Source organism: Schistocerca cancellata, chromosome 2 (genome assembly GCF_023864275.1).
Source record: "Schistocerca cancellata isolate TAMUIC-IGC-003103 chromosome 2, iqSchCanc2.1, whole genome shotgun sequence".
NCBI classification, from domain to species: Eukaryota; Metazoa; Arthropoda; class Insecta; order Orthoptera; family Acrididae; genus Schistocerca; species Schistocerca cancellata.
Genome location: NC_064627.1, coordinates 490438217 through 490510305, shown reverse-complemented (window position 1 = coordinate 490510305; position 72089 = coordinate 490438217).

The following is a 72089-nucleotide window of genomic DNA, read 5'->3' as shown; positions in this document are numbered from 1 at the left end:
TTTCATTTAAAATTAACCCAAAAATTTCAGTCTCAGTAGCAGATTTCACTTTCTCCAATAAATGTCGTATTCAATACCCCAAGTTTCAGAGCCTTACTTACACATCAACATCGCTTTGAAAAGTATGTTGAGAGAAAAAGTCAACAACAATGAACTATGTTTGCAATTTTTTTTAAATTTTTTGTGGAGGTCACGAAGTCAGCAGTACACGTTATTGAAAGTGCATTGATATTACCTAGAGTGCGCTGAAAGGTATTCCGGACCACGTCAATGCTCCTTTAAAAAGTACATTGTTAATATATTTCCATAACAATTTACGAATTTTGTTTCTTGTATGTTTTCAAGTGGGTACAAAGTATCCTGCCCCCACCCCAACCTTGCTAATGCGCTTTATGGAAAATATCTTGTTTCTAGGAGTAATCATCGCTAACACTTGGGTTAAGAATCATGAAAGAAGATTAAATATGTGGAGGAGACTTGGAGTCATTGGAAATTTTCTGACTGATTTTAGAACCAAATGTCAAACTGTAATACCTATCCAGGAGCAAACGTTGAATGTGAACACAATTTATTGGTTGTGAACCATAGACTGACACAGAAGAAATTTCAGATAAGTAAGAAACTAAGGGAATAGGACCTGCATAAGTTGAAAGATCTAAAAGGTATTGAGAATTTCAGAGGGAGCATTAGACGACGACTGACTGAAACAGGGAAAGAAATGCAGTAGAAGACGAATGTGTAGCTTTAAGAGATCAAATAGTGAAAGCACATATCGATCAATTAGGTAAAATGACGAGGCATACTAGAAATCCTCCGATAACACAGAAGATATTGAAATCAACTGATGAAAGGAGACAAACTGAAGATAATGAAGCAGGCAAAAGGGAAAACAAACGTTCAAAAATTAAGAGTGACGGGAAGTGCAAAAAGGCCAGTGAGGAATAGCTAGCGGAGAAACGTAAGGATGTAGAATCGTATTTAAATAGGAAATAGATACATATCACAGACAAGGACATTAAAGAGGCTTTGGAGAAAAGAGAAACAGCTGTATTAATACCAAGAGCTCAGATGCAAAACCAGGACTAAGCTAAGAATGGAAGGCTCAGAAATGGAAATATGTAGAGGGGATTCACAAGGTATATGGACTTGAAGACAGTCTTACAGTAAATTAAGACCAAGCAGATGAAGATGAGATACGAGATATTATACAGTCAGAAGAATTTGAGAGAGCGCTGAAACACCTGAGTCCAAAAAAGTACCTGGAGCAGACGACATTCCACCTGAACTACTGAAATGCTTGGGAAAAATTGGAAATTTGCGGTAAGTTATTATGGGATCAAATTTCTGACGTCATCGGTCCCTAAACCTTCTTAATCTAACTTAAACTATCTTATGCTATGGACAACACACACACACATGACCGACGGAGAACTCGAACCTCCGACGGGGGAAGCCGCACGGACCGTGACAAGGCGCCTCAAGGCGATATACTTGGGAGAGTCAGCCATACAACACCTGGTGAGCAAGATGTTGATGAGTAATTGGCATGAAAGGAATGGAAAGGAAACGGGTTGGGAGAGAGATAGGAAGGAAATAATAAAGTCCAGCTGCACAGGGTATTGTGGCAATGCAACGGCGAGAGTCGAAAATTTGCGGCGAACCGTAACTCGAGCACCGATGCCTCGCTTCTATAAAGTTGATTTAACCGCCTCAGCCATCGACACGCTTTCCAGCAAACATAAATTCCCAATCTCCCGCTCGTCACACCGCAATGAACCCCTTCCATTAACCCCCTACACGCAGGTTTATGATTCCCATAGGAGTCTTCACGTTGGTTGTGCATCTGCACTGGAGCTCTGTCATCAAACAGCAGCCGCGCCCGTAGAATTAGAAGTATGATTGGTCTCTGTTTTGTCGGCATGTCGGACGTGTCAGGCAGAACAGACAGCATTCGTAATTCTATGGGCGCGACTGCGTCTGATGAAAGAGCTTTAGTGCAGATACACAACCAATGTCCGAACTCCTACGGCAGTCAGAAATGCACTAGTATGGGCTTAATGGCCGGGGATAGTTGCGGTGCAGCGACTAGGAAGATGGAAATTTAGAGTCGCAGCTACGGCAGCCGTTCTAGCGAAGCGGAGCAACCGGCTTAGAGTCCTGACCCGCAAAATGTTTTTCAACTCTCACCTTTGCATTGTCGCAATGCCCTGCACCGCTGGAATTAATTATTTCCTTTCCGTCTCTTTTCGATATAGTTTCCTTTCCATTACGTTCAGCCCAGTTATTCATGTGTACGTCCCTGTTCCGTCATCGCAAATAGTGTCTGTTTTGTCTGATTTACGGCACGAGTCAGGGGACATGAAAGCGAAAGAATGAGTGACAAGAGAGTGATATAGGGCTGTAACCTATCACCGATATTATTAAATACGTACACTGAGCAAGCACTAAAGAAAACCACAGAAATTTGGGGAAGGAATTAAAATTAAGGATTAAGAAATATAAACTTTGAGGGTTTGTCAGTGACACTTTAATTCTGTCAGAGACAGAAAAGGAAGTGCACTTGATCGGCACGGACAGTGTCTTGATAGGAGGATATGGAAGTTAACAAAAGCAAAAAAGGGGTAACGGAATGCAGTTAAGTTAAATCAGTAAATGCTGAGGGAATTAGACTATGAAACGAGACACTAAAATTAGTAGATGATTTTTACTATTTGAGCAGTAAAATTACTGAGGATTGTCGGAAAAGAAAGGATATGAAATGTAGACTGGTTACGACAAGAAAAGCATTTCCGAAAAAGAGAAATTTGTTAACATTGAAACTAGTGTTAGGAAGCCTTTTCTGGAGGTATCACTCTGTATTTTTGCCTTGTGCGGAAGTGAAACGTGGAAGATAAACAGTTCAGACAAGAAGAGACTAAAAGCTATTGAAATATTGTGCCACAGACGAATGCTGAAGATCAGATGGGTAAAGCGCGTAACTAATAACAACGTACTGTACAGCAATGTTCCTTAACCTGTGGGTCGCGATCCCGTGGGAGGTCGCAAAGCCTTGCTCAGGGAGTCACAGTCGCAGGAAAAAGCAGTTGCAGCATGGCTGGTAACGTATGTTTCACGACGATCATCTGTTATGGTACAAATCTCACACGGAAGTGACACGGTTTTGTGAAAGCACCTTGCAAATTCGCTCACGTTTATATCTGGTACTTATTTATAATAACGAATACGAATTTAATTTAAACCTTTTGAAGAGTTCAAATACGCCAACACGTGCAGCACTGAGAAGCAACACGATATCTGTCAATCTCTTACCATTTCTGCGGAATGGAACTAGGGTGGTGAGAGACACTAAATCTTTTACGGATAGTATTTACCTCTGAGAGGTTTACAGGGAGAGGGAAACGACCACATCAACTTCTGGGCAGCATCTTGTGTATTACTAACAACTTAGTTTACGTTCCAATCATCTGCTGTGATAAAAATATCACACGGAACGAGAACAATTTATGAAAGCGCATTTAAAAGATGCTCACGTTGAAGTGTGATACAAAATAGCCGCAACAACACGCACGCAGCTCACGTGCAAGATTTGGGACCAAGGTTACTAGAATACATTTCAGTAACAAGCCTCGAACCAAATAATAGATCGCTAGGATTGGCAGCCGTGAGACAAGGCACGTGGTGCAGCAGTTTCTACCTAGCCGATCTAGGCTGCCTGAGCTCAACTCAGACTGTAATTCAGACACTGCATCTTAACATTGTTTCCATTTTCCTTGTTCTGTTGCTTCATCGGGATTCTCTCAAAATCGCCGTCTCTGGTCACCTAGTTACTTCCTTATTTCATTCGTGCAGTTAATTGTAGTGATTGCTGTGAACTGAATCATTTTTACAGTGTTTTATAAAAGAGTGGAAAAAATCTTACAAAAAAGTAGTACCATCATTTGTAAAAATGTATACTACATATCCTTGCAGTTAATTAAAAAGAAACAGTGTCATCTTTTGAAACTGAATGAAAGTAAATAAAATAACCACCCTGCTACATGTCTCAAAACTAGGGATTCTGTAATGCAAAAACATAGGCCTATAGAAAAAATTAATTATTGTTTATTAAAATTACGCAATTCCTTGCTTAACATTAATTCTGCATTGAGCATAATGTAGATTGTTTTATAATAAATACACCATGTTAACGATAAACAAACGCAAACTGGAAAACTGTTTTCAGAAAGCGATCGATAACTAAATGAAAAAGATCTAATAAGTAACTGTGAGAAATTCGATAAAAGAACTTCTTGTTTACAAATTGACTATATAGTGGGACCTCGGTTAGCGTGGATCATTCACTTCTGAGTCTTAACTGCATTGCGAAACACTCGTTATGCGATACATATTTTTGTATTGGAATTCACGTAAAAAAGGATAATGCATTCCATTCCAAAAAAAGTACTAAAACAATTTATAAAATGTACATCTATTTTTACGAGAAGTTATCTGAAGTTTTTTTTTTTTTTACCGTCGCTTCAAAATGAGTCATAAACACAGAAGACGGCTAGCTGAATCAAATGGTTGAAATGGCTCTGAGCACTATGGGACTTAACATCTGAGGTCATCAGTCCCCTAGACTTAGAACTACTTAAACCTAACTAACCTAAGAAGATCACAGACATCCATGCACGAGGCAGGATTCGAGCCTGCGACCACAGCAGCAGCACAGTTCCAGCCTGAAGCGCCTAGAACCGCTCCACCACAATGGCCGGCGCTAGCTAAAGGAATCATCTGCCTATGGACTGGTTAAAGCGCCGCTTTATTGAATTCGGGTTTTTTAACGATGACGTAACTAAAATGGAATTCACATAGAGGTATTTCAAGGCCATTAAGTAACATGAGTCTTGCTTGCACTAACTTCACAGAGAATTTGGCAACATTGTCGAGGAGACCCGAGCGAAGGCATCGGTTACAATAATTGCAACCCGGTGATTGTCGCTAACAGTACAGCTGAATACTGTATTGTTGGCGGTTATAACACTACCTGTCTGCTACTGTTATACCATAACCTCAAAATTGGAGGCAATTTGCGAAACAGAATTATTTTGTTGGCTTAATAATGGTATAAAGCAACAGAACAGTGTTACCCTCTGAGAGGAATTTTGCTAGTTTGACCGTGTTGTTCCTAACGGAGGTGGCTTATCGGAAATGAAAGTCAGAATTACGTAAATATTGGAATAGTGACAAACAAAATTTTGCCTAGCTATACTGTTTCTAGAATAAGGGAAACGGTCGCCAGCCTAATTAGGCAAGAGAAAGATTAACGTTCTCGTTTATGAAAGTAGGTATAAGTAACTATAGTGGACAAACACAACCTAGACTTAGCCACACGCAAGTGCAATGAACTCTGACACACATATGTTCTAAGATTGAAGCTAACAACTGGAGCAGCATGAACTAATTGCTAGTTATAACATATACCGAAACGAACTATTACTTTCAGGGCTTACACAAAGTGAATGGTCTTTATAACATTACTCTTAATATGCACTTCTAATACACAAGAGAGACAAACACTTAGCAAACATGAGAATGTAACGTTTCACAACTGCAGCTTTCTCACTTTTACTACAGCGAAACACAATATTGACCAAATTGCAAGAAACTGACTCACCTTTTAGAATTTACTACAGACAATAATGTGATAATTTGCCTTATAAGCCTCAGTCTTAAGAACTTTTAATATTGAAGTTGGCAACAGCACTTTAAATAGCAGTTTTAATAGGAAAATTATTTTGAGCAAATAACATTTGCTCTAACTCACTCTATTGCCACATTAACTTTAACTATATTTTTAATAAGTTCAAGAGGCATTATTTAGCAAAACTCTAGGCTTTAATTTCCTATAGTCAGGACACTCGGATATCACTTTAGCTCAAACGGAAAGGAACCTGAGAGGTGTTATGATGAGGAGAAAAATCAAGGTAGTTACACAAATTCAGATACAAATTACCTTATATTTCAGCACATTAGAACGTCCATTAAGCTGATCCTTCACTGTACATCATTATAGTATTACGCTGCAATGATTGCGCAATGTGGTGGCAACTGCATGTTGGTAGGTGGAATTGCAGGCAGAATTGCTGGACTCTGTCATTTCTTGGTGGCGACGATAGATACAAACTCCAGAATAGTTCCAGCTATTTATCCATCCATTCGAGGCCTTGGAGAGAAGCAGGAGAAGCCTCTCTCTGAATCAGCACAATATGCACCTTTATAATGGCAGTGCACAGACTCGTAACTCGTCTCCGACTGCTGGCTCGTCTCCGACTGACTTTCAGTTCCACCTTTTTCACCTAGGCCAACCACAATTTGCACGCGCTACACAGTTCCGTTCCCGAGGGGAACCACTACACCTTTTACATACAAATTAACTAAGAACCCTAAGTGAGGATCAGCAATTTACATAACAGCAACCAAATGCATTAAATAAAACAAAACATTTACACATATTGACATCTCTACAAAAAAATTATTCACACAAAATTACAATTATATACAGTAAGTTTTGTTCCCTCCAAATGGGACAAAGGATTTTAAATTACAGATACTCTACTTTGCATAGAATCAAATCACGACATCAATGGTTTGACAAAGAAAAGAGTACACAATTTTATGTTATCGATTCAAACACATTTACAGACGATCAACAATGTAACATTAAATAAAGCAAAAAAACAAAATAAATCCATACAGCATAAGAGCTGTGGTGTTACACATGCCCCATGTTTCGTTGAAGTTTCCCGTCAGGGATACTTCAAGGAAACATCCATAACACCTAAGTGGTGTTGGCTGCAAAAAAAATTTATTCCATCCAACTTTAGTTGGAAAAAAAACACACATTACAAACATACAGTATATACACTAAGAAATTGCATACATTTCTTCCAAAAGATTTTTAAAATAAGACATTTACAGAAAATTTCATATTCACACTGGTTTAAGGAAAGTAATTTTCATCATTACACAAGATATTTTTAAGCATGTTCATTTCATACACACACAGTTCAAATAATAGACAAACAATACACAAAATAAATCTGCATATTAGTAGAATATGGTATAGCCTACAAATAAATAAAGAAAATACACATATACAACAACACAGAACATTTTAACTTAACAAAGCAGAAATTTGTCTTTCAATAATTTTAAAGGAATGTAAAATTTCACAGACACACAAGCATATTTATGATCACAGTACATTTTACAAGGTTCAGCAATTAATGAAATATTGAAAATATCAGTTTGCATTCACATATGTACAAATATTTACACAAACAGCAATGGAAACCTTTTCCAACTGACTCCTTAAATACCAAAGTAACTTTGCAAGGTTTTTTCAAAATAATTAACTTTAAAGCTGCTCTTCATTAATAGCAGTCCAAAATATTTGTTGCACATAAACACACTAACCTATTCAGAACCTATCTTTAATCATTACTGCTGTGTTTTAAAACAATGCAGTCCAAAACTTTAATTTACACCAGAAAACTTAGTCTCAAAACATCAATAACTATTTGAACAAGAATGCATGCATATTTTTTAATAACTTTTCACTGACTGCAATAAGAATAGTCAGTTCATAACACATTGGTCAAAAACCCTAACTTACTTCACTGCTTGCCTCAGTATAATCAGTTCATGTTACTCATTCTGCCCGTTATTGGTTTAGCAGTCTTTGTACATACACATTTAGACACAAAAACACAATTTAGATAAAGAACACTAAAAGACACATTTTTAAATTGACACACTGCCCCATCCTCTAGGTTTGGCCGTTCGTGACCACTTATCAACTTCTTGCCCCACAATGGCAAGTCCTTTGGCTACTGCTCACATAGCATATTTTGCAGTCCTTAGCTTCAGGACCACAGCATTTTTATTCTTTTGTTTTGTTTTGCTGCCCAACAACATATTTTTGAGTAGTTTTTGTCATCATCTTTAAGTTTTTCATCATTATGTCACATCATTGGTAAAATTTGCTTTAATGGTATAAAACATAAAACCTGCAACTTTGAAACAGTAATTAGACACTGGCAACAAAATCATTTCTTTTCAAATGACAACATCAGGTAACATATACATTAATCAAGAAAAAAATTAAATGTCATACTTGGGATCAAGTCAGGATTAAGAATTTCTTACTACTGCTTTACCATTGCTTTTCCACACACAGTTAGGTCATTACATACATCAAGATCAGGACAATAATTTCATGCCATACTGCAAGTGATTTCTGCCCACTTTTGGTGGAACTAGACACATACCTCTAACATCTACTTCACATACATTAGTCAGGTTTATCTTCTCAGTTTTAAAGACACATACAGTTTTTCAACACCATATTTGTCCATTTTTTCAGAAAAAGAACATTTACATTTAGTCATATTATAATACTGATTTACCTTGTTTTCAGTATTCTTACCTTTTCTCATCCATATTTCTCTTTCCAATTACTTTTCCATTACATTTTTTCTTTTTACAATATCTACAATACTTACATCATTCTTGGTCATTTTCTAGTGTACCCAATTTAATTATTCATTTACTTGTCCACAAACAATACACAGTATTCTTATCTTATTTCCACACTTTCAAGTCTATTCTGATAGAGAAGAAAGAAAGAAGATAGTAAAAGTCCTGAATGATGAAGAGGAAGGTTGGCAGCACGAAAAGAAATAGAAGTAGTGCTGGCAACGACTCGGGTCCCTGGTGCTCGTCAGGCACCTGACAATGCAAAGAGTGCATGTCCCCTGAGGGTTTTACATTTAATTCATCATTGGCTTCTGTGGACATATAATTTCAGGTCGACTATATTTCTAACTCCTAAAGGCTTCCTTGACCTAGGGTACACAAGAAAATAAGCATTTGCATGTGGAGTTCCTTGCACTTCAAAAGGCCCATTGTAAATGTATTTGAATTTAGAAATTTCATTATTAATTTCACTTGATTTTTCATGGGTCTTCACTAAGACATAATCTCTAAGCTTAAATTTAGTTGTTTTGAGGTTATTATCATGCCTTTTAGATCTAGCGGCCGCTTTCTCTTTCATTCTTTTCTTAACTAACTCTTTTTTCTCATGCAGGTTAATTCCTACAATAGGTGGGAATTGCAAGATTTCTTCAATAATACTTTTACTTTTACGGTCCAACAGAATTTCTTTAGGGGTAAAACCGGTGGTTTCATGGTATAAGGTGTTCATGGTCTTTTCAAAGTCACTTACAAATCTGCCCCAAGCCTTATGGTTATGGTGACAGTAGGTTCTACCTAACCTTCCTAACTCACGCATATATCTTTCGACAGGATTACTAGCCGGGTGGTAAGCTGAAATATATTTAACTTGAACACCATGTTGCTTCATACCTTCCTTCCAGATTTTTGAGGTAAACTGTGGTCCATTATCAGACAAAACTGCTTTAGGTTTACCAATGGTATTAAAATACTCAGTCATCTTGCTAAAGACTGCTTTAGCAGTGGATTTCCTGATTGGATGTAATTTAATAAATTTGGAGAACACTTCCAACACTACAACAATGTAAGACCAATTACCTAAGGTTTTAGGTAAAGGACCATACAAATCCACTGACAATAATTCTAATGTGTCCTCTGGTACAGTATTCTGCATGAAACCTTGATTTTTTTTATTTGTTACTTTTGCCCTCTGACATACATCACAAGATCTTATTCTCTCAGTAATTTTCTTAGTAGCACCTACATTAATCGCAACGACATCAGTTAACTTTTCAATATACTTCTTGGGACCACAATGCCCTAAGGCAAGATGAAAATAATCAATCACTTCTGTCTCAAATTGCCTAGGCCAACACACCTTCCATTCTTCAGTGCTGGTATTCTTTCTTCTATATAAAATTCCATTAAATATCTTGTAAAATCTGCAGATTTGTGGGTAATTAGGGTTACTAAAATTAGCCTTCACTGACTTCCATATTTCATCCTCATTCTGGTGGAACCTCATGCTTTTACAAATTTGCTCTATTCTTTTCCTACCTGGAACCTCCTTAATACATCTTATATGAAATTTGCCTTCTTCATTACATTCCCTTGGTAAGTTGTTCATACCCTCAGGCAATCGTGATAAAGCGTCAGCTACATAATTGTCACTACATTTAATATATAATATCTCATAATCAAACTGTTGTAAGTACAGGGCCCATCGACTCAACCTGCCAGTAAACAGTCGACAGTTTTTTAAAAAGGTTAATGCCTTATGGTCTGCATGAATTATAGTTTTATGTCCCCATAAATAATTACTAAATTTCTTTAATCCCCAAATGATTGCTAAAGCTTCCTTCTCTGAAATAGTATAGTTTTTCTCATATTTAGTTAAAGTTCTACTAGCAAAAGCAATGGTATTATGTTCAGTTCCCCCAGATTCTGTTTTCCTGAAATATTTCAACACCAATACCATAAGCACTACTGTCCGTAATCATGTGGAATGGCTCACTTAAAACTGGATGATGCAAAATGTTTTCCCTTACTAACTCATTTTTCAAATTTTCAAAATCTTTCTGACATTCAGATGTCCAAATATATACACTATTTTTCTTTAACAAGCTATTCAAATGTGGGCTGTTAAAAGCTTGCCCTTTCACAAATTTGCGGTAAAACCTGCAAAGACCTAAAAACGCTTTCAACTGTTTCCTGTTCTTTGGAGGAGGGCACTTTTCAATAGCATTAAGCTTTTCTGGGTCCTTGCTAATCCCAGATGTGGTTATTATGTGTTCTAAAAACTTAATTTCTTGTCTCACTAATTCACACTTTTTTAACTTTAAAGTCATGCCCCCTGCTTGAAGAGCAATAAGGGTTTTCTTTAACAGGTCACAATGTTCTTCCCAGTTATCAGTAGCAATCAATAGGTCATCCACATATACAGTCAATCTGGCACAATGTTCTTTTCCCAACACAGAATCCAAAGCCCTAATGAAAACAGACACAGAGGTATTTAAACCAAATGGTACAACTTTGTATTGGTAACACTTTCCTGCAAACAAAAAAGCTGTATATTTCCTAGAATCTTTGTGTAATGGGATTTGCCAATATCCAGCAGTGAGGTCTAAACTAGTTAAATATTCTACATTATGGAACTTTTGTAATAAATCGTCTAAATTTTCAGGTCGGTCTACTTCTCTCCTGACAATTTTATTCAATGTCCGTGCATCAATGACTACTCTTACACCTCCATCCTTTTTGTTGACTATAATAAGTCGACTATTGTATTCACTATTGCTTCTTTCTATTACCCCCCATTCCAACATTTTATCAATTTCAGCTTGTACCGCTTCTTTCTTAGCTATAGGTATTGGATATGGTCTAACAAAGAATGGTTCATGTTCCAGGATATCCATACGGTATTCAAAGTTGTTTACGACACCTGGTTTATCAGAGAACACTTTCTTATTACTATTCAAGATATCAAATAAATCATCCCTCTGTTCACATGATAGTCCTTGGATAACACCAACAATTTCCCTCAAACTGTCAGTTTTTTGATGATCCTGCAATAAACCTCTCACATGGTATATTTCATATAGTTGGGATAAACCATCATTTTCAGATTCTATTTCTAATAAAATGGGTTCTACATTCACAGCTTGGACCTGGTTGTTACCTTCAAATTTAATTTCTATTGTTTCGGTTTCCCTATTAATCTTAACAGTTCCACTACCACAATCTAAAATTACCTTTTCCTTGTCTAGCCAATCAATACCTAGAATCATTTCCGTACTTAGTTCAGGGATCACTAAAAAATCATGTTCAAATTTGTGACTTCCTATTTCAAAATCCATCAGTACTTGTTTTTGAATGGGCTTGCTGGACCTACCAGTAGCCCCTATAATTTTTACCCCACTCACAGACATTATTTCTAGTCTTGGTTTACCTGAAATATGACCAAAGAAAGATTCTGATATGGCACTGATTTGGGATCCTGTGTCTAAAAGTACTTGCAGTTCAGTGTTACAAACATTTACAGGTATTATAGTTTGTTTAATAATTCTCTGTTCCTTTTCCTCCTGTTCTTCCCATAATAAATCCTGCTCAACCATAATGTCTTTCCAGGAAATATTACCTACTGATTTCAGTTGTATATCAGGTGGCTTTTTGGGTTTGTGGACCTGTACATCTTTAAAGATCTTTAACAGTTCACGGTCTACTATATTTATCTCTGAACATTCTTTAGGTTTCTGTAAATCTATTTCTGTCATTCCATTTAGTAAAGCCCGCCCTAATATACAATCCTGGAAATTGAAATAAGAACACCGTGAATTCATTGCCCCAGGAAGGGGAAACTTTATTGACACATTCCTGGGGTCAGATACATCACATGATCACACTGATAGAACCACAGGCACATAGACACAGGCAACAGAGCATGCACAATGTCGGCACTAGTACAGTGTATATCCACCTTTCGCAGCAATGCAGGCTGCTATTCTCCCATGGAGACGATCGTAGTGATGCTGGATGTAGTCCTGTGGAACGGCTTGCCATGCCATTTCCACCTGGCGCCTCAGTTGGACCAGCGTTCGTGCTGGACGTGCAGACCGCGTGGGACGACGCTTCATCCAGTCCCAAACATGCTCAATGGGGGACAGATCCGGAGATCTTGCTGGCCAGGGTAGTTGACTTACACCTTCTAGAGCACGTTGGGTGGCACGGGATACATGCGGACGTGCATTGTCCTGTTGGAACAGCAAGTTCCCTTGCCGGTCTAGGAATGGTAGAACGATGGGTTCGATGACGGTTTGGATGTACCGTGGACTATTCAGTGACCCCTCGACGATCACCAGTGGTGTACGGCCAGTGTAGGAGATCGCTCCCCACACCATGATGCCGGGTGTTGGCCCTGTGTGCCTCAGTCGTATGCAGTCCTGATTGTGGCGCTCACCTGCACGGCGCCAAACACGCATACGACCATCATTGGCACCAAGGCAGAAGCGACTCTCATCGCTGAAGACGACACGTCTCCATTCGTCCCTCCATTCACGCCTGTCGCGACACCACTGGAGGCGGGCTGCACGATGTTGGGGCGTGAGCGGAAGACGGCCTAACGGTGTGCGGGACCGTAGCCCAGCTTCATGGAGAGGGTTGCGAATGGTCCTCGCCGATACCCCAGGAGCAACAGTGTCCCTAATTTGCTGGGAAGTGGCGGTGCGGTCCCCTACAGCACTGCGTAGGATCCTACGGTCTTGGCGTGCATCCGTGCGTCGCTGCGGTCCGGTCCCAGGTCGACGGGTATGTGCACCTTCCGCCGACCACTGGCGACAACATCGATGTACTGTGGAGACCTCACGCCCCACGTGTTGAGCAATTCGGCGGTACGTCCACCCGGCCTCCCGCATGCCCACTATACGCCCTCGCTCAAAGTCCAACTGCACATACGGTTCACGTCCACGCTGTCGCGGCATGCCACCAGTGTTAAAGACTGCGATGGAGCTCCGTATGCCACGGCAAACTGGCTGACACTGACGGCGGCGGTGCACAAATGCTGCGCAGCTAGCGCCATTCGACGGCCAACACCGCGGTTCCTGGTGTGTCCGCTGTGCCGTGCGTGTGATCATTGCTTGTACAGCCCTCTCGCAGTGTCCGGAGCAAGTATGGTGGGTCTGACACACCAGTGTCAATGTGTTCTTTTTTCCATTTCCAGGAGTGTAGTATCATCCGGCGGCTCTTTCGGTTTTGTTTCAGTTACACATTCCGGATTTTGTTTCGAAAAGATGTCGTTAATTTTTTCGTAACCTCTTTCTGTAAAGGTACAAGTATGTTTGTCTACCTCCGAAAACTCATCTGTATCTGTCGTCTCTCCTTCATCTGAGCTATCGCTAGGTTCTATTTCGTCATCAGATTCGAGCAATAAGGCAACTTTTAAACAGTGAGGCAGATTATCACTAGATGTTTCAGTCACTTCGTTTTCCGACTCATTTTCTACACAATGCACATCGTTTGGACAGTCAGGCACTTCTGTTATATCACTTTGAACGATTTCAGCCTTAACTTCATACTTAGTATAATCGTCACATACTTCAATAACTTTCATTTCATTTTCTTCCATGCTGTCATTTTCAGGTAATCGTGCGAAATTCTTACTAGACCCTTCTGCATCAAAACTATTAAACACCTTTCCATCATCAATAATTTCATCTGCACTGCTCATAATGTCATGATTACTAACGTCCTCCTCTACCTCTTTTTTACCTATTATTAATTGTGCACACGTCTTTTGCGTGGCATATTCTACCTCCCTTTCCTCTATATTCATCACAACCTCCCCCACATCTACGTCTTTTACCCCATACACATAATTAACAGTACAAATGTTCTCCTTTTCACTCGCCTTTTCTGGCTCCCTTTTCTTCTTTAATAAAGTCTTTTCGCACGATTCCGATAGCAAGTTATCTTTATCATATGACATATTAACTTTATTTTCATTTCTACATTCTTCTACTACTGAAACCGGCCATCGGAAGTGTCCGATCCCGCCTCTTCTGTCTCTCTCTACGGCAGCCATCTTGTTCTGACGTCTGCCATTTGTGTCTGCTGCCAAGTGCAATGTACGCTGCTCCGGCAACCGCTGGCCCGAGCACGAACGGTCACGTGACTTCGCACTGGGAACGCCACTATGTATCACTCCGCGCCAGTCTGCTATAGGCGCGCCCTTAACCTTCCTGCCCCATAGTTTACATCTTTCCTTCTCGAATCTAATATTTGACATCTTTTCTTTGGGCCCAAAATCGGTTTCCGCGTGAATCCGGCCCGTAACACACGCGGTTTTCCGTTTTCCATTTCGTCTCTATTTTGGAAATTCCGTGCTATGTATCCTCTACCGCGCGTCGTACAATCCCCCTACCTCTCGCACGACCTCTTTGAATCGCGTTTACACGATATCTTTCATTTTCATGTCGTTCAGCTTGGTCATTACTTTCTCGCAAATAACTGTTGTTATTATGGGGACGAGGCTCGCGGTTTCTTCGCCAGTGATCTTCATCCTCTACTCTTTCCAAGAACGCAGAAAAACTTCTGTGGGTACTTCCAACATATCGTTTCGAATCCTCAGGCAATTTCTGCCAAAGAACCCAAACGATCTCAGCTTCAGTCCTTCTAGCCTTCAAATGTATCAGTTTTCTGTACCATGATTCGCAAAATTCTTTCATAGTTTGCCTACCCCTGAAGTCATACAACCTGGCCATTAAAAACTCACGCCACAACTGGTCTTGTTTTTGTTCTGACCAGTACTCGTCAATAAACTTTTGTTTAAAGGTTTCAAAAGACATCTGGTTAGTATCAAGATTCAACCCCCACCTTTTTGCTTCTCCCGTTAATGCACTGATTACAACATTATTTTTTTCCTGGTCAGACAAATATTCAGGAAAATTTCTTTCGCAATTCTTTACAAAGTCTAGGGGGTGCCATCCGTTATGTCTCTTTGCTGGGTCGAATTTTTCCTCGCCCTCTAATATTTTACTGAAAGGCATTTTTTCAGTAAAATGTGTAGGTCCGGTTTGTATTTTTCTTTTCAAGTCATACACTTTGCCTTGGATTTGTGAAGTGTCATGTTCCACTTCTTTTCGCAAGTAACAAACTGTTTGGTAAATTCTCTACTTGTTTCTGTTACAGATTGCTTAATTTGTGCAAATTCTATGTTACATTCTGTTTGTATTTCGGATTTAATACCGAATACCTTTTCATCCACTTTAGTACAGACTAAGGGTTCTATTTGATCTTGAATTTTAATTACTTCAGTGTCAAATCTTTCGTTAATGTCATCAATTTGTCCCTGTACATTGTCAATATTGCCATTGATGACAGTAATTTCGCTTTTAATACTTTTGATTTCATTACTCACTGTTCCTACCCTTGAGTTGACTTCTTCAATTTGCTGACTAAGTCTGGTACCCTGCATTTCGATTTGTTTACTTTGTGCTGCGATTTGTGAATTAAGATTGTCATTTTGCGCAGCATTTTGATGCCCCTGTGCTGCGATTTGTGCCTTAATATTGTCATTTTGCGCAGACAGTATTCTAAGCAAGTCAGTCAAGTCTAGTGTCTTTTCGCTTTTAGATTCTACTGCCTTTTCGTGTTCAGATCCTACACCCCTTTCTGGTTTTGGTGATTCAAACATATCCCTCGATTCATTTGCATAGCCACTGTCTTCGACAACATCGCATACATTGTCTTGCTTAGTACGCGCCACACACATAGCTTCGAACTGTTTATTAACGTCTGCGTGATAACGTACGTAATTTAACTCGCGCGTCATGCCATCTGTTGGTGTGCTGCCTGAACTGCTCTCGGTTGCATTCTGCTCTCGCGTGTCTAGATTTATTTCTAATTTCCTGTCCATTTTAGCTATTATTAAGTACTGATACCTTTTATTTTTAATTTAAACTGAACTTTCACTACTAGTTCTGTCAACTAATGTACAGGTTCGTGCCGCTGGACGTTTTATGTTCACTCTATGTTTGTAAAATGCTAACTACTTATAATTTTTTCCGTCTGTAGGTGCAAACTGAACAACGTCCTGTCACACGGCGCCACGTATAACACTCGCTACTGCTTGCTACTACTGTACCATAACCTCAATGCCAGAAACAGGTTGTGACAAAACTAATTTGTAAAAGAAACTATGGCACAAAGCAACAGATCTGTGTTACCCTCTGAGAGGAATTTTGTTATGTTGACCGTGTTGTTCCTAACGGAGGTGGCTTATCGGAAATGAAAGTCAGAATTACGTTAATATTTGAACAGTAACAAATGAAATTTTGTTTATCTGCACTGTTTATAGAATAAGGGAAACGGTCGCCAGCCTAATTAGGCAAGAGAAAGATTAACATTCTCGTTTAAGAAAGTAGGTATAAGTAACTATAATGGACAAACACAACCTAGACTTAGCCACACGCGAGTGCAATGAACTCTGACACACACATACGTTTTAAGATTGAAGTTAACAGTTAGAGCAGCACAAACTATTTGCAAAATTATAACATATACCGAAACACACTATTACTTTCAGGGCTTACACAAAGTGAATGGTCTTTATAACATTACTCTTAATATGCACTTCTAATACACAAAAGAGACAAACACTTAGCAATCATGAACATATAGTTTTCTACTATTGCAGTTTCCCACTTTTTACTACAGCGAAACACAATGTTGACAAAATTGCAAGAAACTGACTCACCTTTTAGAATTTACTGATATTAACCACAGGCAGTAGTGTGATTATTTACTAAGCAAAACTCTATAAGCCACTGTCTTGAGAAATTTTAATTTGAAGTTGGCAATAACACTTTAATTAGCAGTTTTACTAGGAAAATTATTTCAGCAAGCATCATTAACTTTAACTTTCTCTTTACTATGTTCAAAGGCATTAATTATCATAACATTGGTCATAAATGTTCTTTCATTAGGGACACTCGAGTATCACTTTAGCTCAAAAGGAGTGGACCCTGAGAGGTGTTATGATGAGGAGTAAAATCAAAGTAGGTACATAAATTCAGATATGAATTACCTTATATTTCAGCACATTAGCACATCCATTAAGCCGATCCTTCACTGTACATCATTATAGTATTCCGATGTAATGATTGCGCAATGTGGTGGCAACTGAATGTTGTTAGGTGAAAATGCAGGTACAATTGCCGGACTCCATCATTTCTTGGTGGCGATGACAGATACAAACTCCAGAATAGTTCCAGCTATTTATCCACCCATCCGAGGCCTTGGAAAGAAGCAGGAAAAGCCTCTCTCTGAATCAGCACAATATGCACCTTTATAATGGCAGTGCACGGACTCGTAGCTCGTCTCCGACTGCTGGCTCGTCTCCGACTGACTATCAGTTCCACCTTTTCTACCTAGGCCAACCACAATTTGCGCACGCTACCCAGTTCCGTTGCCGAGGGGAACCACTACACCTTTTACATACAAATTAACTAAGAACCCTAAGTGAAGGTCAGCAGTTTACATAACAGCAAACAGATACATTAAATAAAACAGAACATTTTCACATATTGACACTTCTACAAAAAATTATTCACACAAAATTACAATTATATACAGTAAGTTTTGTTCCCTCCAAATGGGACAAAGAATTTTAAATTACAGATACACTACTTTGCATAGAATCAAATCACGAAATCAAAGGTTTAACAAAGGAAAGAGTACACAATTTTATGTTATCGATTCAAACACATTTACAGACGATCAACAATGTAACATTAAATAATGCAAAAACAAAATAAATCCATACAGCATAAGAGCTGTGGTGTTACACGGTATTGTCTTTGTTGGACCATCTAATGTAGTTTTTTCGTCGTAGTAGTAGTAGTAATAATAATAATAATAATAACACTGATGCAAAACATTACACTCTTTTTTCCTCCGAGTTTTCTGTTATTTCATTGTCATTTCTTTCCCGTGGAGCATAAGCCATACCGTCAAGAGCAAAGTCAATAATAATAATTGCATGATCCAGCAGTTGTATGCAAAAGGACAGTGCTTTATCGGCACAACTGCAATTTGCTGCCTGATGAATAATGTCTCTCATTTGTATTATTAGAAAGCCTACTAGACACTTATTAAGATTTCATTGTTTTGAACAGTTTTTATTCATAGGGCGACGCCAGAGATATCTGCCACGGGTCCCACTTAACCAGATGAAAGTAAGCAAGGGTTATAGGTCGTGGACTACAATAAAAATACAAATTTCATTGAGAAGGCAGTGCTTGTTTATTTGTTAATAATTTGCCAAATCGTGATTCTATTTTTGAGATACAAATCACGAAACCATTTTCTGGTTGAAGTCTATTTCTGTTTTTAGTTTTTATGTTCACCACTGAAGAGAACGTTAATTCACAAATGGAGGAAGTGGTGAATGGCACTAATAATTTCAAAGCTTCCGTTGCCAGCTGTGGATACTCTTCTTTTATCTTCATCCAGAAGACGTCAATCTTTTGCGAATTAAGTTTAGTTTTAAGGGCCTTGTCAGCTGCTAAATGTATAAGTGCTTCTTGCGTCGTCGTGCTCAAACCAGCCACTGGTACTGACATATCTCAAAAGGGATTTAGTATCCATCTATGGCCGTTGTCAGCGTCAGAGTTCAGCTCTGGAAAGTAACTTAACAGTTTCTCTTGCAAATTATGTAAGCTCTTTATCACGTAAGGAATGTCAGAACTTAGTACCACCGGCTGGTCCACTGCAATTTCTTCGACAATCGTGAGAATACAAGGGAAATACTCAAACATCATCTTTTGTGAAAACGTTGACCACAAACTAAGTTTTTCGAGGAATTCTTTGATTTTATTCTTAGCTTTTATAATGTTTTCTTCTTTCCCTTGGAGGCTCTTGTTTAAAATATTTAGGTGGTTAAAAAGACCCGCAAGAAATGCTAACGTTGATAGCCAAACAGTCACAAAAGTAATTCGCATATCCAGATTTAGAATCTTGTAAGAACATTAAAAATTCGCCTTTTAGTTCCAGAACTTGTGTCAATACCTTTCCTTTGGAAAGCCACCTGACCTCTGTGTGATAAAGGAGATTTTGATGGAGTGAACCTGTGTCTTCACAAAAGATCCTGATCGGTCGAGTTTGCAACGCTTTACCTTTAACAGAGTTTACAACTTTAATCACCTCTTTAAGCACATCATTTAAATCAGAAGTTAAAATCGTGGCTGCCAGAGCTTGTCGAAGAAGAAAACAATGTGTCCATGAAAAATTTCGGATTAGTGATTGTAATTTCGCCAATCATAGCTTTAGCACCCCCACTATAAATGGCGAAACGTTTTGTCCAATCGATCTCGTAGTTACAAGTGCTTTCTAAAAACATCTCATACAAACACTGGCCAGTAGTGTTCGCAGGGAGTGCTTTGCAAAATAAAATGTCTTGCATGACACTCATCTTCTTCAAAGCGCACAAATAATGGAAATTGAACACAATCTGAAAGATCAGTAGATTCATCAAACTGCAAAGGAAAATGTGCGTCTTCTTTAATTGTACGACTAACTGTTCTCGAATGTCACTGGCCATATCCTTTATTCTGCGTTCAGTGGTATTACAAAAAGTGGTATGCTTTTTACCTTGTTTGCTTCTTGCTTACCTAACATAATTTCAGCCATATCCAGGGTTGCTGGCAAAATAAGATTCTATGCATCTGTATGCGGCTTCCCTGCTTTAGCATCTGGGAATGCGACTAGGTAGCTAGCTAGTAGCGCTTTCTCGTTGGCACTGGATACCTAAAATAAGATAAAAATATTGTTCAATCATAACAACGAATAAAAAGTCAAAAACATTAATACTATTTTAAATCAACAAATAACATTACAGTTTTATTACCTGAATCATAATAGTTTGCTGTTGGTTAAGTGTTTTCTGTTTCCTTTCGAAAAAATCCAACGGTTTATCAGCTTCCTTGTAATGTTTAGTTGAGAGGTCACGCAAAAGCTTTGATGGTTTTACACTCTCATGTTTCAATACTTAGCCGCAAATTAACACTGAAGTTTATTGTTCATGACAGTAAAACCATACTGCAGATAACTATCGTCATAACGCCTATTTTTTCGATTTTGATTTGCTTCCGCCACTGACACTTGTACCAGACTTGCAGGGCTGCACATATCTTTTAATAAACATGTCCATTTTACGCTCGCTCAGAGCGAAGCGCGAAGACACTCACGTCCGTACTTGCTGGCGTACTCGGACAACTGATTGCAGTGGCCGAAAAAGCGCGTCTATGCTCCTGATGACCCCATCTCACCCCCACGTCTCTACAACAGCAAAGAATATAATTATATCTCTGCCCGCAGAGCACTGCGACGTCTTTTCTCATTGCACGTCATTTCTCGATCAGTATAGTATCAACAGAAAGAAAATTAGATACTCGTACGTTCCCTCTGAAATCGCTATCATGTTTTTATTATGGTTCTTGGGGCCACCGGAATATTTGTACTTGGAAAGGGGTCGCGTATTCAAAAAGGTTGAAAAACACTACTGTATAGAATTTGGGAGAAAAGGATAAGTAACATAACTTGAATAAGAGAAGGGGTCGGTTGGCAGGCCACATTCTTGAACATCAAGGAATCATCAATCCAGTATAGGAGGAAAGTGTTGGGTAGAAAAAGCGTAGAGCGAAACAATGAGATGACTACAGTAATGAGATTCAGAAGGATGTTGTTTGCAATAGTCATTCGGAAAGGAAAGGGCTTTCGCAGAATAGAGAATCGTGAAAAGTTGCATCAAACCAGTCTTTGAACTCAAGATCACAACAACAACTTGGTATGAAATGTAAGATGGCTGGGAATTTTCTCTAATTCCATATGTGACAGGGTCCTCAGTATGCCTCGCACAGTACTGCCACTAAGCACGTGCTTTACGCTCTTGTATCAGCATTTTCTCTCATTACAGCCAATGAGCAGGGACCGGAACATTGTCAGAAAGCATTTGAAATGTGTTAATTCTATTTTCAATTTGAATGTGAATTTGTACGATTTACATCCTTATAGTGGAAATGTCGCAGTTTTATCTTGTCCTTTTCTATCTTTTTTATGCAATATGGTCAGAAGCAGTCTGAAAATATTGTAAAGTTTTTGCAGGGTAGAGTGTACTGAAAAAGAATATTAAAGACGGAATTCGCCGTCTGTGAGCTAGCTTTGATGTTAGCCAATCAGGCATGCGCGCGCAAATTCAAGCGTCTCATGAGACTGGGGTTGTTGTGGGGGAGGAGACCAGACAGCGAGGTCATCGGTCTCATCGGATTAGGGAAGGACGGGGAAGGAAACAGGCCGTGCCCTTTCAAAGGAACCATCCCGGCATTTGCCTGGAGCGATTTAGGGAAATCACGGAAAACCTAAATCAGGATGGCCGGACCCGGGATTGAACCGTCATCCTCCCGAATGCGAGTCCAGTGTGCTAACCACTGCGCCACCTCGCTCGGGGCGGCTCATGAGAAATGTTGTCGTCAAACGCATTCTTCATTTGGTTTCCTCGAAATGAATAAGGCAGCGATAGAAATAGTGGACGTAGTAAAGTGGAAAGGCTCGAACCCGAACCAAAGGCTGAGCAGTCTCGTGCAGTATCATCTACGCTAAGCGAACAACTGACACGAATTGCATCTGGCGGCCGCTTGAATCTACATGCGCAATGGCCTGATTGGCTGAGTTCAAAGCTAATGAACTCGGAAACGGTGCGATGTATAGGTTTCTTTTTCTGAACACTTAGTTTTCAACTCAGTTTACCCCATGCAACACACTTCCAAACATTTCAAACTGTTTCCGATCACAGTGTATAACTGCCTGAAAGCCAAAATAATTGCATTTTTAATATTATTTATTGTTTTATTAATAAAAACAACAAGAGTGGCGCCGTAAAAAAGAAGTAGCGGTAGGTAATAGGTTTAATTACCACATGCATTTCCTTATTTCCTATCGGTTCGTACAACGTTCAGAAGGAACAATGAGCGCAGGAGCAATAATCAAGTTCCGTTGTCGTTCTAAATTTTTCTTTCTTTCAGTTACCATTGCGTCGTTGTTGTGCGAGGTAGTTAGTAAACTGCCAAAGGCCAATGCTTATTTACACAGTAAATTAGAAAGTGACATTAATTTAATCGATCACGGTGCATTTTCTAGCTGACAGTAAAATACTTTTGTGCAAAATATGCGAGCGGTCAGTGTACTACGAAAAGAAACGATTTATAACGTATCAGTACGAACAAACAAAAAAGTCCTTCCCAAGGACACTGGGAAGATTTACTTGCTGGAAACGCAACTGTAGCATCGCGTAGAAAATATCCCTTTGCACTCGATTTATAAAAAGCTTTTATTGATGTCGGAACCCTCGTGGAAAGTACAGAATCCTACATTAATACGGTTTTCGGATAAGTACGAGGGTTGACTGAAAAGTAATGCCTCCACCTTCGTAGATCTTCACCAGTTGGCAGCACTGGTATGCGGCAGGTACTGACTGCGTGAAGCCTTAGTATTGAATGGTTGTGTAGTTGCAGTGTAAAGTATGGAACACTGCGCAGACGGTCGGTCAGTGCGATTTAAGCAACGTGCAGTCACTGAATTCTTGACAGTAGAAGGTGTCACCCCAAAGGAGATTCATCAGAGAATGAAAGCAGTTAATGGAGCAGTTAATGGTAATTGTGTTGATGTGAAAACTGAGCGCCGTTAGGCGAGTAAGTTTAAAGGTGTTGAGGCGGGAACATCTGACCTGCGTGACATGCAAAGAGTTGGACGTCCGGTGACAGCAACCACCGAGTTTCATAAGAAAAATGTTGACAGATTGATTTAGGACGATCGTCGTATCACTCAGAGAGAAACTGCAAACACGAGAGGCATTTTACAAGAACATGTGGTTAACACCATTGCTTTCCTTGGTTATCGGAAGATCTGTGCGCGATGGGTACCCTGGATGTTGACTCCTGAAATGAAAGTGCACAAACTTGAGAAATCTGCAAGGAACTCCTCTCGCGTTACGAGTAGGAAGACGCACAGTACTCACATCAACACAGTCACCATAAACTGCTTTCATTCTGTGATGAATCTCCTTTGGGGTGACACCTTCTGTTGTCAAAAATTCAATGACTGCACGTTGCTTAAATCGCATTGACTTACCGTCTGTGCAGGGTTCCATACTTTACACTGCAACAACACAACCGTTCGATGCTAAGGCTTCCCGCCAATTGGAGCTGTAGCGAAGAGTCTACGGAACAAGCCAGTACCTGTCACTTACCAATGCTGCCAACTGTTGAAGAGTTACGAAGGTGGAGGCATTACTTTTCAGTCAACCCTCGTATACGGTCGAATCTGTGCCCAGTGAGCCAAGGTTGCAAAAATCTTACTGAAGTGAATGTTATGATGAAGTCATGAGAATTATTAAATATGAAGTAAAAAGACAGAAAGACCTGGAATTCAATCACAGAGTCGAGTAATCCTATTGGTTGTCTTTATTACCAAAGTCATTTTTGGACCATTAGATCCTGCAGATGGTGAATCACTAAAAGCACTCCTGCTTACAACATAGTGTCTGGTAAATATTAACAAATCAACTATTGCACAGGCATTTACCAATTCGTTACAGTTCCTGTGAGCTGCAGAAAGTCTATATCACGACGTATTACTTTTCATCTCAGATTCTGCATCATAAAGGAAAAAGCCCGGAACAAATTTAAAATTCCTAGTTCCAAATTTGCTTCAGGTGACCTACAAAGCGCATGGTTTCACAGGGTGTCAGGAGATATACGAAGCTTGTTACTTGACGTCACCAAATTTATTTCCACAGTTGCGAAGATCTTTGTAAAGTACCCGTCAACTGTTCAGACATTTTAAGAAGTAGCCACAGATATACCTCTGACCCTTCAAGCAACATTATTACACTTCACATTCCACGAGTATAACTAAACTGCTCATCGCTCTGAAGAATGAAGCTGCTGTATCCTCAGCAGACGTCTACGTCACAGTCAAGGACTAGACAGCAAGGTGGCTCTGCCATCTTCTCCGTAAGGATAAGGTATGCATAGTGCTTATAAAATTACTTGACAGTTGACGTCTGTCACTTGCCGCTACACTGTTGCACATCGGCTGCCGGCTGCTACTCGGTTATACTGTGGGTGACGAACAACACGACCGGTGACTTCACAACTGCTGTTAATGTGTAAAGCGGAGCAATGATGGAAGTGGCCGCGAGGTATGCGGAAATGTGAGATGCTATGTCGACAGTTGAGTTTAAGTGATAAATAACTTGACTGCGACGGGTGACGCGTTTTGTATCCCTGAATTTAAAGGACAACCTCGTGATATGCTATGTATCCGAGAAAACGGTGGTCCACAATCTGTGGCAGAAATAAAATCACATCGCTTTGTTCATGGTGATTACAGCTAACCTCTACGAGCAAACTCAAAACAGGAAAAAATTAGTTTCACTGCTAAAACAAACTAATTTCTCGCTATCATTGGTTACCTGAAAGTATCTTCACACTGGCTACACAACTTCCGCGTTACCAACCGATTAGCAGCCCATGGTGACTCTTGGTTAACAGATTACAGGCGACATAAGCAGATCCAGACGAAAAGAAAATGATGGGAAGAAAAGTAAGAGCAAATGGAAATCAAGCACGATGATCAAAATGACGTGGTAAAGAATTAAAAATAAAAAAATTAACTGAGTAAAAATTATAAAGTGTTTCGACTAAATTTATAAATAAAGTAAACTCATTGCCTTTAACGAGATTCGAAACTACTATCATCAACACAGCAGGTCGATACGCTATCCATCGCGCTACTCTAACACCGAATTAAGTTGTTATATTTATCACTGTAGTCACTCAGTCGCTACTATGAACTGCAGTCTTTAAACATTCGGCTTCACGCAGTTTCGTGCGAAGCTTATCTAATGTAAGCCGATCTTAGTAATGATGTTAACTGTATATGTAGCGCTGAATTTCGTTTTGTGCGGATGTATCGAGTAATGTTTAGTTAGCGCTGCGTATGAAACATGTGTATTTCATTATCAACCATGTGTGTGTGTGTGTGTGTGTGTGTGTGTGTGTGTGTGTGTGTGTGTGTGTGTGTTGTTTTTGGTGTGGTTATCAATTGTGATTAAATACATCTACAACTACATCTATATCTACATGGATACTCTGCACCTCACATTTAAGTGCCTAGCAGAAGGTTCATCGAACCACCTTCACAATTCTCTATTATTCCAATCTTGTAAAGCGCGCGGAAAGAATGAACACCCATATCTATCCGTACGAGCTCTGATTTCCCTTATTTTATATTTGTGATCGTTCCTCGCTATGCAAGTCGGTGTCAAAAAAATTATTTCCGCATTCAGAGGAGAAAGTTGGTGATTGGAATTTCGTGATAAGATTCAGTCGCAACGAAAAACGCCTATCTTTTAATGATGTCCATCTCAAAACCTGTATCATTTCTGTGACACTCTCTCCCATATTTCGCGATGATACGAAACGTACTTTGAACTTTTTCGATGTACTTCGTCAGTCCTATCTGGTAAGAATCCCACACCGCTCAGCAGTATTCTAAAAGAGGACGGACAAGCGTAGTGTACACAGTCTCCTTAGTAGGTCTGTTACATTCTCTAAGTGTCCTGCCAATAAAACATAGCCTTTGGTTAGCCTTCCCCACAACATTTTCTATGTATTCCTTCCAATTTAAGTTGTTCGTAATTGTAATACCTAGGTATTTAGTTGAATTTTCGGCTTTTAGATTAGACTGATTTATCGTGTAACCGAAGTTTAACAAGATTCTTTCAGCACTCATGTGGATAACCTCACATTTTTCGTTATTTAATGTCAACTGCCACTTTTCGCACTATTCCGATATTTCTTCTAAATCGTTTTGCAGTTTGTTTTGATCTTCTTAGGACTTTATTAGTCGATAAACGACAGCGTCATCTGCAAACAACCGAAGGCGTCTGCACATATTGTCTCCCATATCGTTTATATAGATAAGGAACAGCAAAGGGCCTATACCACTACCGCGGGGAACGCGAGAAATGACTTTCGTTTCACTCGATGACCTTCCGTCAGTTACTACGAACTGTGACCTCTCTGACAGGAAATCACAGATCCAGTCACATAACTGAGACGATATTCCATACGCACGCAATTACATTACGAGCGGCTTGTGTGGTACAGTGTCAAAAGCCTTCCGGTAATCCAGAAATACGGAATCGATCTGAAATCCCTTGTCAATAGCACTCATCACTTCACGAAATGAACTGCCCGACCAATTGTTTAGGATCCAAACACCTCAAGAAAGAATACTGGAGACGGAATTGGAAGTGTACTGACCAACTGATGTGGCAGTTTGACAACGACGAACGGCTCGGGCGTGACGTTGAGAGATCTGATTGGAGGAACCCAGCTCCAACGCGTGCAGTGCCAACTATCAAGTAATTTTAATCAGACGAATAGTAACTGTGGCTTAGGCGTCTCGATCCAGCCGCCAATCGCACAGCAGAGTCTCGCGGGTCGTCGCCCTGCCGACACCTGCAACTCAACAGCAGCTCGTCAAGCTTCAGCAATCACTGAAACAGCTGTTGGTGCCATATCCAGTGCATACAGCGCTGCTGTCTCCGGCACTAGCTCGCCTCAGCTAGCCGCGTGACATATACACAATTTCCTGGTGTTCTTCTGCCGGGCGGGTCTATAGGTCGCCGCCCGGTTGCTTGCCACACTCAGTCGACACCTGGAGTTCACACCTGCGGTTCTCTGGACCGGAAGCCGATGCACAAGTGTTGCAACAATCGGAGTCCCATTCGTCAGAACGCAGCGCACACCAATCGCAGCCTACAGCCTCGCATGTGTCCGAACCGCCGAGTCTTTGCGAGTTCTTCGACCACAGACTACGGCCACGTATAAACACTTCTGCGCTACGTCAGTGCTAGCCAAGTTAGACGGACAGTGTACTTAAAACAGTGAATGCGTTAGCATAGCGAAGCAGCTCGTACATCCAAAGAATCGTCGTTGTGTTTCGTGCACATCTGTTCATTGTAGGATGCACCTCCCACAACGGTATTCAACAAAAGCATCTTCAACATTATACATTGAACAGCCAAAGAAATTGGCACATCTGCCGAGCACGCAAAAGTGCTTCCCAGACATGATCAAATGGTTCAAATGTCTCTGAGCACTATGGGACTTAACATCTGAGGTCATCAGTCCCCTAGAACTTAGAACTACTTAAACCTATCTAACCTAAGGACAGCACACAACACCCAGCCATCACGAGGCAGAGAAAATCCCTGACCCCGGGAATCGAACCCAGACATGATCAATAATGTTCATGTCTAGGAATTTTGGCGGCCAGCAGAAGTTTTTAAACTCAGAAGAGTGTTACTAGAGCCACTCTGTAGCAATTCGGAACGTGTGAGGTGTCGCATTGTTCTGCTGGAATTGCCCAACTCCATGGAAAAGCACGAAGGACATGAACGGACGCAGGTGATCAGACAGGATACTTACGTACGTGTCACCTACCAGAGTCGTATCTAGACGTATCACGAGTCCCATATCTCTCCAACTCCACAGGCAGCACATCATTACAGAGCCTCCACCAGTTTGAACAGACCCCTGCTGACATGCAGGGTCCAGGGATTCATGCTGTTGTCACCATACCCGTACACGACGATCCGCTTGATACAATCTGAAACGAGACTCGTCCGACCAGGCAGTATGTTTCCAGTCATCAACAGACCAACGTCTGTGTTTATGGTCCCAGCCGAGGCGTAAAGTTTTGTGACAGGCAGTCATCAAGGGTACACGAATGGGTCTTCGGCTCAGAAAGCCCATATCGACGAATTTTCGTTGAATAGTTGACACGCTGACACATTTGATGGCCAAGCATTGATATCTGCAGCAATTTGCGGAAGGATTACCGTTCTGTCACGTTGAACCATTCTCTTCAGTCGCCGTTGGTCCAGTTCTTGCAGGATCTTTTTGAGGGCGCAGCGATGTTGGAGATTTGGTGTTTTACCGGATTCCTGATATTCACGGTATACTCGTGAAACTGTCGTACGGGAAAATCCCCACTTCATCGCTACCTCGGAGATGCTGTGTCCCATCGCTGGTGCGCAGATTGTAACGCCACGTTCACACTCACATAAATCTTGATAACCGGCTGTTGTAGCAGCAGTAACCGATCTAACAGCTGAGCCAGACACTTGTTGTCTTAATGCGTTGCCGACCGCACCGCCGTACCCTGCCTGTTTAAATATCTCTGTATTTGATTACACATGCCTATACCAGTTTCTTCGGCGCTTCAGTGTAGCTGTAAAGAAACTTCTCGAATCTTCGGAGTGAAATGACTTTCATTGTGACCAAGTTCAATTTACCGCCAGCTTCATGAAACAGGGCAGCCTTTCACATAGTCAGTGAAAATTGTGCATGTGACAGTGCAAAGACTGGGGAGAGTACTACAGAAATGTGGTCTATTCGTTGGCAAAAAGTGTAAAACGACGTTTTCGAAAAATCCTGATCTTGATTACCTTTCGAAAATTTTAGAAATTCTACAAGGTGTCAGTTATGTAAGAATAGTAATGGTTATATTGGAATAGTAATGGACTCTAGAAAAGGTCAATATTTTAGATTTGCTCCAGTTACCTATGAGGTGTTAAGACGTTATTTCCTCAGATGAAAAATATATTATGTAACCGAAGACTCAAAATGACTCCTTAAAATTTGTAAAATAGCTTTTGACCGTCCTGAGCAGGCACTGAACCAACAAGACATTGTAATGAATACAATCTGAACAAAAATTTTCCTATATCTCTCATTTAGAAAGTCGTTTAAAACTTTTACGTTATTTTAAAATTATAACAGAACATGGCGTTAAGATAAATGTTCCGATTGTGTGAGTTCTGAATTGTGCAATCTAGTAAATAAATGTAAGGTAAGCACATTAGGGAGTACTTTTGATTACGATGCCATCAGGACAGATAGACAGACACGATGAATTAGATTTAGAACGTGAAAATTAACTTTTAGCTCTCTTTCAGCTCCAGTAGTTTTATGCATAAGCATTTTAATTCCACGTTGTAAAATTTAGGTGGTGTGTTCATTTACTAGATCGCAGACGTGATCGAATTGTGTACAGAAATAATCGAAATAGGAGTTTTGGCCAGTGATGAGCAGATGGTGGGCTGCCAACTAGAAAAATAATAATACGTAAACAGCATACCCGGAGTTCTGGTGCCACGCAATCTTCCCTTTGCCGCAAACTGCTAGTCCAATCTGCAGAACGCCAAGTCCTAACGAGCAGCTTCTTCGTATTGTCCAGAATTAGGGGATGGCCTAAAACACGGGCCTCTTCGCCTTGCCGCAGAAATACGGGCTATACGTCTTCACTATCTGCAGCCCGAGAGAAGTTGGGGAACTGCAATTAATCTGTGTGATGAATGGCTCCAAGAACAGGTGGAAGTAAGATATTTTCCGGAGACAGCGGCGGCGGGGGAGGGGCAGTGGCCATTATCTGCGGGAACTCCTCCCGTCCTGCGGTAGTCTGGGAACTGTGGGAGGAGGGAGGGGGGGGAGGGGGGAGGGGGGGGAGGTGCTCGTGGATGGCCGACATCTGCGTACTCGTGGTCATGTCTTTCGGCAACGGAACTGTAGTCGGTCCATCACTTCTTCTTGTGGAACTGCGAGCCGAATTAGCATTACGGCCTAATACACACTCAAATTTCACGTTCGTTTTAGCACAGCCCGAAACACGTGTAGATTATCATTTTACTCTACTCCACCCGTCATTTTGTGGATGCCTAAAGAAAAAGATCTAATGTCACCAATTTGATAATTCCAATGGACTTTATTGCGACAACAGCCCATTCCAGTTTAATTTTCACAAAAGGTTAGGTATTAGATTGTCATAATCAGTAGTAGTCTTCTATGGTCCTACTCTGAATCCGTTCTGAATACCACTTACATTCACCGTCTCATCATTACTTTCGTTCTTCAGCCAAGACAATGAGTAAACTGCCACTAAAAAAATAAAATTTTGTACTAATTTCAGATTCTACACGAAAAAACGCAAATATAGCCTAATACATCTACCTTTTCTTCGTTAGTGCAAGACTAACCTTCAGTTCTTGTATATCTCCCAAACAGAACCGTAGATCACACAATTATCGTTTGGTCGTAAAATAAGGAACCGGAACCAACTTTCTTCACTGTAAATAGGCTATATTTCATCCTAATCGAGTTTATATAAATTGTTTTACACTATAGAGACAAATAAAGGAAAGATAATACAGTTCAGAAAAGACTAAGACCAGTCGCCGGCCACGGTGGTCTAGCGGTTCAGGCGCTCAGTCCGGAACCGCGCGACTACTACGGTCGCAGGTTCGAATCCTGCCTCGGGCATGGATGTGTGTGATGTCCTTAGGTTAGTTAGGTTTAAGTAGTTCTAAGTTCTAGGGGACTGATGACCACAGATGTTAAGTCCCATAGTGCTCAGAGCCATTTGAACTAAGACCAGTCAGAAAAACCTCAGACAAATTCAGCCACGCTGGAATATATCAACTCACTTGCAACTCCTGTCAGGCCCAATACATAGCACAAACAAGCAGAAACTTCCAAACGAGGTACACAGAACACATGAGAGCTCCAAAGAGTGACAGCACACATTCAACTTTTGCAGAACATCTAATGAACAAAAACCATAACCCCATTGATATCGAAAACGATCTACACATTCTGAAAACAGCAACAGTCTATACCGACTATTAACAATAAAAGAAAATAACTACATACAAAAAGCTACAGTCGAAGGGAAAATGTAATAAACAAAAACACAACATTTTGCAACAATACACTCTTTGCCGCTCTGAGAGAACTGACCAAGGACACAGAACAGAAAACACGCACACGCAAAAGAACCACTTCCCCATCACACACAGAAACATAAATAAGGAACAGAAGTCGTCGTAATTCGCGCTACAGTTTTCATAGCCTTTCATGCCACATGCGATACACCTCTCGCGACACTCGCGAACAGCAAGATGGCGTAATATTCTTGATCATAAACAAAGTACGAAAGTTTGGTTTTTATGTGTATAGAATCTTTGCCGCATACCATCCAACTAACGTGAGTACACGAATAGCTAAGTAACACCTCAGAGCAAACCTCAAATTCCACAACACTATATTGCTGACATATGAAGTTCACTTTTAGTATTTTGTTTAATAACAGCCGCTCACACAGTTGCAGATGAAATGATTTTCGTTGAGTGAAAAACGGCAAAAAAAAAAAAAAAAAAAAAAAAAAAACGCACAGAAAATATGTCGCAAACAGCGACAATAAATCTCAAAACCATGCTGTAACATACATGTTGCGGATGATGCTGTAGTATATCTAGAGGTTGTAACAATGGGAAATAGTACTGAAATGCAGGAAGATCTGCAACATATTGACGCATGTTGCAGGGAATGGCAATTGAATCACACTGTAGACAAATGTAATGTGCTGCGAACGCATAGAAAGAAAGATCATTTATCATTTAGCTACAATATAGCAGGTCAGCAATTGGAAGCAGTTAATTCCACAAATTATCTGGGAGTAGGCATTAGGAGTGATTTAAAATGGAATTACCATATAAAATTAATGCTCGGTAAAGCAGATGTCAGACTGAGATTCATTGGAGGAATCCTAAGGAAATGCAATCAGAAAACAAAGGAAGTGGGTTACAGTACACTTGTTCGCCCACTGCTTGAATACTGCTCACTGGTGTGGGATCCGTACTAGATAGGGTTGACAGAAGAGGTAGAGAAGATCCAACGGAGAGCAGCGCACCACGAGGACAAAATCAGAGAGATTAGAGCCCACGCATAGGCGTACCGTCTACCTTTCTTTCCACGAACAATAAGAGACTTGAATAGAAGGGAGAATCTATAGAGGTACTCAAAGTACCCTCCGCCTCACACCGTCAGGTGGCTTGCGGATTATGGATGTAGATGTAGATAACTAAGGTAGTATGAAAGTATCCATAGAAAACTATACGTCAAAAAACGAATAGAAAAATATAATAATGTGCACTGTGTTTGTATAACCATGATATTTTCTGCATGTGTTAGATTAAAAAACCCACTGATGATGGTGATATTTGTCGACGATATTAGTATGGGAAAAAAAGAAATAAACGAATAACAAGGTGTTTTGCATCAATGTGTACTCAATTTCTGATATTGCTGATAATTTAGCTTTCGATCGTATCCCACACGAACTTATTTGTCGAGACCTTCACTGTCATGGTGTCCCTGAAGAGTATGTAAGCTGGGTGCAAATTTTGTAACGTAATTCCACTAGTGTTGTTCGGAGTCTTGCTGGAATTTCTCCACCCTTCGATATCACTGTGGGTGTTCATCAGGGCTCTGCCCTTTCACCATTGCTATTCATCCTTCGCATGGATACGGCTACAGCTGATATACAGACTTCACATCCCTGGACCATTCTTAAGGCAGATGATGTGGTACTTGCCGACCACGCCGGCCCTCAACTCCAGCACCAGGTTCAAACGTGGAAAGACATACAGGCTGAAAATGGACTGCACCTCAATGTCCAGAGGCACCATAAGTATTGGCGAAGAAGACCTACAGAAGACCATGCATTTTAAGTACCTAGGGTCTGTCGTCACCTCAGACGGCGACAAAACTCTTGATACTCGGATGAGGGTGAATGCAGCTTGGTTCAAGTGGAGGCACGTCACTGGAGTCCTCTGCGATAAAAAGATGCCTCAGTATCTAAAGGCAAAAGTATATAAGACCATGGTACGCCCAGCAGCAATGTATGGGACTGAATGTCGCTCTGTGACGAAACAACAGGAGCAAATGTTACGCACCATGGAGATGCTTCGATGGTCCATGGGGCTGGCACGATGTGACCACGTAAAAAATACAGACGTCCGGCAAAGGTTTGGTGCCACGCCGATCACCGAGAAAGTGGGGGAAGCCCGTCTCCACTGGTATGGACACGTCATGAGAAAGCAAGACAACTCAGTTGCAAAAACAGCGCTCCACATTAACCGAGCAGTAACAAGACCGGCAAAGTGATGGACTGACAACGTCAGGGGAGACATGCACGTTGTTGGCTTAAGACGATGTCAACGACAGGAAGAAATGGAGAAGATGTAGCAAAACAGCAAACCCCACAAATCGGGATTAATGCTTAGAAAGAGAGAGAGCGTTCTGGAACTGCCTCAGCACTACAAAATTTTATCTCCAAACTGCTTTTTGATCGTATTCCCTTGAACACTGATTTAGCGCTATAATAATAAGAGCTGTTTTCGACTGTTTTATTGCTTCGCAGAATGCCTCGCTAATTTTCTTGCAACAAAACTGAAAACAAGCCGTTCAGTTTAAAGTGAAAACAAATCACAATCCGGCCGACCTCTGAGATTAGCTTTGTTATTGCAGTCGTGCGAAAGTTCTGGTAAATGTTGTTGATTGACAAGAGTATAGACACCACTAATAACACATATAAAAAAAAAAATGTCGTAGACAACCGTGAGGGCACAATTTTGACTTCAGCAAAACATTTCATTCATGTGTTTTTACAAATCACTGACAGAAGTACGGCGACTGACATTTAGACACAGTGAACATAAGACTGGTTTCCATGCTACTACAGAAACAGACAGCAGCGTGTCCTCTTTGAGAATAAAAAGTCCTCGAAGCAACTTGTCTCAGGAGTGCCACATGGGTCAGTCTTGAGCGTACTATCGCTCTCCATAATTCTGTTGGTACTATCCTCTTGGAAGCGACTTTCCTGTCTTGTGTCCTCCAGCCGTACTTAAAAAAGTGTCATTCACAAGAACAATCATCTGTTTACAGCTTTTTCTGTATTCTGGGCGGAAAGCGTGACCCTAAAAAAGTGAATAAATCCGAAGTAATTTTAAAATCTAATCAGAAATTAGTCCTGAATTTCGCGAACACTTGGCTACTCTTCCAGAACGTGCTACTAAAATGATGTAACAGTAATGAATCATGGCGTAACTTTCGATGAGCAACTCTTACCGGGCAGAAAACCGTCGCCACGAGTGGGTAAAATTTAATGTCATTTTGTCTCTAATCATTTCAGTATTTCGGAACGTCATTCTATTAGATACGAAACAAAAAGGTTCTGCAATCCCTTACTAGGCCGTACCTCGGCTACTGCTCCGTAGTCCACCGCTGTATGAGTATTGACTACCGATGAATTATTATACTTGTTACGAAAGCAACATCATCTCGTTGAACCATGTCTGTGCTTCATACGGCGTGTTAGCGTGTTTGCAAGCACACGCCATAGCTATTTTTCTGCAGTACAAGATCTGTTTAACATAATTCCGTAATTGCACCTATTCATGAGGAAACAATAGCACTCTCAAAGTTTATCTTTGTTGCAGCTGTTCGGCTCTGCAATAATCTACAATGAACCAACCTGTAACATAATGATATAGCTGAAACACTTCCATTCGTCATCTTTATATATTTTTCTGCAAAAGTATTATGATGTCCTTTTATCTGCGTAAAAAAGTAAAGCAAATTATTGCTTTGCCTTACAACTCAGTCTCCTTTCATTATTAATCAAGCATTGCATTTTAATATTTCTCTTTGTATTGTGTGATTTCCCCATTTGCTCCTCTCTTTCGCTCCCTCTTCTGTATTCCCTTTTCAGTTATTGCCACTGACAAGCCAAATTTAGCTGCTTGTAAATCATCATCTTTCTACTCGTCAAAAACAAATAAAAAGTAAACATTTTCTTTAATTACTTCTGAAATATCTGTTTCTATGTGTTGTATTGCATACTGTAAACAACAACTACTGTAGGTCGTTATGTCATAATGCATGTATTGGAAAATGATGATATCTGGCTAGATATGTCAGAATAAATAACTAACATACTGCTATAGTCTACTGCGCTATGTGTTTCATCTGTTAGTTCGCAATCTGTATCTTAGACGGTTGTGCTGTATTTCGACCCGGTGAAAGGGTCCTGTAGACACCTGTCATTAGTCCGGTAGCCCACTTTCACTAGCATTTCTCTCTCTTTTTCTTGTTTCTCTGTTTTCATAACTGATTGAATGAATGTAGTTGTGTGTCACGTTGCTAGACAGTGATGTATTCTGCTGCAGAAAGTCTGTGATAGTCATACAGTTTCTGCAGCAGTTGTACAGAACAGCCAACTCTCATAGTGGTCAAGTAGACAAAGAGGTTTGCGCTACTTGTGAGAATCCCAACTGCATTAGGTTGGTGGCGGAAATGGCATCTTTGGGTTTTACGGGCCACGCGGAGCGTGAAAGAGGCTGGAGGAGAAAAAGCGAGGGAGTCTGCCGACGGTACGGGAAGCATCCACAGCTGTGCTCCAGTCGAAGAAGGGTGAGTTACACTGACCGCGTGGCACGTTGTTAGTTGGCGAGAGGGGAGCTGTTAGCATTTGGTCTCGCTTTTCAACTCTGAAAGACTGCTTTGCCTTGTCGCTGCAAGGAATGCAAAACTTTGGAAGATTTTTCTTTTAGTAAATTGCTATAGCAGACTTGGATCCGCCGGAAGAGCGCCATACAAAGGTGTCGCATCAATAAGAAGTGAGCCCTCTCTTCTGTATGAATGTCTGTTTGCTTTCATCTCTGCCTGTATACGCTTTTATTTTTGTAAATATTAATAGCTTTACCTTATCGTAAATTTTCCTTGCTTTATGTATCTTTCGTCCGTGGGGAACCAACCACATGGTTGAACATCAGAGTTTGTTGGGCTACCGTCATCACTAACTGTACGATCTCATGTGTGTTTTATAGAATGTTAACTGTTGATGATTGCGTGATGTGATATTGTTGCAACTTGGCCACGATACCTAGAAATTACGCCTCCACAAACCACGTGGACATGCGGTTGTACTGCGAAACGTGTACCGTTTCATGAGCCATTGCAATCACTTATCAGGCAACCGCAGTTGTATGAATGATACACACCAACGATTTTAGGTGTAGATTATAACCGTGAATGTATCGATGTTTTTCTTTAATGCTTTATCAATTAATGGTATTAGGAATTGTGTACATGCCTCACATCTATGCCTTAGGAATAAATGATTTTATCCAGAATTTTCTCTTGTATTTCGAGGTTACGTTTTTGCCCCTAAGCCACTCACCTCGTAACTTTCCCGTTAGCACATCCAACACGTTTTCTTACGCACAGGTCCAGTGATTAGTTTCATCTTTTATTTTAAAACAAATGCCTTAGATTAAGTCTTATTTTCAGGTGTGTTGCTGGGAGCTGATCTTATGCCAGTGTGCGATTTGTGCTTTTACCAGTGGGGGGGATGTCTTAGGGGGTTGGTATAATTACATATGTTACTACAGGGTGTTTCAAAAATGACAGGTATATTTGAAACGGCAATAAAAACTAAACGAGCAGCGATAGAAATACACCGTTTGTTGCAATATGCTAGGGACAACAGTACATTTTCAGGCGGACAAACTTTCGAAATTACAGTAGTTACAATTTTCAACAACAGATGGCGCTGCAAGTGATGTGAAAGATATAGAAGACAATGCAGTCTGTGGGTGCGCCATTCTGTACGTCGTCTTTCTGCTGTAAGCGTGTGCTGTTCACAACGTGCAAGTGTGCTGTGGACAACATGGTTTATTCCTTAGAACAGAGGATTTTTCTGGTGTTGGAATTCCACCGCCTAGAACACAGTGTTGTTGCAACAAGACGAAGTTTTCAACGGAGTTTTAATGTAACCAAAGGACCGAAAAGCGATACAATAAAGGATCTGTTTGAAAAATTTCAACGGACTGGGAACGTGACGGATGAACGTGCTGGAAAGGTAGGGCGACCGCGTACGGCAACCACAGAGAGCAACGCGCAGCTAGTGCAGCAGGTGATCCAACAGCGGCCTCGGGTTTCCGTTCGCCGTGTTGCAGCTGGGGTCCAAATGACGCCAACGTCCATGTATCGTCTCATGCGTCAGAGTTGACACCTCTATCCATACAAAATTTAAACGCGGCAACCCCTCAGCGCCGCTACCATTGCTGCATGAGAGACATTCGCTAACGATATAGTGCACAGGATTGATGACGGCGATATGCATGTGGGCAGCATTTGGTTTACTGACGAAGCTTATTTTTACCTGGACGGCTTCGTCAATAAACAGAACTGGCGCATATGGGGAACCGAAAAGCCCCATGTTGCAGTCCCCTCGTCCCTGCATTCTCAAAAAGTACTGGTCTGGGCCGCCATTTCTTCCAAAGGAATCATTTGCCCATTTTTCAGATCCGAAACGATTACTGCATCACGCTATCTGGACATTCTTCGTGAATTTGTGGCGGTACAAACTGCCTTAGATGACACTGCGAACACCTCGTGGTTTATGCAACATGGTGCCCGGCCACATCGCACGGCCGACGTCTTTAATATCCTGAATGAATATTTCGATGATCGTGTGATTGCTTTGGGCTATCCGAAACATACAGGAGGCGGCGTGGATTGGCCTCCCTATTCGCCAGACATGAACCCCTGTGACTTCTTTCTGTGGGGACACTTGAAAGACCAAGTGTACCGCCAGAATGCAGAAACAATTGAACAGCTGAAGCAGTACATCTCATCTGCATGTGAAGCCATTCCGCCAGACACGTTGTCAAAGGTTTCGGGTAATTTCATTCAGAGACTACGCCATATTATTGCTACGCATGGTGGATATGTGGAAAATATCGTACTATAGAGTTTCCAAGATCGCAGCGCCATCTGTTGTTGACAATTGTAACTACTGTAATTTCGAAAGTTTGTCTGCCTGAAAATGTACTGTTGTCCCAAGCATATTGCAACAAACGGTGTATTTCTATCGCTGCTCGTTTAGTTTTTATTACCGTTTCAAATATACCGGTCATTTTTGAAACACCCTGTAGCTTGGACCGTGGCGTTACCCATGGTTAAACAGTTATTTATAAATACATGTTAATGCCGAAACTCACTATTCACGCATATGCACTATCAGAAAAGACATCCCTTGTTATATCTTTAAAAGTACATTATAGGTAAAGCTTATTTACAAAATCATCTACATACAGGTATACGACGGGAATTCAAAAAGTAAAGGCACATTTGTGAAAAGCTGTACTTATTCTGATGATAGAAAATTGAAACATGCGTTATTTTTCTACGTAATCTCCCTGGACTTCAATGCAGTTTCCACGACGTTTTACGAGTTTTTATTTATTTAATCAGAAGAGACGTTTTTCGGTGGCATCTGTAACCAATTTAGCACCGCAGCAATGACGTCTTCATCACTTTCAAATCTTCTTCCCTGTAGTGCTTCCGTTAAGGGTCCAAACATGCGAAGATCACTTGGAGTCAGGTCTGTACTGTATGGTGGATGTTCCAGCACCTCGAATCTCAACTCCTTTATTGCGTCGGCTGTCCGTTTGGCAGAATGTGGGCGAGCGTTATCTTGCTGCAGGATGACACCTCTTCACAGTTTCCCACGACGTTTGGATCTGATTCCAGGTTTTAGTTTCGTACGCAACACATCACATCCACCATGCAATACAGACCTGGCTCAAAAGCCTCGTTTACGCTGGGGCGACGTCTTGCAACTTTGTGGCATGCTACGGAAATGTGGCGTGCGTCGTCTTGCAGCATGCTACAACAGGCAACATCTTGCAGCGTATGTTGCATGCGGCAGGTTAATTTATACCAAAGCAATAGAATTTGTGCCACACGTGCGATGGCTTGCAGTATAAAGGATGATAAAGTATTGCAGCGGCGGCCTACTTGGTACTTGCACATGCAGCTAACAACGGAAACGAAAACCAAAGGAAAAGAAAACGATGGTGGAAGAGAAGAGTATTTAAAGAAGGTCCACGAAATAGTATCCTAGGCACCAGAAGCAGACGATGGTGCGTTATTTGGTAATGTGTGCTTTCGTCCCAGGCGCGTTTGTCTGAGCCATACCGTTGCCAAAAGGTGGCCTAACGGTAAATGTTCGCACAGGTACCGGGCCGGTCACCACCCTGTGTCAGGGCCCGGGGTGAGAATTTCAGCCCCCAGCTCACCCAACTCCGCGGTACGACTGCTGCGGTATGACTGCCACACTAATTCCCTCGCAAGCTCGCAAGTAAAGGGATGACGCACCTTAGACGAAAGCAACAATGTCAACATGAGAATGATGATTTAGTTATAAATGTTTTGAAATGCTTACATATTAATAGTATTAATAGTAAGACTGTATTAAAAATGTTCAGTGTTTTGCACCACAAATTTAAATTATATGTTAAGTATTACTCCAGTGCGTGGGAAATAAACATCCCAGGTTGGATGCATTAACCGAAACCAGAGGAGGGGATGGTCTGATGCAGAGGGGGGGAAATCCCTACCCATCCCCCCCTGCAAATCGCACACTGTCTTATGCACAGTGTTCATGCAATTTCTATTTTATTTGAAATGTTTGATTCTCGTGAACAGTGCACGGGCAATACAATTAATTGCATCGCATCCACTATGAGCGATTTCACAACGTATGCACTTTTATGAGTTTTTCGTCTGTGATCAAATTAATTTGTTTTCCGAGTCGGCAAACCTTTGACTAGTTGTATGGTTAGAGTCGGTGGCGACTCTAATCTTCTCACGTTAATTTCACAATCAATAAGCGTTTCCATCTGCATCTGATTCATTTAAATATTCGGACACAGTTCCGAGAGCTACGTTTTGTTGACTCAAAGGCGCTTCATGCCACTTACACTGAACGCAACGAGTTCACGGTTGTCTTACACGATTTATTCACAGGCACCGCACGACGACTGCCAACAGCGACCATTTGCCTATGCTTTAGTTTAATAGTAAGAGTGAGTTACACGGATCCGTGCCGACCCAATAATAACGTAATAACCCGTAGAACTAGGTTAATTACACCGCTAACCTCTTGAACGTACCGAGAGGAGGTCCGCGTTTCATACGTCTCTGGTCTTAAGGATTAGTAAGAAGTGGAGTTGGCTTGGAATACCAGACACGTGGTTAGATGTAATTCTTTTCTGAAAAAGTATATATTTGCGTCTACAATTGTAATTTATTTATTTTGCCTACTGGCTATGGGTTTCGATACACAGTACCATCCTCAAGCCATTTCCGACAATCTTGCCAGGGGATGGCCTGAGGATGGTGACGCGTACCGAAACCCGTAGCCAGTAGGCAAAATAAATAAACTGCGTCTGTAGATACGAACATATACGTTTTCAGAACGGTACTGGTCGCTGTTCCGCTTATAATATGTCGGAAATATGTAACCTATTTTAACATGTTGAGAAGTTAGCAATCCTTTTCCGTGTATTGAGAAATTAGTACTTATCGACTGATAAATGAGTCCAATATCGATTAATTCACTAGTTTATGGTCAAAGTAATATTACTAGTAAGTTGTATCGTTACAGCGAGGAAGCGCTGTGACAGAGATGGAGTCTTGGTGATAGATTCCTACTGGAGTCAGGAACATGGTGCAGAAAGTTTTTGGTGTAGCCAGCGCCAGCCATTCGAACATCTGTTGTTAATGCGTATTCAGCACGGTCTGAACGACGGACCATAGCTGGTGCCCACGCAAATTGTGTGAATCGATTAATTCCATTTCCAAAAGATTTTAGTTAGGCTGAAATTAATGTCCAGGCAATGCCATCATATATATGTTCACCGTTCGGATTTACGGGCACAGACAATCATCCTTAAATAACGCTGGATTGTAGCGAGACTGATGGTTCAAATTTGATCTACCGCTGCATCGGACCTTGGTTTAAGCTAAATTTCAATCTTTTGGGAAAATCTTGTTTGGTTTAGATTTTGTATCCAAAAAACACGTTTTGTGGGATGTTCTTGATGCACGCCACTTCTATACTTTAAACTTCTAAGAACTGGTTCAAACTTTGCACGAAGGTAGCCAAATGGATAAATTCAAAGCGAAATCTTTTGTCGAATAACCCTTATCCGTTTTCGAGATACGGTAGTTTAATGTCTTTCTGAGAGATTTCTGAAGCGCGCCACTTCTATACTTTAAATTTGTACAAATCTGTTCGGACTTTGCACGAAGCATATAAATAGATAAAGCTCTAAAAAATCTTTTTTATCCAGTAATCTTTATCAGTTGTCGGGATAAGACGGTTTAGAGTCGAGCTACATATAAGAATTAAAATTCGTTCTTACGTGAACTGAATGTGCAGAAACGGTTTATATGAATCAAATAAATAAAAAATACATTCATTCGATAAAACTGAAAACACTCTTTCAGCATTCTAGATTACTTAGGATTTTACGTGCAAAATACACATTTTTTTCTGAGGTCTTTTACAAAATCCACTCCGGTGTTTCAAACTTCTGACAATCGGATCAAATTTTGTAAGAAGGTAAACAAATAAATATAATTAATATCCGTCCTGTTACCAGCTTCATCCGCTACCACGATGAAAGTAACATGGTTAGAAAGTCTGCTGTACTGGATCAGTCGCCACCCTAGTGAACAAAAGTCTACATCGGCGATCTAACGTCACAAATAATGGTAGACTAGAACTTGGGAACGAGAGTGAAAAATGCTGCTATCGTGGCACAAAAAGGGAAATATGACCTGGGCACAGTTATGGACGTAAAAGAAGGGAGGTAGCTTCTCGACTTTCCTAGCAGCTTCAACGACATTTAAATCATAACATCTTGACATATTCGCGCTTTTTTACGTGTTATCTTAATGCTCTGAGATCCACTTCTGCTACATGTATGGTGAGGGGTGTAAGAACAGATAGACAGAAATTCAAGTACTTCAAGAGAGTGGGCTGTATCTACAATAGACAGTACACGAGATTAGCGGTGGCTCTCTAGTGGGAAGAATACCATAGTGGTGTTGCATACATCCTAAACATTAATGACATGTTGTGTCACATTGCACGACATGACAAATACAATTTTGGAAAACATGATCGCATGTTTCATGTTGTACGACATGACATCATGTAACACGTAACTTTAGTTGACACAGTGTATTTTGTTACATGATATGGGTACTAATACTATCACGTACCGAGCGGGGTGGCGCAGTGGTTAGACACTGGACTCGCATTCGGGAGGACGACGGTTCAATCCCGCGTCCGGCCATCCTGATTTAGGTTTTCCGTGATTTCCCTAAATCGCTCCAGGAAAATGCCGGGATGGTTCCTCTGAAAGGGCACGGCCGACTTCCTTCCCAATCCTTCCCTAATCCGATGAGACCGATGACCACGCTGTCTGGTCTCCTTACCCAAACCAACCAACCAACTATCACGTAAAATAATGCGAATGTGTCAAGATGTTTTCACTTAAATGTCTTTGATGCTGTTAGATAAGCTTCAAAGCTTCGTTATTTCACATCCCTAACTCTGCTCAGAGCATATTCTCCCTTCTTTCGTTCTATGATAGGACGGTTTTTCATTCTGTTTGAAATAGTTATTTACTATTGAGGAATTCAAACCATATTGATATTTTTTTATTTTTTCCGACGTACAGAGTGTTGTTGTTATTGTAATGAAGACCATAAAAGCTGAATAGTATTAAAATTCGATATCTGCAAAGGTGAAGAAAGGCGTGTTATTGAATGTGAATGCTAACCGTAAGGTTTGATGTTCTGTAAGTGGGGCGTAATAGTCTCGGAAGATTGTAACGTCTGCTTTTACCGGCACTAGTGAATCTGAGACGTAGTGCCAACGTTATTTTATTGTGTTGGCAAGCTACCGTTCCATTGACTATTGGCATAGGGCCTACAGATTAGCATCATAAGGTAGCGGACGAAACTACTCTTCAGAAGAAACCAGAATTGAGCACGTCCTCTGACGTTCACCATGGCTGGCCTTCAAAGCCCCGACGCCGCAACTGTTACTTAGGTTTTCAGTGGCTTCGCAGTACCACTTCATGAGAATATCTTCATCGTTTGTACTCCATTCTCGTCTAATCTCAGCCGGATGTTAATTCCCAAAGACATTTTTGTCGACAGTACGCACCAAAGTCGGCACTGTAATGTATGGAAATTTGGTAATGGACACAAATAATTCTCATCAGATCTGTAACACTCGCCAGAGGAGTACGGTGAATTACTGCACACCAAGAGGGTCAGTACGGAAGTTTTCATACGGGACGAGAAAGTCAAGTCCGCTTGCAAGGCCACACCAGACCACACCACCCTTGTAGCTCACGAGAAACTCGGGTCAGTATTCTCAGTTCCACGTTCATGTTCTGAATACTAAGCGAAAAATCTTCCCGCGTAGCTTTGATAAATTACGGACGCGGTCGCTCCGGCTCGTAACATCTGTCAGGAGGTCAGGCCGCGAGAGCATTAGCCCTCTGTTTAATCAGCCAGCAGCCCGGCCGCCGCGCCTCGCCGCCCCACAAGTTTAATTAATTCCTCCCCAACAAGGGCGCGGCTTCTTACGCGTGCTGTGCCCTGAGCGGCTCCTGCACCGCCAGTAGTACCGGCCGTCCTAAAGGGTACTGTTGCTACATTTGATGGCTCCTCTTATTTCTGCTCACATGTTCGGATTCTAGACATGTGGAGAGCGATTAATTTCCTCTATTTGCAATCGTCTTTCGCTGTACTGATTGGGAAATCTGAGCGCCGAACCAAGTAAATGAAAAGCTTTGCATGGAATGAGGCTTAAGTTGTGCAGGGCGAAAAGAAAAAACAGTGTCAAAAAAGTCAGAACAGGGTAGCGGACGTCGAATGAAGCAAAAGGTTCAACAAAATTGTTTCTCGGTATGTATCGTTGTGGAGCTACACGTATAAAACGACAGCCGATCAGCGGTCGGCGCTTGGAGATTTGTTCAGTAACAGACTGTGCTTCATCAGATGGATTTATGTGTATCACGGCATGTGTGCGTCTTGTTACAACTTTGGAGTGAAAAGAAAAGACGTAGCTCTGTAGAGGTCTTTGACTGAGGAGTGGATGTAAACGTAAATACGTAAGTATATTAACTGAAATAGAATACCTTCAGTGGTATCAGATTCCTATCCCTGTCATTATGCATCGCATATAAACCATCACAATTTGTAAACGAAGATGGTGTGTAGAAACTAAAAGGTCCAAACAACATATAGTAAAACAGAAACACTATTTCAAAGCACGAACGATATATAATAAAAACACTATTTTTGACCAAATCTTAAAGAATTGTGGACATTTTTGGTTGTATTGATGAATAGACAGGTAACTCTATTTCCGGTGATACACAAATCCCTTTGTGTGAAGTTTATGTAACTTACATTTTATACCCTTTTGTGTAATCAGGTGACATGTTCAAAAGATTTAGTGCAATGATTATGTAGCCAATACCGCAAAATTTATTCGTAAATGACAATTTATGTTGGGATTCAGAGATTGACGAAGTAAGGAGTGACATAAGAAGAGCGAAGCGTTGGTAATGCCACACATATAGGTTTGTTAGGCTTACATCTGTTACATGACATAACTAACTAAATGCCGCAGTAGCACGTGAAAAAGGAATTGAAAATATGTAGATAGAGATATTTACCCTCAGGCTGACATGTCTTACGAATTGTTAGCTTTTAGGTGAGTGGATCTATTCTATTGACTTTTGTGGGTCAGGCAGGTCAATTATTCATTTGAGAAATATCAAAGAAACGAGGAAAGAACGAAAGTAATTCATGGTAAATACACTCCTGGAAATTGAAATAAGAACACCGTGAATTCATTGTCCCAGGAAGGGGAAACTTTATTGACACATTCCTGGGGTCAGATACATCACATGATCACACTGACAGAACCACAGGCACATAGACACAGGCAACACAGCATGCACAATGTCGGCACTAGTACAGTGTATATCCACCTTTCGCAGCAATGCAGGCTGCTATTCTCCCATGGAGACGATCGTAGAGATGCTGGATGTAGTCCTGTGGAACGGCTTGCCATGCCATTTCCACCTGGCGCCTCAGTTGGACCAGCGTTCGTGCTGGACGTGCAGACCGCGTGAGACGACGCTTCATCCAGTCCCAAACATGCTCAATGGGGGACAGATCCGGAGATCTTGCTGGCCAGGGTAGTTGACTTACACCTTCTAGAGCACGTTGGGTGGACGGGATACATGCGGACGTGCATTGTCCTGTTGGAACAGCAAGTTCCCTTGCCGGTCTAGGAATGGTAGAACGATGGGTTCGATGACGGTTTGGATGTACCGTGCACTATTCAGTGTCCCCTCGACGATCACCAGTGGTGTACGGCCAGTGTAGGAGATCGCTCCCCACACCATGATGCCGGGTGTTGGCCCTGTGCTCCTCGGTCGTATGCAGTCCTGATTGTGGCGCTCACCTGCACGGCGCCAAACACGCATACGACCATCATTGGCACCAAGGCAGAAGCGACTCTCATCGCTGAAGACGACACGTCTCCATTCGTCCCTCCATTCACGCCTGTCGCGACACCACTGGAGGCGGGTTGCACGATGTTGGGGCATGAGCGGAAGACGGCCTAACGGTGTGCGGGACCGTAGCCCAGCTTCATGGAGATGGTTGCGAATGGTCCTCGCCGATACCTCTGGAGCAACAGTGTCCCTAATTTGCTGGGAAGTGGCGGTGCGGTCCCCTACGGCACTGCGTAGGATCCTACGGTCTTGGCGTGCATCCGTGCGTCGCTGCGGTCCGGTCGCAGGTCGACGGGCACGTGCACCTTCCGCCGACCACTGGCGACAACATCGATGTACTGTGGAGACCTCACGCCCCATGTGTTGAGCAATTCGGCGGTACGTCCACCCGGCCTCCCGCATGCCCACTATACGCCCTCGCTCAAAGTCCGTCAACTGCACATACGGTTCACGTCCACGCTGTCGCGGCATGCTACCAGTATTAAAGACTGTGATGGAGCTCCGTATGCCACGGCAAACTGGCTGACACTGACGGCGGCGGTGCACAAATGCTGCGCAGCTAGCGCCATTCGACGGCCAACTCCGCGGTCCCTGGTGTGTCCGCTGTGCCGTGCGTGTGATCATTGCTTGTACAGCCCTCTCGCAGTGTCCGGAGCAAGTATGGTGGGTCTGACACACCGGTGTCAATGTGTTCTTTTTTCCATTTCCAGGAGTGTATAAATGGGAGAATGAAGGCAATGTGTGTGTGCGTGTGTGTGTGTGTGTGTGTGTGTGTGTGTGTGTGTGTGTGTGTGTGTGCGTGTGTGCATGCATGATGCCTCAACACACACATGCCAAAATAGGCATAAATCCACCTGGTGAAGGTTGAAACCTTTAAAATGCATTGTGGTAATAAATAAATAGTGACTGGTAACAATAAATTTGTTGTCTCATTCGATATCATTAACAATCACGGTAAAGCCCAACCTAAAATATTCGAATTTAAAATGAAACCACCATATCAGGTAATTTAATTACTAATTAATATTATCTGGGGCAAATTAATTTAAACGCACTCACTTTCTGAATGCTCACTGCTGATTGGACGTCGTTTTATCCCAGTAGCTCCACAACAGTCCATCTGCTACTTCCACCATTTGGAAAAAATTAGAAGATTCAGTACCCCGTACCCCGCTCTGACCATATAATCAGGCTGGCAACTACGGGGGTTTCACTGACATCGAAATAATTTGAGACCGTACGCCGGGTTGAAGATAGCTAAGACAAACAATATTGTACAGGATATGTGTGATATTTTCGATGCTAATGTTTATGTTGTTAAGGATAGGAGTTGCCCTCATAGGTTGTGTGGCGTTCTGGGAACGTGTTGAGTGTGCCTAAAGTGCATTCAGAGAAAGTGGACCAACAGCCTGCTGCACTTTGTATGGCCTTGTCGGTAGTTCACGAACGACAGTGGATGGAAGATTTCAAAGGAGCTACACAGTGGCACTCGAAGATTCTCATGCATTCTTTGTATAAGTGCTCCAGAATCAGCTTAAGATCACACAGAATACATTTAATCATGGTGTCTGCATGAAAAGAAGCAGGCTTAAAGAACAAAGCAAATGATGTGAGATTTAAAATGCTAATTAAATGACAGTCAGTAGTGGAGAGTGTTGCATGTTAGAACATTTTTCAGATTTTCACAACAAAACAACAGAAAAATCTGGAGTATCCACAACTAATTTCTTCAAGCATCGAGGAAAAATTTCCAAGGCCTACATAGTGAAAAAATTGTCGAGGAAGTCAGAGATTGATCTAATAAATAACTGACTGCGTTGAATTTGCTACTCTGGATGAGAATGTTTGGCAAGAGATTAAGTCGTGGCATCAGAGTAGTCAGAAGAATAAAACTACATGTGAGATTTAATAAATTTTCTTGGTCTCCCCATCTTCACGCAGAGCAAAGAACACACTTTTAACATTTATTGTCAACCAACAACAACAGAAAAATACCACTGTACAAACAAACGAATACTAGAATGAGATTTCCACTTCCTGGCAGATTAAAACTATGTGCCCGACCGAGACTCGAACTCGGGACCTTTGCCTTTCGCGGTCAAGTGCTCTAGACCTCTTTTATTATTTTTTTAATTAAAGCCGGGAATCGAACCCGGGCCCATAGGATTCACATTCCGGCACGCTGGCCACTTTTTTATTTTTTATTATTTTATTTATTTATTTATTTCCAATGTCAGGCTTACCACCTTTGCTGACATACATTTTGTTGTACTACCGCATAAATAGTGTCTACAATGTCCATATGTTGACAAATAGTGGCTAATTAGAAAATTAATTAATTAAGGAAATGAATAAAACTGAAAACGCCCAAATGAAAGACATGAAGACATTGCGGATAGTACAAATACAAAAGAAACAAGCTCCTGTAGCAATGAAATGAAATTCGTGTCGGAGGCGACACCTGCTCACGACCCGACGTTCGATAGAGCAAGAGAGCCATCTATCAACTCGTTCTCCAGACGTTCGTGTAAGACTGGGTCGTCTTCTCGAAATTAACTAAGGGTCCGTAGGTGTGATCGATGTCTATCTCGGCTTCTTCGTCTATCTCATCTCTCACCCTTCACACCCCATCTGGCCGGAGGGTCGGTAAATGTAAGTCGCAAGTAATTAGCGAAGTCTTGCCCATATTTCTTATGCTGTTGCAGCTTCGTGTGTCCATCCAGGAGAAAATGCCAAAAATCGATTTTGTCCTTTTCCGATTGGTTATACACGTAGCCCACCACCATTCCCCGTACCCATGTCACTGCATTGGTTTTTTGGACCGGAAAATAAGATTCTTGTGGGAAAAAAAGTGTGTCTGACAAATTGTCTGAGGGGCGGAGCGTAACAGGAACGCTAATATCTGTTGTGCCAAGTGCCACACCGGAGTCGTCCCACTACATGCTAAACGATGTTCATCAGTGTCCACTGTTGCGCAGCCTAAACTTAGTGGAGTGTCTGCCAAATGAATCGCATGCCGCCGTTGATTCGTTACGAACTTCCTATTTACCACCACATACCATGTTGAGCGTACCGACGTTGGGAGGTAAACGTTCCGTATAACGCACCATATCTGTCGCCAGTTCTTGTCTGGGTACTTCTTTTCCAGGTTATTCCTGGGGCACCGGCGCAGGAAGAGTTGGTATACATCTCGCGTCCTCGGTAGTCGTGTTGTTGGGAAGGAATCTCTGACATAGCTAAGATCCAAAAAAAGACTTGAAATGTGACAGATTCGGTGAAATATGGCCCACATTGACTGGGGGCAGCATTGAAGTGGGCACTAGTACATTGGCCAACGCACCCGAGATAATGCGAAATTGACCGCGCCACTGTCGGAAAATCGTACTGACTAATACCGCCCGTGCCTTTTCATATACGTTCACTAGACCAAGTCCACCCTCTCCAGGTGGTAGCGTAAGCGTTGTGTATTGGATCTTAAACAGGTGTCCCACACTCACGTAGGTTCCGAAAGTTGCTTGTATCCGTGATGCCATTGTGCGCGTTAAAGGCAGGACATGCGCTACGTGAGTGAGTCTCGGTGCTAGGTGTATGTTAACATAGGTCACCCTCTGAATCATATCAAACGCTCTTAATTTCTGTTACAGCACCATTGTCGGCATCAGCTTCAATATGCGTCGGTAGTTATCCGCTGCTGTCCGCTGCACATCCGTGTGGAACGTAACACCTGGACATATTATGGTCTTACCTAACATGAGCGGGTCTTCCTCCCCCGGTTGTAATCTTCGACCGACATTCATGCAGCGTGATTTCTGTACATTAAGCACGCTTTCTGTCGCCATCCCGTATCGCTGTATCCATGCCAACGCCGTTCGTACTTCGTCGCCTGTCCTTGCCACCAGCATCACATCGCCAGCATAAGCGCGGTAATGAAAGGTCAGTTGTGGCAACGGCACTCCCTCCAACCGTCTTCGGAGACCACATAGACAGGGTTCCAAAGCCATTGTATACAAAAATATCGAAAGGGGACAACCTTGACGAACTGACCTTGAAATAACAATGTAGTCAGTGCCCCACCCTTTCACCGAGACCTTTGAGCGCACGCCGTGTAACAGTCGCATGATCACTAGAATGAAGGCCTGTGGGATTCCCAATCTGCCCATCACCGCATGAAAAAGGTATGATCCACTCTGTCGAACGCATGATCGAAGTCAATAGCGACGAGTGCCCCACGCACTCGGCATGCCGCTGCTAATGCGATGATATCTCGGTAGTCACCGAGCGCCGTATGTACGTTACTCTTACCGCCGAGGCAAGTTTGATCTATGAGGAGGCTATCAAAAATTGAAGACCACAGGCGAGCCCCAAGGATGCGCGCGAAAATCATATAGTCGCAGTTCAAGGGAGTGAGTGGTCTATAATCTCCTGGCCTTCTGCCACCGCGTGGTTTGGGTATTGGGATGATGATACCCTCTGTGATTTCGGTAGGTATCTCAGTCTGCGGTAACAGGAGTTCGTTGTACATCTGAATCCAGGTCCGTCCCATGAGATATGCAAAGGCGCGGTAAAATTCAATTGGGAAGCCGTCCTGTCCTGGGGACTTGTTCGGAGCACCCCTGGCAATTGCATCTGTCAGCTCGTCCTCTGTTATAGCTGTGATGAAAGTCTCTGCATCCAGTGGTGGTTCTCTATCTGGCATTTCCGAGATGAAATCATGTAGTGTCTCGTGGTCCACGTGTACAGGTCCATATAACTGGCGGAAATAGTCAGTAAACACATGCGCAATATCACGCTGGTTCACAACTTGCTGGCCAGTTTCAGAGATTAGTTCCCTGATCAATGTGCTGCGACGTCGTTGGCGTTCACGTACTACGTGGTGCATGGAGGGTGTTTCGGCAGCAACTGTGTCCGCCAATCTCGCCCGGACCATTATACCTTCCATTCTTAGTCTCGTCAGCCGTAATAACTTGCCTTTTATCCTGCGCATGGCCGTGTGCCTTCCCCGCGATTGTTGCTGGGTCATCAGATCCCTCAGGGCTGTAAAATAAAAATCAGCCGTCGTGCGGTTCCACTGCGATTTGTCCTGCCCGTATCGTATCAACGTTCTCCGTAACGTTTGTTTTGCGCATTTGGTCCACCACTGGAGAACCGAGGTGAATGCTCGTTGGCGGCGAACGCAGGTCTCCCAGACCGCCTCTATCGATCTGCGACATGCAGCCTCACGTAAAAGTGCACTATTCATTTTCCAGTGACCCTTACTCCGCCATATCTTCTGACGCTTTAGTGAAATCGTACAGACGTACGCCATATGATCCGTAAAAGCCGCTGGCCAGATTTTGACATCCAGTATCGCCGTCCGTAGAGCTCGTGTCACATACACTCTATCAAGTCTACTCGCCGAGAGTCCCGTTACAAACGTCTGTCGCCATGCAGCAGTTCCCAGGTATCAAGAAGCGCCATTTCGGTAATCAACGCACGCAGTTCCATGTATGGCACATAATGAGGTACTTGGTCCTTTTTGTCGTCGACACAATTAAAGTCGTCGCCCACTATACAGGGTGAGTCACCTAACGTTACCGCTGGATATATTTCGTAAACCACATCAAATACTGACGAACCGAGTCCACAGACCGAACGTGAGGAGAGGGGCTAGTGTAATTGTTTAATACAAACCATACAAAAATGCACGGAAGTATGTTTTTTAAATGGAACCACGTTAATTTTGTTAGCACATCTGAACATATAAACAAATACTTAATCAGTGCCGTTTGTTGCATTGTAAAATGTTAATTACATCTGGAGATATTGTAACCTAAAGTTCACGCTTGAAACCTCCGACCGCTGCAACATACATCGCGTTTCTACAGAATGATCTGCCAACGTTACTCGAAAACGTCCCACTGGAAACGCGTCGACGTATGTGGTATCAGCATGATGGTGCACCTGTACATTCCGCAATTAACACTAGGCTGACCCTTGACAGGATGTTCGACGGTCGTTTCATAGGACGTGGAGGACGCATAAATTGGCCATCCCGTTCTCCTGATCTTACACCTCTGGACTTCTTTCTGTGGGATACGTTAAAGGAGAATGTGTACCCTGATGTGCCTACAACCCCAGAGGATATGAAACAACGTATTGTGGCAGCCTGTGGCGACATTACACCAGATGTATTGCGGCGTGTACGACATTCATTACGCCAGAGATTGCAATTGTGTGCAGCAAATGATGGCCACCACATTAAACATCTATTGGCCTGACATCTCGTGACACACTCTATTCCACTCCGTAATTGAAAACGGAAACCACGTGTGTACGTGTACCTCACCCCTCATGGTAATGTACATGTGCGTCAGTGAAAAAGACCAATAAAAAGTGTTAGCATGTGGACGTAATGTGCTGTTCCAGCCTCTTCTGTACCTAAGGTCCATCACCGTTCCCTTTGGTTCCCTACGTAATTCGGTGCTCTCCAATACACACGATCGAACAGCGGAGGAGTGGTACTCAAGCGTCAACTTCAGGTTACAATATCTCCGGATGTAATTAACATTTTACAATGCAACAAACGGCACTGATTACGTATTTGTTTATATGTTCAGATGTGCTAACAAAACTAACGGGGTTCCATTTAAAAAAACGTAGGTTTGTGTTAAAAAACATACTTCCGTGCATTTTTTATGGTTTGTATTAACCAATTACACTAGCCCCTCTTCTCATGTTCGGTCTGCGGAATCGATTCGTCAGTATTTGATGTGGTTTACGAAATATATCCAGCGGTAATGTTAGGTGACTCACCCTGTATAGTTATCATAGCGTCCAGCGAAGAAATGGTGCTATTTCTTCAGTGTAAAAGGGCGCCCTTTCTCTTTGTTTTGTGGAGCCAGATGGCGCGTATAAATTGATGAAACGAACGCCGTCGACAGTGATCGCTAAGCCACGTGCCGAAGGGAGAGACATGACGTCCTCCAGTCCTATTCCTTCCCTGGTGAGAATTGCCACACCGCATCCACTTTCATCGTGCACTGAATAATGTGCCTCGTAGCCGTAGAACTCTGGCGGCGATGTGAAACGCTCTTCTTGTAGGAGTACAATATCCACGTCCGCAGCGCGTAACATATCTTTCAGAATTTGAATTTTAAGCGGTGTCCGAATGCCATTAATGTTTATCGTTGCAATGCGGTACGCCTGGCGTGTGTTCATCAGTTGTAGGGCGGTGTCATTAAGCGTCGATCTGCACCACCGGCGCTCCTCATCACACTAAGTTGTTCAACATTTCCCGACTCCTCCCGGCCTCTGGCCAGGACTATCCTCAATCGTCGCGTTCGTATTTTTCGTCTGTTCCTGTCGGTCCATTTCTTGCGCCCAGTCCCCCAGCATATTTCCGGAGCTGGTCGAAGTATGGGAGGCAACGTTGTCACCGCTCTGATGTTGGACAATTGTCATCTCCACTTCTGCCTTCCGGTCACCAGAAGGAGAGTTCAAGTTATCGTCGCTGTGCAATTCCTGCATCGTAATCTCGGTATCTGTTGAATCCACTGCTCTCAGGTCGATACTGTCGTTGTCGTCCACTGTCCCCTCGGGACTATGGCTATCGTCAGCAGAAGTCAGTCGATGCTTCTTTCTTCTCTTCGGTGAACGCTGTTTCCGTAGCCTTGCTTCCGCATCGGCTGTTGGGATTGCGTATCCTCCGTCTTGGGCCTGGCCTATCACGCTCTCGGTGGAAGCACTGGCAGCCACCACGGATGAGCCTGGAGCGGCCGTCAGCTGCATCTCTTGTGAGGTGTCCTGTGTCCGCTGTGGTGGAACCTGTGGTCGGAGTTCCAGTCCGTTGGTGTCCATGTTCTCTATAGAGCGCAGCTGCTGGTGCCCATCGGAAATCTCCCTCACGTCGCCTCTCTGGGCTTCCACAAAGGTCAACGGTAAGACAGTCATCTGTTGTGGCGCCTGAACGTCATCCCGTGGGGTTTGCACTAAACGTCGCTGGAGGCATTCCGAGCGGACGTGACCTTCTTTCCCGCACCCCGAGCACGTGCGAGGTTGCCCATCATAGATTATAATCGCTCGACGACCTCCTATGTACAAATAAGAGGGGACGTGCTTTCGCAGCTCTATCCGTATTTGTCTCACCCCATTTAAAACGGGGTACGTGGTAAAACTCGTCCATTTTTCGGCCACATGGGATAGAACTGTACCGTATGGTCGAAAGGCGTCGGTAACAAGTTCAGACGGGACCTCAAACGGAAGTTCGAAGACTCGTATAGTGTGGATCCCCATTCCCGCGTATCGACCGTAACCGCACCAACATTCCCGTCGGCATGACAGAAACGATACCCGTTCGGTGATCGTTGTAGAAGTCTTTCGCAAGCAGCCAAGCTTGACATAGACGACGCTTGAAACGATCGATAAATTGATTCCCACGATTTCCTGTGGATCGATTTTTACCTCTTCTCTTAAGAAACGTTCAATCTCGTACGCCTTTGGTCGTGTACAGTCATTCGCAAAACTGAACTTCAAATCGTTTTTCTGTACGAGTGTGCCATCTCGTTCTAGACTCACAACACCGCACACACGAAGCTGCTCCGGCGTAAACAAACAGGCGCGCGCACCACAGCGCGGCCGGCAGGCAACACGGACCGCACTATGTCACTGCAGACTGCCTCTGAGCTACCGAAGCATGACTCTCGCCCCGTCCTCACAGATTTACTTCTGGTAAAGCACTTGCCCGCGAAAGGCAAAGGTCCCGAGTTCGAGTGTCGGTCGGGCACACAGTTTTAATCTGCCAGGAAGTTTCAAACGAATACTATATTTATCTCTGTCACTCAGAATCTCACTGACCAACTAACAACAAATTGTAAATCACACAGATAATTAATTAGCTGCATAGAAACGTAATCCAACATTCACTTCCTCATAAGCTGTCCAAGGACCAAAAACATTAAAATACGTCACATCAGCATGGTGTGTAGTGTGTTGTGAGTATTCTATAGTTGATTTCAGTTTTGTCCTTTTGAGTGCTGCCTTGACACACGGGTACCTAGACATTGAATTAAACAGTAAGACATACGGAATACACCTAGATTTCTATCGTGGGCACGGCTTTGTTAAGATCATTAAATGTTACTGACACATGACAAACATGAAATTAGTCACCAAACTAATTATTGTGCTGTCAACAACTAGTGCATAATCTTCCATGTCTGTACGGAGGATTTGTCAAACATATAGCTACAGGTCTGAAGTTACGCGTTGTATGTCAAAGATATTCAGGTCTCAGAGCACACTAAATATTCCACTGATGTTCAAAAACACTTACTATAATCCGTGAATTTATTGGAATAGTAACACACACCTCTTGCACAAACTGCGTCCTGTTGCCTACAGAACAACGACTACTGCATCAGTGATGTCCAATAACTACCCTTTCATCACTTAGAACACGGCAAACAACGTGAAAGATGTGTAGAGAGGTAACTAGCAGCATGCTGATTGGAGTCATCTAGGTCCACTACACAGCTTGAATTCAGTTCATGTCACATCATTTCCGAACAACACTTAGTCTCGATACTTCTTGGAGAAGCTTTCGGGTATAAAACTATGTTCTTTCAGTTAGTTGTATATTACCAAGAATACACACTGTTTTTTCTGAATCCATCTCTGTATTATGAACTTCTGAGAAAAATAAAAGAATAGGAAATTATATGGTGAAGGGCTATGTTGAGACAAGGACAGGAAAACTGCCTCTGAATTTTTCTTAGTGATAATTATATGAATTTAAACGCAGTTTGGAAATGTAAACCTCTGTTAATTGATGAAGGTAGAGTAAACACGTGTCGTAATTAATCCTAATGTTTGAATGTATAAAGGTTATGCAGTAGTGCGGTATCAGTAGAAAAAAAAATGGCTCTGAGCACTATGGGACTTAACTTCTTTGGTCATCAGTCCCCTGTAACATAGAACTACTTAAACCTAACTAACCTAAGGACATCACACACACCCATGCCCGAGGAAAGATTCGAACCTGCGACCGTAGCGGTCGCGCGGTTCCAGACTGTAGCGCCTAGAACCGCTCGGCCACTCCGGCCGGCGGTATCAGTAGAGAAATGGAGTTCATTACGAAGAATGTGGTGATTCTATCTGGATAATGAACTACTTCGAGGTCAAACAAGTCTAGAGTAGTGGATGAGTGACCGTCTTAGTTTCATAAGATTATGGGATGTACTGTAAATAGAAAAGTATTCAATGTTGAATCGAAAAGTACATGCTGTTTCACGTATGACGCAAGCCCTCCAACCGCCGTTGGGGAAAACTAACAACCCCCCCCCCCCCCAATGCAGGCCAAGGCTGTCGCATACGCTCCGGGCATACCGCGGATAGCCAGAGTGCGTATCGGTTTGAACCGAAGCTCAGGAGGTAGGAGCGGCTATAGACGTAAATCCGAGAAAATAGTTGCGCAACATTGTACTTCATACTGTTGTACCGGTAACAATTGTTCTCAGATCTGTGCGTGATGTAAAATTGAAACCTTACAATGTAGCAGTACTGTATCAACTGACAAGTTGAGATATTGCTAAACCACATCCGTAATGCTGAACGGCTGATGTTACTTGCATCTTACATAATTTCATTTTTCAGCTGTCGTAGATTTATATTTTAACTCTATACCACTCGCATTGTTCAGACACTTGTCGGTGCCTAGGGGAGGACTTCGCATGGACATTTTATTTTATTTTATTTCCTCATGTAAGTACTGAGATCGGCGGCCTCATTCCTTTTCACGTCCCATTTACTTATACGGTCACTTGCATGTAAAAGGTGCCATGGCGCCTTAGGTCGAATCTGACATCATTCTTTCATCCTCTTCTTCCTCATCGAGAACGAGGAAGTTCTGTTGTCCTGCTTCAAACTTGACCCGCAGGAGCGAGCCACAAAGGTCGCCGACTGTTGCGGCCGCCTGAAACATGCGTCTTTTCATCACATGTCTTCGGGAGCCAAAAGGGTTTTAAAAAACTTGTTCGCGAGAATGGACCAACTAACCGCAACTTATATGATTGGCTGGGAGTGCGCGGGAACTGCCAGAGGCAATGCATCTCCGCCGCAATGTTAAAAACAGAAATCAAACATCATACGCTGCATTCAATACTGGTTACAGGACGTCTTTGTAAAATGTTACTAAAGGCCAGTTCGTAAGTTATTGGAAGGAAAGGAGGAACTAAAGGTTCTGTTTAACACGCAACTTCTAATCTGGCGGGAGATACTGGTTTAATACAAAGAATAACCACCAGAAGATCGTACCGTATGACATATGATGGTTTTCGGTCGTCGAGATCAGGATCGGCCCGGACCGTCACCCCTCATTCATGTGATTGGCTGCCGTTCGCCATAAGGTGCCAATAAAACATCAGTAAGAAAAAAGCATTTTTTGTTCCAAAATACTCTCGGTCTTCATTCATGGTTGACAGCAGTGGCTGCGGGCAGCAGGGCGCTAGTCACGTCGGATTCCTCTGACACCCAGGCGTGTCGCGCCGTTTCAGGCGTTGCAGTTGTGCTGATGCATACTTAAAACACTGAAATGTCACGATGCATTGGCCGCAGCTCAGCCAGTGTCGTCTGCCTTGCCTCTGATGTTAGCCACGGTGTGCAGTGCGTCACCAGAATGTTGTCGTTAACATTGCAGGCTGCATCCCGTTAAGCTCGCTCTGCTTCTGCATGGTGTTCGTTGCAATGGGCTGGGTGACACTGCAGCCTTCAACAGGAATAAGCCTACAGCATTCCAGTACATCTGCAGGAACAGAGGACCCTCTGTATTATTGACTGCTCCTTGGCCCGACCAGTTAGGCCTCCTAAAGGTCTGAAAGGTCTGATCGCGAATGTCGCCCACTGCTTCCCGAAGTCTTCACTCGAACGGCAGCGTTGTGACTTGACATGGCAAAGTCCTCCTGCCAGGTATTCTATCAAAGTTCAAAGATGGTCTCCATGAAGAGAGGATAGACCAACACAGGTCCTAATCTCTGGCTGGTTGGCTGCAAACCGAGTACAAGCACTCGTGGCCTGGGTGGAATTTTTTTTATTTTTATTTTTTTTTATTTTTTGTATACTGGATAGGTTTCTGGATGCTTCAGCTTTAGGTGAAAGATGTCTTAGTTTCATCTTTCAGAAGCAGTGATGGACGTATTCCGCAGTGACAGTACTCTGAAAAATCGTTCTTAAATCGAACTTGCGGCTTGTTGCTTCACTCTGTGTGGGCACCACTTGGCGGCATCCTCCTTGAACCACGCGCACTGATCTCACGGCCAGAGTAGTGCCTCCCTGGTTATCAATGGTAGTCCGTGGTCTAGTCTTCCGATCAGAGAATATAATCTGAGGATCTTTAACTGGAAGACTATTTAAGCGCAGTTGCTCCTGAGTCCTTCAAGTTTGGTTCCGCAGTGGTGCGAGGATACTCCGCGAGGTGGCGGCGAGAGTGGTAGAGTGGTAGAGTGAGGGAGTGAGCGGACGGCGGAGTGAAGGTCGTATTGTCCGCTGTGATTTAGCGGAGTTCGCGTGCTCCTTGAGGACTACTCTGACGAGAGTACTGTATTCGAGTCTGAGCCAATTTCCGCTGGTGTTCACAAACAGCGGTGACCGTTTGTTTGTTTGTTTGGTTGGTTGGTTTGGTGGCTAAACGGCCATTTAAACCATTAGTGAGACCCACAGCCTGGTTACAGTAGAAGTACGAGGGCAGTTACTCAACCCTTATGTCAAGATTAGCTAGGTGGACGATCACTGAACTGTCTATAGTTCTAGTACGATTAGGCGGGCTGACCCTGTTGCTTCTCGTAAACCGAGGAGATGTTTGTGAACTAGATGTTGACTTATTGAGCGAGTGTGGAATACGAGTAACTGACTTAAACTGCTTCCACTGCTGTTGATCCGGAAATGTTTCATATTTACATCTACATATATACTCCGCTAGCCACCAAGCGCTGTGTGGCGGAGGGCAAAAGTCATACACTCCTGGAAATGGAAAAAAGAACACATTGACACCGGTGTGTCAGACCCACCATACTTGCTCCGGACACTGCGAGAGGGCTGTACAAGCAATGATCACACGCACGGCACAGCGGACACACCAGGAACCGCGGTGTTGGCCGTCGAATGGCGCTAGATGCGCACCATTTGTGCACCGCCCCCGTCAGTGTCAGCCAGTTTGCCGTGACATACGGAGCTCCATCGCAGTCTTTAACTCTGGTAGCATGCCGCGACAGCGTGGACGTGAACCGTATGTGCAGTTGACGGACTTTGAGCGAGGGCGTATAGTGGGCATGCGGGAGGCCGGGTGGACGTACCGCCGAATTGCTCAACACGTGGGGCGTGAGGTCTCCACAGTACATCGATGTTGTCGCCAGTGGTCGGCGGAAGGTGCACGTGCCCGTCGACCTGCGACCGGACCGCAGCGACGCACGGATGCACGCCAAGACCGTAGGATCCTACGCAGTGCCGTAGGGGACCGCACCGCCACTTCCCAGCAAATTAGGGACACTGTTGCTCCTGGGGTATCGGCGAGGACCATTCGCAACCGTCTCCATGAAGCTGGGCTACGGTCCCGCACACCGTTAGGCCGTCTTCCGCTCACGCCCCAACATCGTGCAGCCCGCCTCCAGTGGTGTCGCGACAGGCGTGAATGGAGGGACGAATGGAGACGTGTCGTCTTCAGCGATGAGAGTCGCTTCTGCCTTGGTGCCAATGATGGTCGTATGCGTGTTTGGCGCCGTGCAGGTGAGCGCCACAATCAGGACTGCATACGACCGAGGCACACAGGGCCAACACCCGGCATCATGGTGTGGGGAGCGATCTCCTACACTGGCCGTACACCACCGGTGATCGTCGAGGGGACACTGAATAGTGCACGGTACATCCAAACCGTCATCGAACCCATCGTTCTACCATTCCTAGACCGGCAAGGGAACTTGCTGTTCCAACAGTACAATGCACGTCCGCATGTATCCCGTGCCACCCAAGGTGCTCTAGAAGGTGTAAGTCAACTACCCTGGCCAGCAAGATCTCCGGATCTGTCCCCCATTGAGCATGTTTGGGACTGGATGAAGCGTCGTCTCACGCGGTCTGCACGTCCAGCACGAACGCTGGTCCAACTGAGGCGCCAGGTGGAAATGGCATGGCAAGCCGTTCCACAGGACTACATCCAGCATCTCTACGATCGTCTCCATGGGAGAATAGCAGCCTGCATTGCTGCGAAAGGTGGATATACACTGTACTAGTGCCGACATTGTGCATGCTCTGTTGCCTGTGTCTATGTGCCTGTGGTTCTGTCAGTGTGATCATGTGATGTATCTGACCCCAGGAATGTGTCAATAAAGTTTCCCCTTCCTGGGACAATGAATTCACGGTGTTCTTATTTCAATTTCCAGGAGTGTATTGTCCCCCTTCTGTTCCACTCGCGGATCGCGCGAGGGAAAAACGACTGCCTGACTGCCTCAGTACAAGCACTTATTTCCCTTATCTTTAAATAGTGATCATTGCGCGATTTGAAAGTTGGTGGTCATAATATATGCTCTAAATCCTCGGTGAAGATCGGATTTCGGAATTTAGTGAGTAGCCCCTTCCGTTTAGTCCGTCGTCTATCTGCAATTGTGTCCCACTTCAAACTTTCTATGAAATTTGTAACGATCTCGCGATAGCTAAATGAACCAGTCACGAATCTTGCCGCTCTTCGTTGGACCTTGTCAATCTCTTGAATGAGACCCAACTGCTGAAGGGTCCCATACAGACGAACAATACTCCACGACTGGACGAACTTATGTATTGTAAGGTATTTCCTTTGCTGAAGGATTGCATCGCTTCAGGTTCACCAATAAACTGCAATCTTGAGTTCATCTTACCCGTTACTTGTGTAATCTGATCATTCCATTTGAGATCATTTCCAATAGTCACACTCAGATACATGACGGACGTTACCGCTTCCAAAGACTGGGCATTTATTTTGTACTCGTACATTAATGGAGATATGCGCCTTGTTATACGCAGTAGGTTTCACTTATTAAAATTGAGAGATAACTGCCAGGCATTACACCACCCATTTATTTCCTGCAAATTCTCATTGATTTGTTCACAGTTTTAGTGTGATACTACTTTCCTGTAGACTACAGCATCATCGGCAAACAGTCTAAGGCTGATGTCAATACCATCAACCAGGTCGTTTTATGTAGATCGGAAAAATCAGAGGACCTATTACGCTGCCCTGGGGCACACCTGATGTAACGCTTGTTTCTGTTGAAGTATCCCCATTCAGGACGACATACTGCTTTCTGTCTGTTAGAAAACTTTCTATGTAATCGGATATGTCATCGGATAGACCGTAAGCTCGGACTTTTTGGAGCAAGCGACTGTGTGAAATTAAGTCGAACGCCTTTCGAAAATCGAGGAATATGGGAACCGGTACCTACAGCCTGTTGTATATCATGCACAAAGAGGGTCAGCTGTGTCTCACATGACCGCTGTTTCCTAAAAATGTGCTGGTTTCTGCAGATGAGCTTCTCAAAGTCTAGAAAAGTCATTATGTCTGAACACAAAATATGTTCCATGATTCTACAACAGATCGATGTTAGTGAAACTGGCGGTAATTGTGTGCGTCCGATTTTCTACCTTTTTTATAGATTGCTATAATCTGGACCTTCTTCCAGTCCCGTGGAACTTCCCGCCGTTCCAATGATCTCTGATAGATGATGGATAAGAATGGTGTTGTATTTGTAACATAGTCAACATAAAATCTTACGGAGATACCGTCTGGGCCACATGCCTTCCTGGCGTCTAAGGATCTTAACTGTTTTATAATCTCAGATACACTAAACACTATGTCAGCCATCCTTTCTTTTGTTCGATAATTGAAATGGGGAATGGTGCTGCAGTCCTCTACCGTAAACGAGTTTTTGAAAGCTAGGTTTAGAATTTCGGTCTTCTGTTTATCATAATCATCAGTTACATTACCCATACTGTCAGAAAGAGAAGGTACAGAGTTATTTGTAGCGTTCATAGATTTTACGTACGTCCAAAATGTTTTGGGGTTATTTTTAGAATCTGCAGATAAAATATTGTTTTCAAATTCGTTAAAGGAATCTCTCATTGTCCTTCTGACAGCTACTTTCATTTCGCATAATTTCTGTTTGTCAGCGGGACAGTGACTACGTTTAAAACGACTGTGCAAAATTCTCTGCGTTCTCAGCAACTTCCTATTATGTTTGTTGTACCAAAGTGGATCCTTTCCCTGCCCTATAATTTTGCTAGGCACATACCTCTCTAGCACATGGTGAACAATACCTTTAAATTCCGATCAAAGATTTTCAATATCTTTGTGTCCCGTGGTGAATGCTTGGAGCTGAAAGTGAAGTGCTCTTTTTTGTATCGGTCAGATAGTTACCTCCCACTTTTAGTGTCTGGAAGTCATTCAGACTTTTAAATTGGTATGAGAGGGAGCTATAATCTATTGACATTGTTCAATGATGTCTAAATTAGAAGGTTAAAACTAAATGGTCTTATGGTGTTTAATGCAAAGGGATATTTCTAATACTTACAACTGCTTCTCATTCCAAATTATGCCTGTATATGTATGAAGGGGGCTGGGGGTTACCTATGTTTGTTACCGTCATTGAATATCTCAATTAGGCGTTGTAACTTCTTGACGATGCCTGGTGCTAACAGGTTTATGTTACAGTTTTCATAAGTTATTCTAAGCAGAAGGGCCAAGAGGCGGGCTATTGGGGCTATAGTGAAAGCCAACGCCGCCAAGTGCACTGAACGTCCTCCCATTTGTAACACTAATGCCAATATTGTGTCGCATAACGCATAACCCCACCTTACCTGCTGCCCCCCCTCCCCTCCGCTCCGCAAGAAAAGTACTGTTGTTTATCCCTTGGTTGTCAATGGGTTGCAAGGATCGTATGTTGTTTAATTAATTGTCTTGAGTCATTTCTCGAGCCAGCCGTTTGCTGAATTGTTTGTTTTAAGGAGAGAAAGTCATACCTGAAGATTCTTGTAACTCTTCGTACATGTTGTTCATTGTCAATATTATTTTACTGTCAGCAATGAGAGCACTAAAATTAATAATGTTCTTTAATACTGATTATCAGAGTTTGCTCAAAGTTTTCTGAACTGACCATTTGTGTTAAAGTGTCTAAGGTTTTGAGGAGACGAACAATAAACCTGTTTTTAAGACATGTTTGTAAAGTGGCTTGACACCTTACCTCTCCCCTCCAGCTCCAATCATTTCAATCCACATCCTACGAAATCGGTCTGCTATATTGGCTTTTACGATGTGCAGCGATTACAGTTGTGTTTTAATCACATTACATCTAAGATAAATGTCCTTCCTAATTGCCATTCCATCTGCGGTTCTGTATTGCCCTACTTCAGTCATCTCTTGCATTCGCAAGCGTATTACACTACTGCACATTAAAATTGCTACACCACGAAGATGATGTGCTACAGACGCGAAATTTAACCGACAGGAAGAAGATGCTGTGATATGCAAATGAATAGCTTTTCAGAGCATTCACACAAGGTTGGCGCCGGAGGCGACACCTACAACGTGCTGACATGAGGACAGTTTCCAACCGATTTCTCATACACAAACAGCAGTTGACCGGCGTTGCCTGGTGAAACGTTGTTGTGATGCCTCGTGTAAAGAGGAGAAATGCGTACCATCACGTTTCCGACTTTGATAAAGGGGGGGGGGGGGGGTAATACCGAACGCCTTCTGGATGCCAACGGTCTCGTATCACTAGCAGTAAAGATGACAAGCATCTTATCCTCGTGGCTGTAACGGATCGTGCAGCCACGTCTCGATCCCTGAATCAAGAGTTGGGCACGTTTGCAAGACGACAACTATCTGCACGAACAGTTCGACTACGTTTGCAGGAGCATGGACTATCAGCTCGGAGTCCATGGCTGCGGTTACCCTTGACACTGCATCACAGACAGGAACGCCTGCGATGGTGTACTCAACGACGAACCTGGGTGCACGAATGGCAAAACGTCACGTTTCGGTTGAATCCAGGTTCTGTTTACATCATCATGATGGCCGCATCCGTGTTTGGCGACATCGTGGTGAACGCACATTGGAAGCGTGGGTTTGTCATCGCCATACTGGCGTATCAGCCGGCGTGATGGTATGGTGTGCCATTGATTACACGTCTCAGTCACTTCTTGTTCGCATTGACGGCACTTTGAACAGCGGACGTTACATTTCAGATGTGTTACGTCCCGTGGCTCTACCCTTCATTCGATCCCTGCGAAACCCTACATTTCAACAGGATAATGCACGACCGCATGTTGCAGGTCCTGGACGGGACTTTCTGGATACAGATAATGTTCGACTGCTGCCCTGGCCAGCACATTCTCCAGATCTCTCACCAACTGAAAACGTCTGGTCAATGGTGGCCGAGCAACTGGCTCGTCACAATACGCCAGTCACTACTCCTGATGAACTGTGGTATCGTGTTGAAGCTGCTAGGGCAGGTGTACCTGTACACGCCATAGAAGCTCTGCTTGACTCAATGTCCAGGCGTATCAAGGCCGTTATTACGGCCATAGGTTGTTGTTCTGGGTACTGATTTCTCAGGATCTATGCACCCAAATTGCGTGAAAATGTAATCACATGTCAGTTCTAGTATAATATATTTGTCCAATGAATACCCGTTTATCATCTGCATTTCTTCTTGGTGTAGCAATTTTAATGGCCAGTAGTGTATTTCTGGTAACTTCAAAAGGATGTTCGGTGTACGAAGTAAGTGCTGTGGCCTGCATTTCATGGGAACCAATATTGGGGAGACAGGCTACGACAGCCACATATGCGCTGGCCAACACGTCAGATTTGACAACTGGGCTAATGCTTTTTGCCGAGACAGAAAGCCGACGGCCTTGCCACATGGTAACGCCGGTTCCCATTACATAACAGAAATTAAGTGTTGTTGGTCTTAACTACCAGTTATATGGGTGACCGTATGGGTATGCTGACCGCTGTTGGCCATTGGAGTGCACTTAGAGCTTGTGAGGCTAATTGAGGAGCTACTTGATCGAGAAGTAGCGGCTCCGCTCACCAAAACAGGCAGCGGCCGGGAGAGCGGTGTGCTGGCCCCGCTACATCCGCAGCCAGTGGTGCCTAGCGGCTGACGATTACACGGCGGTCGTCCGGTGCCGCTGAGCCTTCAGAGACCTGTTCGGGTGGAGAGAGAGCGAGAGAGAGACAGAAAAGAGAGAAAGACTATTTAGAAAAGTTCTTCAGGGAATACTGGCGCAGACGAGTTGGCGATGTGTGTTCATGCATTATCCTGCATGAAATAACTCGAACTCTGTTCGATACCGGTTTTAATCTTTGAAAGAATGGGTTTTGGATAGTGTTCAGATACGTATCAAATGTTGTGGTATGATGCAAACAGGTAGCTCCAGTAAACCACGTCGCTGCGTTTTAGCACCGTAATTCTATTTTCACGTCATGCACAGACTTAAGGTGTAACACGTTGTGCTGTTAACAACTCTAACAATCAATTGTTCTGCGAGTTCTTTAACCCCAAAAAATGGACCCATTCTTCTTAACAGAAAACAATATTTCAGGATCGACTTCGCCATCAGCCAGAGAAAAAGAATTGGTGATATCACGATTACAGTCTGTTACTTTATTTACAAACTTCCTCAGCGTTGGGGATTAAGGACAATGATGGGAATTTACTATATCACACTAGTTCTCAATATTTCATCTGCCATGGCGCCCCTTATAGGCAGCTGAACCGTTCGCTGCAGAAGCAGTGGTTGGAATGAGCTATCACTGATTGAAATGAATTACCCTTGCGTCTTAAATTTGACTGACAAAAATAATAAATGAGTGCAATGGAAACGCTGGGAACCAGTACAACCACGCAGTGGTGGATCTCATTCGGTATGCATTTTCTTTGATAAATCGTCGATAAAGGTTGGATATCCTGTGATGGAGAGGTATATGTTAGGAGCAATAATGATAATCAATTCTTATTCAGTTTCGTAACTATTTATTACACGAATTCATCATCATTCATTACACACAGATGGATACTAGCCGAAAAAAGCCGCCCATACTGTCGCAGTAAGTAAAAAACTAAATTTACATCCATATCGACAGGTAAGCAATAGTCATGACGATACAGTAAAGCATGTTCCATCTTTTTGTCATAGAGCCAGCACCCATCATTATACTAGAAATAATGATGTAACTTCCAGAAACCATCTGAAGATGAACCTGAAAAGGTTCGAAAACCGGTTCGTGGAATAAAACATAATTATTCAAAAAAGTGTCTGGTTGTAGTTTTATATAACTTATTTACATTCAATTTACAGTCACGGTTCTAAAATATCCGTAATGGATAATCATAATTTAGCCTTATTACAAGAGCGTTCTATCTCTTCTCCACTGTCGTCAAAGTGCTGAATCAGCTGTTCTTGGCTTACCTCTAGCAAAATATAATGAAACGAGCACCAGGCTTCTTATACTTTGGACCTCCCACGTTGACATCGGGTCACGACACCGTTGCGTAGTCATCTGACGCATCTCACATAGCGACATCTCTGTCGGTTTGTAACAAACTTCATTCCTGCGCTTATTTACTTTTCTACTGTGCAACACAAGGAAAGTAAACGATTCAGACGGGAACTAGAAAGACAAACCCTAGCATCACCAACCCCAACAGACTTTAGTGAACTGCTTGATTCAGGGAAAAGATTAATTTACAGCAGCTGTTAACGAAGCGAATATAATGGATCACAGCCGGCTCCTAGTGGCGCTGATGCCGTCAGATTTGACCGCGAGCTCAAGACGTAATTGGAAACCGTGGGTGGCATTCGCGATCAGACCTTCGGAGACCTAACTGGTTTGGACATGGAGCAGTCAATAACTGTGATCACAAAGGGCCTTGTGTTGCAGCAGATGTACAGAAACGCTGCTGGCCTTATTGCTGTTGGAGGCTGCAGTGTAACCCACTCCCACGCCACACACTCAATGTAGTACCAGTGCGTGCTTAACGGTGTGCAATCTACAATGCCAACGAGAACATTCAGGTAACCCACTGTACCCAGTGGCTAGCACCGGAGGCAACGCAGACAACACCGGCCGTGCTGCGGGCAATGCGTTGTGACGCTGCAGTGTGCTGAGTACGCACCACCACAACGGCTGAGACGGCGCGGTGCGCCTGTGTGTCAGGGTTTGCACTGCTGTTGATACGGAATTGTTTCATAAAGCCGAGTGCTCATGTTTCCGTTTGTCAAAAAGTTACTTCTTACTTTAAGTGTCTGGAAGTCATTCAGACTATTAAATTAGTATGAGAGGGAGCAATCATCTATTGGCTTCATTCACCGATGGATAAACTAGAAGGTTAAAATTAAATGGTCTTGTGGTGTTTAATGCCAAGGAATGGTTCTTATACTTGTAACGGCTTCACAGTGCGAATTTTCTGTGTATATTTTCTGGGTTGATTACGTATGCATCTACTATTGCCCATTTCTACTTCCGCAAGTCATTTATTGACTATTTACCTATATTTTTGGTGTAGCGTCTGTGTGCTGAATGCAGGTTTTGCTGTGGCAGGTTTTCTACGGTGTGTGCTCGTGTTCCACGAAATAACTTGCACAGCGCATTGCAATGACGTTCTGAGTATTCCATAAGAGTTATTGTAGATTCAGTTATTCAGATCCACGTCATTACTCGAATAACGTCCAGAAGTGTTGCCAGTAATTACTTATTTCTCTATTTAAGGACAGTGATTTCAAACAGGGGCCGAGATGTCCACAGCACGGTCTCCAACTATAAGTTGGTCACTATTAGGTCCTTCATTTTTTATACAATCTTTCGAGTAATTTTTCACAGTGATTGCTGTTCAGATCTACAAGTTATGGCTGCCTTTTATTAGTTGCATGGTTTCTTGTAAGTTGGAGCAACTGAGTTCTCCTTTTATTCGTTTAGAAGGCCAGACTGAGGTACGAAATTGTTTATTGGGTCTTGAACTTGTTTCTAACAAGATAAGGGTTTAGAGATACAACATGCATTTACAGTCTTATCTCCTAAAACAGTAGCCCGCTTGCAAGGTGCCAAGAAAACTATAGTTAGCTCAGTACCTAAGGAGACACTAGTGGGTACGTTTGATATGACCAACTGATGTCCTATGCTTGTTAGCAGGACATGTGCTATTTACTAAATGTTGTACGGGAAAACTCTAAATCTTTTGGACACAGTAAGGGTAGAATAATTCAAAGAAATCTTCAGACTCGTTGGACACTCTCGCTAGATATGGATAGACTTAGTTAGGAAGCACCTGGTATGAAAAGTAATTGCATGGTCGAAGCAGTGTGCCAAAAACAAGATCCCTTTTTCTACCGGTACTTCTACTTTGCGACGCAAGAGTTAACACCTTTATATTGCTATGAAGTCAACCTTAGCATTCAGTAGCGACAGTCAGCTCAGGTACGTTTAACTGTGAACGTCTCCCTGGGCCGACTCAGTTGCTGAATTAGTATATAAATTATTCTTTTGTGTATTGTTATATACAGAAATTAGTTGAATTTGTCCTTAAGTGTCCAAATTTGTATTTTTAATTTTTTATACCCTGTTAAGCAAAACCCACCAGGTTAGCCGAGAGCGCTAATGCGCTGCTTCCTGGACTCGCGTAGGCACGCTGGCCCCGGATCGAGTCCGCCCGGCAGATTAACGACGTGGGTCAGTGTGCCAGCCAGCCTGGATGTGGTTTTTAAGCGGTTTTCCTCATTCCACTAGGTGAATACCGGGCTGATCCCCACGTCCCGCTTCAGTTACACGACTCGCAGACATTTGCCACCTATTCGCACTGTTTCATGGTTTACACTAGACGCAGACAGCTGGGGTACCCTGATTCCGTCCCGAGGAGTATGGGGTGGTGGCAGGAAGGGCATCTGGCCATTTCTCTACATTAACCATGCCAAATCCGTTGCAACCATGCCAACCCTGCGATAACTGCGGGACAAAGGCATAAGCAAAAGAAGAAGAAGAAGATATCTTGTTAAGCAAATCTGCTGATGATGACTGTTAAGACTATGAAGACAGTCATGATACTATTTGTATGACCTGTTGCTCAAATATAGTGTGTACCAAAAAGAATCACATGGTTTCTGGTAGGTAGCAGCAGTGTGTGCCCACTTCAGTTGTAGTAAAACGGTATCCAGACAACAGAAACCGTTTTGTGTTCTACGTTTTGCACAGAGCGGGTTTGTAACAACTGTTAAACGTGACTTTTGTACTAGGTATGGTGTGGTTCCTCCTACAGCACAGAGCAGTAGACGACGGCATGAACAATTCCGAGATACAGGTTGTTTGAGGAAACGCAAATGGCCGTGCCGTCCCCGAGTGTCTGACACAGACGTCGAACCCATATGCCATAGTTTTACGAGGACTCTGACGAAATCCGTTCGCCGTGCAGCTAGACAGCTCACCGTGCCCGCAATGTCCGTACGGTGTGTGTTCAGTCGACATTTACTCATGAAACCATACCTAATCAGCTACTGCAAGCTCTTCATAAAGGTGACAAACAACAACGTGTGGATATGTGTAATTTAGTTGTTGGAAAGATAGAAGATGACAGTTTACTTCCACTCTTAGTGTTTTGTGGCGAGGTAACATTTCACTGAAATGGAAAGGCGACCCTCCTTCATAATGTGAGAATTTGGGCACGGAACAAACGGAACAACCACATGTAGTTGTACAATGTGAGAGGAACTCTCCAAAATTTAATGTGTTTTGTGCAGTTCCACGGGAAAAAGTGCATGGTCCATTTTTCTTTGCCGCGAACACAGTTGCACATATCCCGATATGCTTGAGAACTTTCTTTTCCCACAGTTGGAGACTTTACCAACAGGATTTGGCACCTCCACACGGACATCTGAAAGTGCGGGAGATTTTAAGACAAAGGATTACTGAAAGATGGATCGATAGCACTGGACCAAATGATTCAGTCTGACATTACTGGCCTCCAGGGTCATCGGAACTAATTGTACGTAATTATTTCTTGTGGGAGTTTATAAAAGACTCTGTTTATGTGCCTCCATTTGTAAGGTGTCAGGCAAATCCATCACCTTCCATGAAAACCCTGACATGATAAGCAAATCCAGTAGTATGTCACATAGCTCCGAATAAATCGTGTCATTAAATTAACCAAAGTAATATGAGTAACGAGTGAGCAAATGGAATACTACAAACTAACACAAGAATGCCTAAATGCATGTCATACCTCCCCACCGTGAGACAAACGCAGTTCCGAGGGAAGAAACGAGAACAGAAGCCGAGAGCAGAACCGTGTTAAGCTAGAAGGCCCTACGATAAGGGACGGACACCCACGCCTCCAGCTAACCACGAGGACCACCCCCCCCCCCCCCGCCCATGTTAAAAGCTACAGCCCTCCAGAAGAACAGAATAGATCTTACGATAACACAAAAAGGGCCACACCAGCCGCAAGATTTAGCGTGAGACTTTTTCGCGTCTCTGTTACGTTGCGAACGTTAAAAACATTGCCCCACCACGAAAAGTAACCGCGAGGACTACCCCCCAGCCCATGTAAAAAGATAGAGCCCTCCAGAAAAACACTATATATCTTATGATAACACTAAAAGGGCCACACCAGCTGCAAGTTTTAGCGTGAGACTTTCTCGCGTCTCTGTTACGTTGCAAACTTTAAAAACATTGCCCCACCACGATAAGTATAACTTTTCTCATTGGATAGACAGAATTTTTGTAGGCGGAGCTTAAGGCTAACATTGAGAGCCTGATTGGTCAGATGAAAACACAGCCAGATAGTTTTTTTTAAACCAACTTCGGTAAATTGTAGTAAGGAGAATTTAGAAAGGAGTTACTTCCGAACGGTGAGCTGTATGGAGCTGCGCCGGCCGCTGCCCCCTGACGAACACCGACAAGGTAATGAACGCACGCGATGCCGCATTTTTGAGCGCATAAGGTTTCACTCAGTATTGCAGAAGTCTCAACTGTTACATCCTCTTTTTACGTAATACTAGTGTCGATCGTAAATTGAAGCTCATGGTATTCACATTTGCTACGTAAGTTAAAACCTGAAACGCGATGATTTTTCTGTTATCTAATTATTGAGAAGCCACATCAGCCACTGTAATTTACGACAAGTTAGATAAGTAATTAAAGATAATTGAGGGTCACTGTAGACCATTTTGATAGATTTCTCTTTTGTGAAACTTAATTTGAACCTAGATTATAGATGTGATATGGCATAGGTCATCATTCGATCCATTGTAGAACTTGGAAACCCACTCAGGGAATATTCGTTCACATTTTTGTTGAATGCAGTTGGTTTTTATCATCCTGTATTAAAATATTTCCTTTTATCAATAGAGCAATTCATAAACAATGTTTTGTGAGTAGAATAAAATTTCCAATGGTAAACTTAACTGCTTTTTCGACGTTATTTTACAAGCTAACTAAAAATAGGAAAGCCTTGAACCCCTTCGACTACATTTAGTTAGTATTAAGATTCTTTTACAGGGAGTGCAGTGGATCTGACGCTGAAATCGTTAAGCATTTGATTATATCATCGCTAGTCTCACTGAACTCTTCTGAACTCTACATGTCATGTGTGGTCTGGCGTCTCCTTACCAGCAACAGGTCCCAGGTTCAAACTAAAACTAGTCAGTTCCCTGAAAAACACGCTCAGAGCGTCGTTGCGTGAAAGTGGTAGGGAGACACGACTTAGAACAAACAGAAACCACGCAGAATGTTGGTCGTTGCCAACAATAATGAATGAATGGAGACGTCGCATAAGAGAAGCTTTGGTTCTATGGCTCTAAGCATTATGGGACTTAACATCTGAGGTCATTAGCCCCCTAGACTTAGAACTACTTAAACCTAGCTAACCTAAGGAAATCACACACAGCCATGCCCGAGGCAGGATTCGAACCTGCGACTGTAGCAGCAGCGCGGCTCCGGACTGAAGCGCCTAGAAGAAGCTGTGGAACTCAAGACATGCTCGCTGCAGTGCGGGAACTAGTTGAATACCGGATTGAGATATGCCGTATATCCCAAGAGGGGCACATTGAACACCTATGAAAAGGTATGAAGAAAACTTTTTGAGTTTCATGTTCATCAAAAAACAAAATTCATTGTATATGA